The sequence below is a fragment of the Lepidochelys kempii genome, chromosome 13 (assembly GCF_965140265.1).
Source record: "Lepidochelys kempii isolate rLepKem1 chromosome 13, rLepKem1.hap2, whole genome shotgun sequence".
NCBI classification, from domain to species: Eukaryota; Metazoa; Chordata; order Testudines; family Cheloniidae; genus Lepidochelys; species Lepidochelys kempii.
Genome location: NC_133268.1, coordinates 35,678,061 through 35,750,149, shown reverse-complemented (window position 1 = coordinate 35,750,149; position 72,089 = coordinate 35,678,061). Strand labels below are relative to the sequence as shown.

The 72,089-nt window shown below is 42.3% G+C and overlaps 6 pseudogenes; all 6 read left to right on the top strand.

Annotated features, from left to right (window-relative positions):
- Positions 1–2,232, top strand: part of LOC140896730 (olfactory receptor 6C65-like) — an 11,379-nt pseudogene extending 9,147 nt beyond the window's left edge.
- A 12,921-nt stretch (positions 2,233–15,153) lies between these two features.
- On the top strand, positions 15,154–16,568 carry LOC140896729 (olfactory receptor 5V1-like; annotated as a pseudogene).
- An 11,853-nt stretch (positions 16,569–28,421) lies between these two features.
- Positions 28,422–29,836, top strand: LOC140896728 (olfactory receptor 5V1-like; annotated as a pseudogene).
- Positions 29,837–36,259: 6,423 nt separating this feature from the next.
- Positions 36,260–43,122, top strand: LOC140896625 (olfactory receptor 11L1-like; annotated as a pseudogene).
- Positions 43,123–55,012: 11,890 nt separating this feature from the next.
- LOC140897257 (olfactory receptor 5V1-like) lies at positions 55,013–56,427 on the top strand (annotated as a pseudogene).
- Positions 56,428–68,304: 11,877 nt separating this feature from the next.
- LOC140897256 (olfactory receptor 5V1-like) lies at positions 68,305–69,719 on the top strand (annotated as a pseudogene).
- The last annotated feature ends 2,370 nt before the right edge of the window (positions 69,720–72,089 follow it).

Sequence of the window (72,089 nt, the reverse complement as noted above, 5' to 3'; positions counted from 1 at the left end):
GGAAGGAAGCTATTGGACACTAGAGGTTGTACCGAATGGACTCCTCAAAAGTGGGTGTGCCTCACCTTGCCTGTTGCCCCAGAACCTTGTAGTAAAGATACATCACTAGGATCATGTATGTGGCATGAATTGGAATCACAAACTCAAATTGCCTCACAGTACTTTCTCTTTAATAGGCTACATAGAAAGTGACACTGACGATTATAAATCTTAGTGTCAAAAGGGGGATTATGTTGGATCATATTAAAGAAGTTCTGTATTAAAATCACAAATGAGTTTGATTCCCCAGAGTTTAAATTCCAGGGTATTACTAATTAAGAGGTCTCTTGGTTTTTGGTACTGTTTCTCTCCCTCTATGTGTGAAACTTGCAAGCTGCTAACTGTGTTAGTACATTCTAAGACAGAGTCTGTTCTCAAAGCAATTCACAAGAGAGAGAGACTCAAAGCAATACTCTAACAACAGAAACAGCACCCAGAGACTCCCCACCCTTTTGTTGTATTAACAATTGTGATTAAAATAGAGATAGAGGATGTATGTGGATGGATGCTTGGTGTGGATAATAACTGAATGATCAGGGAGGTGCCAGCCTAAGAATCCAGTGTCCATCGGCTGAAGAAGGTGTCAAGTGGAAATAACCAGAGGACCCCACCCGGAGGGCAGACTGGAATCCACCCAACAGCCTCAAGAATGGGAGAACCAAAGAACAAGATAACATCTTGGAGCCGTCAGGAATGTGCTATCTGCTGATTGATTCAGCAACAGCATGATGAAGCAATTCCCATAGACTGGCATAGGAAGAAATTCCTATAAAAATAGACTCTAAAAAGTGAGAACTTTGGGGTCTGATTCTGCAAACCAACTTCCAGGAGCATCAGATGAGCATCTGACAAGGCCCTGCTCCCTCCTCATGTCCAGGCCACCTGGCCAGTGACTTGGCATGAGCAACTCTAAGGCTGGTAACTATGATAACAACCTTGCAGAACCTGTGTGTGTGTGTGTGTGTGTTTGTATGAATGAATGTGAGAATAAATATGAGATTGAATGGAATGTTATAGCTATAACTAACTGCTTACTATGATTCTTCCTGTATTCACAATAAATGTGGTATTTTGCCTTTTTTCCCTTTAATAAGATCCTGCTGGTTTTTATTTTATTGGTACAACACTCCTGGGGAACTTGTCCTGCTTGGAGATCTGCTACACCTCCAGCATCCTGCCCTGGGTGCTGGCCAGTCTCCTCACGGGGGACAGAACCATTTCTGTTAGTGGCTGCATGACACAATTTTATTGTTTTGGTATCCTAGCAGCCACAGAATACTATCTGCTAGCAGTGATGTCTTACGATTGGTATCTAGTGATCTGCAATCCACTCTGTTATGCCACTCTGATGAACGGCAGTGTTTGTTTCCAGCTCGCGGCTTGTTCCTGGACAAGTGGCTTTCTGAGCAGTACCATAGTAATCATTTTAATGACTAAAATAAAGTTTTGTGGCTCCAGTGAAATTGACTATTTCTTTTGTGATTCCTCACCCATCATAAAACTATCCTCTACTGTTCCCCAGTTTCTAGAACTCACCATTTTCATGGTCTCCTGCGTCAGGTGACTAGTCCCATTTCTATTCACATTGGCATCCTACGTTTGCATCATCAACACCATCCTGAGAATTCCTTCCACCACCGGGAGGCAAAAGGCATTTTCTACCTGCTCCTCTCACATTGTCACTGTCACAACATTTTATGGGACTCTGATTATTGGCTGCATGGTTCCAATTGCCCACCATTCAAAGGACTTATACAAGGTATTTTCTGTCTTCTAAACAGTCCTGACCCACATGGTCAACCCCCTCATCTACAGTCTGAGGAACAAAGAGGTCAAAGAGGCCCCGAGAAGGGCTGTCAGTAAGTTTCTGGCTTTTGCAAGACTTCAGACTGTAAAATTAACAGATCTCTATCAGTCACCTACAGCAGGAGATTCTGGAAGACTGGCACCTCTCCCCAATCAGCTAATTTTGATCTTTGCAGTTGTAAAATAAGATTGAGATTTTTAAAAGGGACTTTAGGGGTTAGGAGCACTGTATTCCATGCTTTGATTTTCCAGAAACTTTTGGAGGGTTACTTAGGGTGATATTAGGTGATATTAGGCACTTAGGACGGAAGAACCCAATGCACAGCTACAGACTAGGGACCGAATGGCTAGGCAGCAGTTCTGCGGAAAAGGACCTAGGGGTGACAGTGGACGAGAAGCTGGATATGAGTCAGCAGTGTGCCCTTGTTGCCAAGAAGGCCAATGGCATTTTGGGATGTATAAGTAGGGGCATAGCGAGCAGATCGAGGGACGTGATCGTTCCCCTCTATTCGACATTGGTGAGGCCTCATCTGGAGTACTGTGTCCAGTTTTGGGCCCCACACTTCAAGAAGGATGTGGATAAATTGGAGAGAGTCCAGCGAAGGGCAACAAAAATGATTAGGGGACTGGAACACATGAGTTATGAGGAGAGGCTGAGGGAGCTGGGATTGTTTAGCCTGCAGAAGAGAAGAATGAGGGGGGATTTGATAGCTGCTTTCAACTACCTGAAAGGGGGTTCCAAAGAGGATGGCTCTAGACTGTTCTCAGTGGTAGCAGATGACAGAACGAGGAGTAATGGTCTCAAGTTGCAGTGGGGGAGGTTTAGATTGGATATTAGGAAAAACTTTTTCACTAAGAGGGTGGTGAAACACTGGAATGCGTTACCTAGGGAGGTGGTAGAATCTCCTTCCTTAGAGGTTTTTAAGGTCAGGCTTGACAAAGCCCTGGCTGGGATGATTTAACTGGGAATTGGTCCTGCTTTGAGCAGGGGGTTGGACTAGATGACCTTCTGGGGTCCCTTCCAACCCTGATATTCTATGATTCTATGATTCTATATCTCAAAGGAGTTCAAGGGAGTTAAACACCTACATTGGAGTTAATCACCAAAGGGATTTAATCACCTAAATTGGAAGTTGAGTCACCTAATTCCTTCACATTTCTTTGGAAATCCTGCCCTAAAACTTTGGCAGACATGGATTTCACTGAATTTTAGGACTGATACTTGCTGCTGCTGCCTTTAGGGAGCAGTATTCGTATGGTATGCTTTGGCTGATATTTTTCTTTTCCAGGTGATGGAGGATAATTTGGGGAGAGGGGAGAAGGAAGGGGGAAACAATGATTGCATGAGTGAGAAAAATAAATCTGAATTCAAATGCAATGTTAACTGTTGTAGATGCCTGTGGAATTACATCATGCTTCCCTTTGCAAATCTAATAATAAAACAGGGCAACTGCATAAAAGTTTGGGTCAATATTTTTTTGGTCTTTGAGTCATATTTTAAGGTCAGAAGGGACTCTGATCTAGTCTTCATGACACAGGCCAAAGAACGTGACCAGCCATCTATGTTTCCCACTCCCTCCTATCTGGACTTTTCAGAGTCTCTGATTACCCTAGATTTACTGAGCTGGTCAGTGGAGATGCACTGATTCACAGAAACTCTGGACTCTTTCTTTTAAGGCATATTTCAACATTGTGGGCCTGATTCAACACTGGCTTACTTAGTCTCTATATATGCTACTTTTCATTTGAATCAAAGCCTTCTGGTAGGGGAAATTCTTTCCAGCAGTTTATAGATAGACCCATTGTGACTGAGATTTCCAAAGAAACTAGGAAGACTTTCTAAAGAACCGGTAAATAACAGGCCACTAAATTTCACCCAGTTACCCCTGTGTTGAGGCCAATAACTTACAGATTTATAAATTACCAATTTATAAATTTATAAAAATTTACCGATGAAGTGGGTATTCACCCACGAAAGCTTATGCTCCAATACATCTGTTAGTCTATAAGGTGTCACAGGACTCTTTGCTGCTTTTACAGATCCAGACTAACACAGCCCACCCCTCTGATACTTATAAATGTATAGATTCCGGGGCTAGAAAGGACGGTTGTGATCATCTACTCTGACTTTTTGTCAGTCACTTGCTGGTTTTAACTGGAGTAAATGGTGGATTCTGTGTAACTTGAAATCTTTAAATCATGATTTGAAGACTTTAGTAACTTAGCCAGAGGTTATGGGCCTCTTACAGGAGTGGGCTGCTGAGCTTCTCTGGTCTGTGATGTGCAGGAGGTCAGACTAGATGATCATGATGATCTCTTCTGGCCTTAAAGTCTGTGAGTCTAAGACTCTACTTGGCTCTCTCACACATTCACTGTGTGTCTTGGAGATGCTGTTGAATCTCCCCTTGCCTCAGTTTCCCTTGTGCATAATGATGCACTTGGATGCTGGGAGAATAAATCCATGAATGTGTGTGACACTCCCTGATGCCACATTGATGGGCATATTAGAGCCTAGATAACGAAAAATGTGAAGTCACTAAGATGTGTGTGTGTAGACATTTGTGTCTCCATAGCAGTCTGGGACCTGAGGCTAGGCTTTTCACGAGTGTCTACATGATTTAAGAGCACAGGTCCACTTGAAAGTCAGCGGCATCTCGGAAAATCCCAACCATGAACTGTACACTGAGTACATGAACAGGTGTCACACCCTCCCTTTCTCTGGCCACCCTGAAGACATGGGTGAGGGACTCCACTCTGTTTTTTTAAAGAGTCTCCTAAACAGCGATTGGGTGGGAAAATCTGCAATAGGTTTCTTGTAAGCATCTCTTCTTGGACTGTGGCACCATAATTGGAGGTGACCAGTGACCTCATCACCTGCATGTAGTAAGGAAGGCCATTTCCTTGGAGGATAGAAATTTGCCTCCATTCACTCTGGTGTTTGTACCGTCGACAGTGCTAGCATGTTATTGAGTTTTCCTTCTCATTAATCAATGTAAGCATCAAGGGAGATGTCGCCTTCCCACAGAAAGGATAAAAGCGAAATCTTGAGAGGGTCTCTCTTGTAGGAACTGGGCACAAGGCAAATAGCACCATATAGAACACTCGGAGTAGATCTCTTTCCTGGCACTGTTAAAGAACGTGAAGCAGATGATGGTAGAAGATAAACTGCAGAACCAGTATCCTGGTCTCTGAATCACTGGGAAAAGGGGCAGTATCTGAAAATCCGCCTCACTTAGAACAGATTTAAAGGTAAAACATTTCCACCATTTCTGTTTCAATTAAATCATGGGATTTTGAAGTGGCAAACATGAGCTTCTCTGCACCATACTCCGGCCACCTCACCGGGGTGGTGGGGAAGAATGGTCTTTAACAGGCTAGGAATATTCTATGTGCTGTGTCAAAACTATGTCTTATCATGCTTCTTCTTCTCCGGAATCACTGGGAATGTTGATGAATGTGAATAATTGACTGATCTGAATAATTCCATAGACCAGATTAAAATGAGGAGTAATTCCATTATTATATGAAATAGAATTAAAAGAAGATACACATGTCAAGAAGGTCTGAAAAAACACAGAAGGGTTCAAAGATAGATAGATAGATAGATAGATAGATAGATAGATAGATAGATAGATAGATAGATAGATGTGTATGGGGACAGGTCTTTCTTTCTTTCTTTCTTTCTTTCTTTCTTTCTTTCTTTCTTTCTTTCTTTCTTTCTTTCTTTCTTTCTTTCTTTCTGTGACTCTGCTACATTTTGAGCATTCATCTTTCATACAATTAATGCACATTTCTTTATACAAAACTTGATACTGTAAGAGACATTCTTTTTGAAAAGACAAACGTTTCAGTAGAGCACTCTGCTTCAGTCATCCGTACATGAACACTGGGGCTCAAATTCTGCAAGGAGCTTAATATCTTTTGAGTGCTTCTGGGTCTCTTCCACACACCACTGATGCCAATGACATTAATTCTCCAGTGATTAGGATCATCTCTTGTCAATTATGCCTCTGAAAAGTAGGTAAACAATGTTGCCGCTGCTGTGACTGAAGAGCTTTGATTAGGTAGTATTCTCTGCAGATCTGTAGCTGGGTACACAAAACATGAAAGTCTGTGGAGGGTTGGGAGTCCCAGTGTCCTGCCATGTAAAATGTCCTGCCTATTCATCCATCTTTGCATGGTGAAGGCAACATTAACATATCTATTTCTATATTGATACTGACATCAATATAGACATCGATACATATATATAAAATGCTAACAGAAAATGTCTGGCCAAAATTTTCAAAGCTCATAAGACCTGATTTCCCTCCCCCACCCAAATAAAAAGAAATGAATGAATTAAAACGAACGGGAAATGAGCACCCAAAAGCACTAGGCAACTTTGCCAATCTCAGCCTAAATAGTGTCACATGGGCCTCCCTTGCCACACACGGTAACACCCTATACACATATAAATATTTACCACCAAGGTTTGACCAAAAAACTGAATTAAAGAATAAATTCTCACAGAGTCTTCCTGACTCTTTTTCCTGGTACTTTTTTCATAGTAAGTCTCAGGGCAGATCGGCACGAGGCGGAAAAGCTGATCCAAGCGACGCAATTTGAGTTACATTAGTAGCATAACTCAAGTCAACATAGCTTAGATCTACTTACCACAGGATCCACACTGCCCTGGGTTGATGGGAGAAACTGTCCCATCAACTCCTCTTAGGCTATGTCTACACTACTGCGGTAAGTCGACCTACGCTACGCAACTCCAGCTACTGACTGAAAATCTCCAGTCAACTTACCTTACTCTTCTCATCGGGGGTAGAGTACAGGGATCGACTGGAGAGCAATCTGCACTTGATTTGGCGGGTCTTTACTAGACTCGCTAAATCGACCACCAGTGGATCAGTCTCAGAGCTTCAGTCCCTGACGTAGTGTAGACCTGCCCTTACTCATTCCGGTGGAGTACCGGAGTTGATTTCTGAGCGATCGGCAGTTGATTTAGTGGGTCTTCAGTAGACCCGCTAAATTGACCCCCGGTGAATCGATCGCCACAGCGTCAATCCCGGCTGTAGTGGAGGCCATCATCATCACCACTAGCATCTCTCTTTCTCTTGGAAAAGAGAAAGGTTTTATTGTTTGTTTCCTTCCTTCTTTTGTGGAGAATTTCAGCTGAAAATGTAAAGTTTTCAGCAGTTTTTAGCTAAAAATGTTTGGTTCTTTGTTGCCAAAACCAAAATATATGGGATTTTTTCTGGACTTCTCTGAACAGTCATTTTTTCTGCTAAAAAAAAAACAAAAACCTTCCAGGCTCTAGATGCTGATTGAATAGATAGCAAATGTTGCAATTGTAATTCATAATTATTGTTAGGGGACTTATTCCTTCACTCACTTACTTCTCTGGTCCTTCTCGCATGAACAGAGAGCAACAATACCCAAAGTCCAAAGGTGCAAACAATTCGATGTTTATTGGGGTGAACTTCCAGCAAGCATGAATCCAGTTTCCTTCCTTAGTGTCCCCCTTCCCAACTCTGACACCACAGAGCCTTACACCTGTGTCCCTGTTCCCATTCCTACCCTTAGCCAAACATGATTTCAATTTCCCCACCCCCATTCCCTGTTCCCATTTCCCCCTTTAGCAAAACATGATTCCAACTTCCTTACCCCCATTCCCTGTTCCCATTTCCCCCTTTAGCAAAACATGATTCCAATTTCCTTACCCCCATTCCCTGTTCCCATCTCCCCCACCCACACACCCACCCCCTCACTTCCTGATTGACTGCAGACTATATAGTAAAACTTGAGTTCGGCTTTGCTATACCTTAACCAATCATTTTCCTGAAATTTAACTAACCAATCCTAACATATTGTAACATGATTATGTAACCAATTATATCCCACCACCTTAATTAGTTTACACCCAGCAAAATTAATTATACAGCAGACAGGAACAATCACAGAACCAGACAGAGATTATGCAGGCAAACAATAGCAAAGTGGGAACTATAATGACAAAACAATACAGAAGTGAGGATTTCACATCCCAGCTAGTGAGAAGTGAGTTCTTGCCAGACAGGATGCTATCAAACTAAGTTTCCTTTTACATTTTCTAGGCACTTCCCTTTCTCTGGAGGCGATGGGCACTATTAGGACAGGATTGTATTCCTAACAGCCGAATAGCACCTTCTTTCAGTGTGACTAGTTTGGAATGTGAGGCTGTGACCGTTCGCTTCCCAGCTTACGGCTGCCTCTGCTGCTTAGCCAAAGGCCTTGGCCTAAGAACAGGGCCTCAGACTGTCACAGTAAGAGAAGGACCCTGCACCGGCAGACAGTGATTTTGATTCTTTCTTGTATACCTGTATAACTAGCCAAGTGATAAGAATACACCTAAATTCTTTGAGTACAGGCCTTTACCGACAGGCCTGAATATCTATATCCTAACAATTATATGCTTAAATTTGCTCTCTATATTAATACCCTAACATATTTAATTTAAATAGCAAACTTACTGTTTTGGTCTCTGGAATTTTTCCCAGCTTTTGATGAAATTTGGTCCTCCAGTGCTAGGTATTATTTGTCATTAATCTAATCTAATCTAATCTAATCTAATCTAATCTAATCTAATCTATCTACCACTGTATTACCTTAGATCCTTTACCCTAGACAGCTACACCCTATTGTTTGTGTTGGGTAGAACTGTCTGAGAGGGGCTGGGAAGGGAGATGGGGAGGAGGTACTAGTTACCAGAAAAAGTTACCAGAAGCCTGATGTTCACTAGCATTCAGGCCCACCCATTTGGTGGTCCAGGTAAAGGATGCTCTCTGATCCTCTAAACCTCCAGCCCCCAAGAACACCACAACCCCTAATCGATCCCTCTAAACCCTAACCACAAGGTCACTGCCTCACGCACCCCTGAATCCAGAACCTATGTAATCACATTGATTCAGATATTAATGGAAAATAAAGCAGATTAAAAATTTCCATTTGGAACATTTTTATTACAGAAAATAATGTTGATTGAAATCAGAACTTGCCATGTGTATATGTCAATTTCATTGTATTTTTTAAAAAAAAGTAACCATAGAAGTTTAAAAGTGTAATTTAAAAATAAAAATGGAAACGAAATGTGCTGGTATGAGTCAATGAGACCTGTGCTCCCAGTTACACTTTAGGAGCTTCTGGGCCCCCTCCCCATTCATTTCGCTCTACCCCTCAGGAACGGGGCTAGACAGCAGTCTGACTCCGGCCATGGGGGCCACCCCAGCCCTGGGAGTGAGGGGCGGCGCCGCCCCGGCTTCCGAACCCCACAGGCAAAGCCCGGCGGGAACCTCAGACACTAAAACACCATCATCACACTCGGATGGGTATCGGAGGTTCTCTGATACAGATGCTACATTTCTTTAAAGTACTCATTAAAAATCAACTGTAACACATTACTGTATTTACTTGTAAGTTCTCGGGCAGTTCATAAGAGTCGCAAACAGTAGAGGGACATTGTAATTAACCTAAAACCAAGCACTGCAGACACTGAAAAGCTGAGCTAAGATTACATTGAAAAGAAAGCCACGTTTGTTCCAGTAAGAAATGTCCAGTTAGGCAACCGACCAGCGTTAAATCTAAACGAAACGATCCTTAAATCTAATCAGGATTGACTCAAAACAACAATTACCTATGTTTTCTTACTGAAATGAAAAACAGTTTAATACAATCTGGAAAAAAAGAAATATTTTGGGTGGATTTTTAGCGATTTTGAGTAGGTGCACAGACGATAGTTAAGGTTTATAAATAAGGTTTTTGAAAGGCGTAGTTTTTAAAATGTCGAAATAAAACTTGAAGGGCTCTGTGTAAGCTGGAAGTTTGTCTCTCTCACCAAGGGCAGTGGGACCAGTAACAGATATGCCCGGACCCGCCTTGTCTCTCTGAAACAAACCTGAGGCCGTGTCCGCACTGACGAGTTGACAGCAGCGTAGCGGAGCCCGCCGCTGAGCGGAGCGCTCCCGTAGCCAGGTTTTGCGGACGGAAGTGCGAGCATAGCGTCGGTGTCAGAGGCCCTCCGGTAACCAGCCCCGTGTGGCGATGGTGTTTCAGTCTCTGTGGTCACCAATCAGATGAAACGGAACGTTAAAGGCAGGTGTTTCTGTCCCCTTCCTGCTGCGAGCGCAACGGGGCCCGGCTCTGGAAGTCTCCATGAGCTGCGATCCGCGCGGCGTCCCCGGAGGCAGTTCCAGGAGGGCGGGGCGATTCCCCGCCCAGCCCGGCCAGGGGCCGCGTTGCCCTTTTCACTTGGCTCATTCCGAAGGCTTGGCCCGGAGCCGTGACACAAGGTTGTGTGAGCTGGGTACACGCTGGGAAAAGCCCTGAGTGGGGGGACTCAGGCAGGTGCAGAGAGGGGAGCGGAGCCCGGAGGCCCTCCAGCCTGGCTCGCTCCCTCCCTCCCCTCTCCACCTATTACCTTGTGTACCCCGCTGCGGCTGGGCTGAATCTCGCCCCAGGGGGCCCAGCCGAGGGACACCCCGTCTCTCTCTCGCTCTCCCGGGGGTCTCTCCCGGAGTCAGGGTCACCGTCCACTGACGGAAGAGGTGCCTGGAGGTTGCGGGGAGTCTCGCTTGCTCAAGCGGAGATGACCCCCGTCCAAGGCAGAGTGGCGCCTGCCGACACGCCCCGCTCCGGCGGGGTCTGTACACCAGCTACCTCGTCCCTGGAGCGCAGGGTCTCGCCTCTGCCCACACGGAGGGGAGCCCTCATTGCTCAGTGTATAACAGGGGGGTCGCATATAGCCTCCTGTACAACAAGAGCAAGAGCCTTGTGTCCAGCAAGTATAAATGGGACTGGTTCCCCCCGAGCTTTGTCTGTGGGTCCAGAAGCCACGGGTGGGCGCCGCCCCTCACTCCCAGACTGGGGTGGCCGCATGGCCGGAGTGAGACTGCTGTCCAGCCCCGTCCGCATGGGGCACAGAGAGAGGGGGGTTTGCTGAAGAAGCCCTTGCCCCTGTGATGATTGGGGTTGACCAGATGGCCTGATTTTATAGGGACAGGCCCGATTTTTGTGTCTTTTTCTTATATAGAGGCTCTTATTACCCCCCACCCCTCCCGATTTTTCACACTTGCTATCTGGTCACCCTTATAGCGATCATACATCCCCCATATAGGAGGAGCGAGCAGCTGAGACATGCCCATATGATAACAGCAGGGGGTCCTGAGAAAGTCTGGCCTCTGGAAAATTCCTTCCTGAACCTAAACCTGGTGATCAGTCTCACCCTCAGCAGGTGAACAAGGCCCAGTCAGGCATCTGGAAAGGACTGACTGGGTCTACCCCAACTCGTACCCGATAGGGGTGGGGGGGGGGATTGTTAAAACTGTCCACACACACACAGTGCGGGGGCGGGGGGCAGGGTGGGGACGGACTGCTGAGAAGCTCCTCAGCTGTGATTGGGCGCACGGGTCAGGTCCCATGGTCTCTCACCCACCACATTTCAGTTTCAAAGTTCACATCTTTTTTATTTATTTATTTATTTACCTCTCTTCATTTCTTTTCCTTTGAGATTCAGAATAGGTGTCTAGTTTTCCTCTGAGGGCGACATGTGTTGGCGTTGTCGGTTGCTGCTCCATGGGGGGTGGAACGACCACGGAGGGAAGTAGCAGCAGTTTCGTCACATGGAAGGAACACGGGTGTTTATTCCGTCTGGGATCATAAATGAGCTAGTCCCTTTCCCTTCCCTCTCATCTCAAGTGCCCATCGCGGGCCAATGGTACTTGCTACCCTTCTCGTATGGGGGATGAACAATGCATCCAAAGAGACATTAACATTGTGTGGGAATGGATGCAGGACAAAATGATACAATTAAGGCAGTAAAACCAGGCATTATGGGTAGGGTCTCCTTCCATATATAGATTCTGAGTTAGGTAGGTTAAAGGAATCAGGATAGAAAATAGTCTTGTTGGACCATATCCTGATGCAAGAATCCAGAGTCCAAAGGTTGATGTCTGCAATTCAAGCTGCCCCCTTCATCCCCCGACTGGTGCCTCATCTTAGAGGTGGAAAACTTCCTCTGTCATTTTCTAAAGTTTAATGTCTGTTAATGTCTGTTCATCAGATTTGGAGATGGAAACCGATGTGATTACTTTTGAGGTCATTTTGGGAGTGATTTTAAAAAGGTATCGGGAGCCTAGTTGGATTTTTCAACAGCATTCTCTAGTTTTTCTTTAGTTTTTGGTGCCTTAGGGTGTTTCTGAAAATCCCCCTATGCACGTTAATACCTTTAAAAATGGCTATTTTTTGTTAACTGAAATCAGAACTTTGCTATGTGTGTATATATGTCAGTTTAACTTTTTAAATAAAAATAATTGATATAAAATAAAAATTAATGTATAATAATGTGTATACATAATATGATAAAATAAACCAAAATAAAATATCACCACTTTTACATGGCCTTCACTCAGTGTTTTGAATACATTATATCCTTGCTCAACATTTGTTTCATTTCAAATTACTTTTTTTCAAAAATGAAAATTTCACTAAAATTGTTTTTTTTTTAATTTTTCCCCCAAATTTATTTAACAAAAAGTATTTTTCAGTGTGTTTAAGTTTGGGGTTTTCTTTCATTCTTTCACTGAATACCAAAAAATGAAAACATTTTGGTTATCCAGTTTTCCAAAATTCCATATTTTCATGGACAACTTTGATGTTTCCCTTTCAACATTTTTCATCCAGTGCTTGCTACAGTAAAATGTCTGTCATATATGATTGCTGAGAAAATGAATTAATTGTTGATTTTAATAAATCATTTTGAGGGAAAAGGGAATGTTTTATGGCTCCAACTCAGGATAGACTTTAAGGATGTGCTTAACTTTAAATATGTGCTTTAAGTCCTTTCTAAGCAAATTCAGTGACTATTTAAATCAAGAGGAGTTTTGCTAAGATTTCACCCATTAACTCCAACAGGACTTCAGAACATGATTAAAGTCATTATCCTAACGGGATAATGCTAAAGACACTGAATAGACAATGATAACTTCTCTGAGTAATTTTTAAACCAGCCTAGCAAAGATTTTATATCGTTTAGGTTGGTTTAAAAACTTTAAAGCAATTATTTTTTTCTCTATTGAATTCTATAGGCTTCTAGAGTTTTGTTTTTTAAGAGAAACTTTACTAGTTTTATCTCTAGGCTTTTAGTTTAAATGTTCAGGGGCTTTTTATTTATCTTATTAGTGATTGCTCGTTACGGAATCATTTATAATTATTAAGATGCAGAGGAAATTTCATTATAAGCCGTAACATGGGATTCTCAAATGGGGCCCTAAAGAATTTAGGCTCGCTACTGCTACAGAAATTAAATGGGAATTAGGGGTAAAATTTTCAAAAGCACCCCTAAGCAGCTTAACATTCTAAATCCCATTTTCAAAAGTCACCTAGGCACTCAGACACACATTTTAAGGGTATGTAGGGTGCCTAGTGTGGTTTTCAAAAGCACCTATATCCCTAACATCTATTGATTTAAAATACCTTTATAATACCTCAATACCTTTAAAACTCTGGCCCTTCGCCTAAGTCTTATTGACAGTCAATAGTACTAAGGTTCCTAAGTCCATTGGGCTATTTAAAAATTTGAGTGTAAAGTAGATGCAAAAATATTACCATTGCTGCTGGAGAATAGAAACATCCAGTCTGGAATTTCCCCCCACAACTTTTAAATCCCTTTGCAAAGGAAGGAGAGAGCAAGGCTCATATACCTATATAGAATTCAGTGCTTTCCGTCTGGATGTTTTGACTGGAAGGTCTGTCAAAATATTATTTTAGACTGATACAATTTCAGTCTTGAAAGCAAATTAGATGCCATTGATATTATTTTTACTAATATGCATTTGTGCTGGGCTAATAAAATGTTGTGCATATTGAAACTGAGAGAGAGAGAGAGAGAGAGAGAGAGAGAGAGAGAGAGAGAGAGAGATCAGCTGCTTTAAGAAATTTTTGTAAACACAAGATGATCTGGACAATGAATAAAATAAACAACAATATTTTTCCCACCAGTGCAACCAAACATATCTTTGTGTTTCATGGTGTTCACATCAGGTATCCCCATCAGAGCTAATTCTGTGGCTGAATTTTAGAAAGAACAGAACATTTGTATGATCTGTTATAATATTTTCTGCAATTCCAGCTGTGCCTCTGATAGCGATGTATCCTGTGGAAACCCTGCATTTGAAGAACACTTCCTTGTCAGGTTAAAAAGTGAAACATCAGCGAACCAGATTAGACTGTATTTTATTTTATTTTACTTGGGCTGTGCTGTGATATTAATTCCTGGCATCAGAAGTGTAATCTCATTTTAGCAGCCCCTTTGTTCTCTAATATATCAGGACTCCCATTGGATGGGTTTAATCCTCCATCCCCATGGAAATTTTTTCATTTTTCATTGAAAAAGCCAAAACCTGAAAATTGTTTCTTTGGTGGAGAGTGGATGTTCTGGGATTTTCAGCAACTGAATGCAAACCTATTTGTCAATGTACTAAATATTTTCAGCCAAAGGCTGCTCAAAACTGAAACATGTTCATATTTAAAAAAAAAAAAACGTTTGGGGTTTACAGATTTCAGACGAAATTTGGTGAAAATCATATACTTTCCATGAAGACTTTCAGTTACTCCAAACCCCAGTATTCCATTACAAAATCTTAATCAGTCCTAATCCAAAGGGAAATGAAGCTGTTTTCTGATTTTTTGAAGTGTAGTGGAGTTTCCAGAAACACACAGTTTTTCTTTGCTCTGTTAGTGAAGAAGATAGGTACTCACACCTTAAATAACATATCACAGTAGTCCTGATACCAAGCAACCTGGACACTTTCCTGGAGGCTTGATCAAGTAACAGAAAATTATAGAATTGTAGGGCTGGAAGGGAGCTCAAGAAGTTTTCAAGTCCAGGCCACCTGGAAACCAAGGAAACCTGGACCATCCCTGAGAGCTATTTGTCTAACCTTTTCTTAACCATCTCTAATGATGGGGATTCTATGAAGAGAGGGCATAGATTTTTGAACATTTCTGCAATTAAACTGATGACATTTCAGTTCACTGCGATATTCAACTTATATTGCAGAGTTTGTTAGTTTTCATCTAGTTTGACAATGAATTGACTTAAAAGTTGAGTTTATCTTTAAAATATATTAACAAGTTTGCTTCATTTCCCCTAGATACATCCCAGGGCAAATGCAAACTGTAGAAATCAAACGTCCATTGAGGAATTTGTCCTCCTGGGATTTGGGAATCTCCCGGAACTTCAGATTCTTCTCTGCTTCCTGTTTCTAGTGATCTCCATAGTGACCATGGCTGGAAAATATCCTCATTGTTGTGCTAGATGTGGCTGATCAGCACCTTCACACCCCTATGAACTTCCTCCTGGGGAACTTGTCCTGCTTGGAGATCTGCTACACCTCCAGCATCCTGCCCTGGGTGCTGGCCAGTCTCCTCACGGGGGACAGAACCATTTCTGTTAGTGGCTGCATGACACAATTTTATTGTTTTGGTATCCTAGCAGCCACAGAATACTATCTGCTAGCAGTGATGTCTTACGATTGGTATCTAGTGATCTGCAATCCACTCTGTTATGCCACTCTGATGAACGGCAGTGTTTGTTTCCAGCTCGCGGCTTGTTCCTGGACAAGTGGCTTTCTGAGCAGTACCATAGTAATCATTTTAATGACTAAAATAAAGTTTTGTGGCTCCAATGAAATTGACTATTTCTTTTGTGATTCCTCACCCATCATAAAACTATCCTCTACTGTTACCCAGTTTCTAGAACTCACCATTTTCATGGTCTCCTGCGTCAGGTGACTAGTCCCATTTCTATTCACATTGGCATCCTACGTTTGCATCATCAACACCATCCTGAGAATTCCTTCCACCACCGGGAGGCAAAAGGCATTTTCTACCTGCTCCTCTCACATTGTCACTGTCACAACATTTTATGGGACTCTGATTATTGGCTGCATGGTTCCAATTGCCCACCATTCAAAGGACTTATACAAGGTATTTTCTGTCTTCTAAACAGTCCTGACCCACATGGTCAACCCCCTCATCTACAGTCTGAGGAACAAAGAGGTCAAAGAGGCCCCGAGAAGGGCTGTCAGTAAGTTTCTGGCTTTTGCAAGACTTCAGACTGTAAAATTAACAGATCTCTATCAGTCACCTACAGCAGGAGATTCTGGAAGACTGGCACCTCTCCCCAATCAGCTAATTTTGATCTTTGCAGTTGTAAAATAAGATTGAGATTTTTAAAAGGGACTTTAGGGGTTAGGAGCACTGTATTCCATGCTTTGATTTTCCAGAAACTTTTGGAGGGTTACTTAGGGTGATATCTCAAAGGAGTTGAAGGGAGTTAAACACCTACATTGGAGTTAATCACCAAAGGGATTTAATCACCTAAATTGGAAGTTGAGTCACCTAATTCCTTCACATTTCTTTGGAAATCCTGCCCTAAAACTTTGGCAGACATGGATTTCACTGAATTTTAGGACTGATACTTGCTGCTGCTGCCTTTAGGGAGCAGTATTCGTATGGTATGCTTTGGCTGATATTTTTCTTTTCCAGGTGATGGAGGATAATTTGGGGAGAGGGGAGAAGGAAGGGGGAAACAATGATTGCATGAGTGAGAAAAATAAATCTGAATTCAAATGCAATGTTAACTGTTGTAGATGCCTGTGGAATTACATCATGCTTCCCTTTGCAAATCTAATAATAAAACAGGGCAACTGCATAAAAGTTTGGGTCAATATTTTTTTGGTCTTTGAGTCATATTTTAAGGTCAGAAGGGACTCTGATCTAGTCTTCATGACACAGGCCAAAGAACGTGACCAGCCATCTATGTTTCCCACTCCCTCCTATCTGGACTTTTCAGAGTCTCTGATTACCCTAGATTTACTGAGCTGGTCAGTGGAGATGCACTGATTCACAGAAACTCTGGACTCTTTCTTTTAAGGCATATTTCAACATTGTGGGCCTGATTCAACACTGGCTTACTTAGTCTCTATATATGCTACTTTTCATTTGAATCAAAGCCTTCTGGTAGGGGAAATTCTTTCCAGCAGTTTATAGATAGACCCATTGTGACTGAGATTTCCAAAGAAACTAGGAAGACTTTCTAAAGAACCGGTAAATAACAGGCCACTAAATTTCACCCAGTTACCCCTGTGTTGAGGCCAATAACTTACAGATTTATAAATTACCAATTTATAAATTTATAAAAATTTACCGATGAAGTGGGTATTCACCCACGAAAGCTTATGCTCCAATACATCTGTTAGTCTATAAGGTGTCACAGGACTCTTTGCTGCTTTTACAGATCCAGACTAACACAGCCCACCCCTCTGATACTTATAAATGTATAGATTCCGGGGCTAGAAAGGACGGTTGTGATCATCTACTCTGACTTTTTGTCAGTCACTTGCTGGTTTTAACTGGAGTAAATGGTGGATTCTGTGTAACTTGAAATCTTTAAATCATGATTTGAAGACTTTAGTAACTTAGCCAGAGGTTATGGGCCTCTTACAGGAGTGGGCTGCTGAGCTTCTCTGGTCTGTGATGTGCAGGAGGTCAGACTAGATGATCATGATGATCTCTTCTGGCCTTAAAGTCTGTGAGTCTAAGACTCTACTTGGCTCTCTCACACATTCACTGTGTGTCTTGGAGATGCTGTTGAATCTCCCCTTGCCTCAGTTTCCCTTGTGCATAATGATGCACTTGGATGCTGGGAGAATAAATCCATGAATGTGTGTGACACTCCCTGATGCCACATTGATGGGCATATTAGAGCCTAGATAACGAAAAATGTGAAGTCACTAAGATGTGTGTGTGTAGACATTTGTGTCTCCATAGCAGTCTGGGACCTGAGGCTAGGCTTTTCACGAGTGTCTACATGATTTAAGAGCACAGGTCCACTTGAAAGTCAGCGGCATCTCGGAAAATCCCAACCATGAACTGTACACTGAGTACATGAACAGGTGTCACACCCTCCCTTTCTCTGGCCACCCTGAAGACATGGGTGAGGGACTCCACTCTGTTTTTTTAAAGAGTCTCCTAAACAGCGATTGGGTGGGAAAATCTGCAATAGGTTTCTTGTAAGCATCTCTTCTTGGACTGTGGCACCATAATTGGAGGTGACCAGTGACCTCATCACCTGCATGTAGTAAGGAAGGCCATTTCCTTGGAGGATAGAAATTTGCCTCCATTCACTCTGGTGTTTGTACCGTCGACAGTGCTAGCATGTTATTGAGTTTTCCTTCTCATTAATCAATGTAAGCATCAAGGGAGATGTCGCCTTCCCACAGAAAGGATAAAAGCGAAATCTTGAGAGGGTCTCTCTTGTAGGAACTGGGCACAAGGCAAATAGCACCATATAGAACACTCGGAGTAGATCTCTTTCCTGGCACTGTTAAAGAACGTGAAGCAGATGATGGTAGAAGATAAACTGCAGAACCAGTATCCTGGTCTCTGAATCACTGGGAAAAGGGGCAGTATCTGAAAATCCGCCTCACTTAGAACAGATTTAAAGGTAAAACATTTCCACCATTTCTGTTTCAATTAAATCATGGGATTTTGAAGTGGCAAACATGAGCTTCTCTGCACCATACTCCGGCCACCTCACCGGGGTGGTGGGGAAGAATGGTCTTTAACAGGCTAGGAATATTCTATGTGCTGTGTCAAAACTATGTCTTATCATGCTTCTTCTTCTCCGGAATCACTGGGAATGTTGATGAATGTGAATAATTGACTGATCTGAATAATTCCATAGACCAGATTAAAATGAGGAGTAATTCCATTATTATATGAAATAGAATTAAAAGAAGATACACATGTCAAGAAGGTCTGAAAAAACACAGAAGGGTTCAAAGATAGATAGATAGATAGATAGATAGATAGATAGATAGATAGATAGATAGATAGATAGATAGATAGATAGATAGATAGATGTGTATGGGGACAGGTCTTTCTTTCTTTCTTTCTTTCTTTCTTTCTTTCTTTCTTTCTTTCTTTCTTTCTGTGACTCTGCTACATTTTGAGCATTCATCTTTCATACAATTAATGCACATTTCTTTATACAAAACTTGATACTGTAAGAGACATTCTTTTTGAAAAGACAAACGTTTCAGTAGAGCACTCTGCTTCAGTCATCCGTACATGAACACTGGGGCTCAAATTCTGCAAGGAGCTTAATATCTTTTGAGTGCTTCTGGGTCTCTTCCACACACCACTGATGCCAATGACATTAATTCTCCAGTGATTAGGATCATCTCTTGTCAATTATGCCTCTGAAAAGTAGGTAAACAATGTTGCCGCTGCTGTGACTGAAGAGCTTTGATTAGGTAGTATTCTCTGCAGATCTGTAGCTGGGTACACAAAACATGAAAGTCTGTGGAGGGTTGGGAGTCCCAGTGTCCTGCCATGTAAAATGTCCTGCCTATTCATCCATCTTTGCATGGTGAAGGCAACATTAACATATCTATTTCTATATTGATACTGACATCAATATAGACATCGATACATATATATAAAATGCTAACAGAAAATGTCTGGCCAAAATTTTCAAAGCTCATAAGACCTGATTTCCCTCCCCCACCCAAATAAAAAGAAATGAATGAATTAAAACGAACGGGAAATGAGCACCCAAAAGCACTAGGCAACTTTGCCAATCTCAGCCTAAATAGTGTCACATGGGCCTCCCTTGCCACACACGGTAACACCCTATACACATATAAATATTTACCACCAAGGTTTGACCAAAAAACTGAATTAAAGAATAAATTCTCACAGAGTCTTCCTGACTCTTTTTCCTGGTACTTTTTTCATAGTAAGTCTCAGGGCAGATCGGCACGAGGCGGAAAAGCTGATCCAAGCGACGCAATTTGAGTTACATTAGTAGCATAACTCAAGTCAACATAGCTTAGATCTACTTACCACAGGATCCACACTGCCCTGGGTTGATGGGAGAAACTGTCCCATCAACTCCTCTTAGGCTATGTCTACACTACTGCGGTAAGTCGACCTACGCTACGCAACTCCAGCTACTGACTGAAAATCTCCAGTCAACTTACCTTACTCTTCTCATCGGGGGTAGAGTACAGGGATCGACTGGAGAGCAATCTGCACTTGATTTGGCGGGTCTTTACTAGACTCGCTAAATCGACCACCAGTGGATCAGTCTCAGAGCTTCAGTCCCTGACGTAGTGTAGACCTGCCCTTACTCATTCCGGTGGAGTACCGGAGTTGATTTCTGAGCGATCGGCAGTTGATTTAGTGGGTCTTCAGTAGACCCGCTAAATTGACCCCCGGTGAATCGATCGCCACAGCGTCAATCCCGGCTGTAGTGGAGGCCATCATCATCACCACTAGCATCTCTCTTTCTCTTGGAAAAGAGAAAGGTTTTATTGTTTGTTTCCTTCCTTCTTTTGTGGAGAATTTCAGCTGAAAATGTAAAGTTTTCAGCAGTTTTTAGCTAAAAATGTTTGGTTCTTTGTTGCCAAAACCAAAATATATGGGATTTTTTCTGGACTTCTCTGAACAGTCATTTTTTCTGCTAAAAAAAAAACAAAAACCTTCCAGGCTCTAGATGCTGATTGAATAGATAGCAAATGTTGCAATTGTAATTCATAATTATTGTTAGGGGACTTATTCCTTCACTCACTTACTTCTCTGGTCCTTCTCGCATGAACAGAGAGCAACAATACCCAAAGTCCAAAGGTGCAAACAATTCGATGTTTATTGGGGTGAACTTCCAGCAAGCATGAATCCAGTTTCCTTCCTTAGTGTCCCCCTTCCCAACTCTGACACCACAGAGCCTTACACCTGTGTCCCTGTTCCCATTCCTACCCTTAGCCAAACATGATTTCAATTTCCCCACCCCCATTCCCTGTTCCCATTTCCCCCTTTAGCAAAACATGATTCCAACTTCCTTACCCCCATTCCCTGTTCCCATTTCCCCCTTTAGCAAAACATGATTCCAATTTCCTTACCCCCATTCCCTGTTCCCATCTCCCCCACCCACACACCCACCCCCTCACTTCCTGATTGACTGCAGACTATATAGTAAAACTTGAGTTCGGCTTTGCTATACCTTAACCAATCATTTTCCTGAAATTTAACTAACCAATCCTAACATATTGTAACATGATTATGTAACCAATTATATCCCACCACCTTAATTAGTTTACACCCAGCAAAATTAATTATACAGCAGACAGGAACAATCACAGAACCAGACAGAGATTATGCAGGCAAACAATAGCAAAGTGGGAACTATAATGACAAAACAATACAGAAGTGAGGATTTCACATCCCAGCTAGTGAGAAGTGAGTTCTTGCCAGACAGGATGCTATCAAACTAAGTTTCCTTTTACATTTTCTAGGCACTTCCCTTTCTCTGGAGGCGATGGGCACTATTAGGACAGGATTGTATTCCTAACAGCCGAATAGCACCTTCTTTCAGTGTGACTAGTTTGGAATGTGAGGCTGTGACCGTTCGCTTCCCAGCTTACGGCTGCCTCTGCTGCTTAGCCAAAGGCCTTGGCCTAAGAACAGGGCCTCAGACTGTCACAGTAAGAGAAGGACCCTGCACCGGCAGACAGTGATTTTGATTCTTTCTTGTATACCTGTATAACTAGCCAAGTGATAAGAATACACCTAAATTCTTTGAGTACAGGCCTTTACCGACAGGCCTGAATATCTATATCCTAACAATTATATGCTTAAATTTGCTCTCTATATTAATACCCTAACATATTTAATTTAAATAGCAAACTTACTGTTTTGGTCTCTGGAATTTTTCCCAGCTTTTGATGAAATTTGGTCCTCCAGTGCTAGGTATTATTTGTCATTAATCTAATCTAATCTAATCTAATCTAATCTAATCTAATCTATCTACCACTGTATTACCTTAGATCCTTTACCCTAGACAGCTACACCCTATTGTTTGTGTTGGGTAGAACTGTCTGAGAGGGGCTGGGAAGGGAGATGGGGAGGAGGTACTAGTTACCAGAAAAAGTTACCAGAAGCCTGATGTTCACTAGCATTCAGGCCCACCCATTTGGTGGTCCAGGTAAAGGATGCTCTCTGATCCTCTAAACCTCCAGCCCCCAAGAACACCACAACCCCTAATCGATCCCTCTAAACCCTAACCACAAGGTCACTGCCTCACGCACCCCTGAATCCAGAACCTATGTAATCACATTGATTCAGATATTAATGGAAATTAAAGCAGATTAAAAATTTCCATTTGGAACATTTTTATTACAGAAAATAATGTTGATTGAAATCAGAACTTGCCATGTGTATATGTCAATTTCATTGTATTTTTTAAAAAAAAGTAACCATAGAAGTTTAAAAGTGTAATTTAAAAATAAAAATGGAAACGAAATGTGCTGGTATGAGTCAATGAGACCTGTGCTCCCAGTTACACTTTAGGAGCTTCTGGGCCCCCTCCCCATTCATTTCGCTCTACCCCTCAGGAACGGGGCTAGACAGCAGTCTGACTCCGGCCATGGGGGCCACCCCAGCCCTGGGAGTGAGGGGCGGCGCCGCCCCGGCTTCCGAACCCCACAGGCAAAGCCCGGCGGGAACCTCAGACACTAAAACACCATCATCACACTCGGATGGGTATCGGAGGTTCTCTGATACAGATGCTACATTTCTTTAAAGTACTCATTAAAAATCAACTGTAACACATTACTGTATTTACTTGTAAGTTCTCGGGCAGTTCATAAGAGTCGCAAACAGTAGAGGGACATTGTAATTAACCTAAAACCAAGCACTGCAGACACTGAAAAGCTGAGCTAAGATTACATTGAAAAGAAAGCCACGTTTGTTCCAGTAAGAAATGTCCAGTTAGGCAACCGACCAGCGTTAAATCTAAACGAAACGATCCTTAAATCTAATCAGGATTGACTCAAAACAACAATTACCTATGTTTTCTTACTGAAATGAAAAACAGTTTAATACAATCTGGAAAAAAAGAAATATTTTGGGTGGATTTTTAGCGATTTTGAGTAGGTGCACAGACGATAGTTAAGGTTTATAAATAAGGTTTTTGAAAGGCGTAGTTTTTAAAATGTCGAAATAAAACTTGAAGGGCTCTGTGTAAGCTGGAAGTTTGTCTCTCTCACCAAGGGCAGTGGGACCAGTAACAGATATGCCCGGACCCGCCTTGTCTCTCTGAAACAAACCTGAGGCCGTGTCCGCACTGACGAGTTGACAGCAGCGTAGCGGAGCCCGCCGCTGAGCGGAGCGCTCCCGTAGCCAGGTTTTGCGGACGGAAGTGCGAGCATAGCGTCGGTGTCAGAGGCCCTCCGGTAACCAGCCCCGTGTGGCGATGGTGTTTCAGTCTCTGTGGTCACCAATCAGATGAAACGGAACGTTAAAGGCAGGTGTTTCTGTCCCCTTCCTGCTGCGAGCGCAACGGGGCCCGGCTCTGGAAGTCTCCATGAGCTGCGATCCGCGCGGCGTCCCCGGAGGCAGTTCCAGGAGGGCGGGGCGATTCCCCGCCCAGCCCGGCCAGGGGCCGCGTTGCCCTTTTCACTTGGCTCATTCCGAAGGCTTGGCCCGGAGCCGTGACACAAGGTTGTGTGAGCTGGGTACACGCTGGGAAAAGCCCTGAGTGGGGGGACTCAGGCAGGTGCAGAGAGGGGAGCGGAGCCCGGAGGCCCTCCAGCCTGGCTCGCTCCCTCCCTCCCCTCTCCACCTATTACCTTGTGTACCCCGCTGCGGCTGGGCTGAATCTCGCCCCAGGGGGCCCAGCCGAGGGACACCCCGTCTCTCTCTCGCTCTCCCGGGGGTCTCTCCCGGAGTCAGGGTCACCGTCCACTGACGGAAGAGGTGCCTGGAGGTTGCGGGGAGTCTCGCTTGCTCAAGCGGAGATGACCCCCGTCCAAGGCAGAGTGGCGCCTGCCGACACGCCCCGCTCCGGCGGGGTCTGTACACCAGCTACCTCGTCCCTGGAGCGCAGGGTCTCGCCTCTGCCCACACGGAGGGGAGCCCTCATTGCTCAGTGTATAACAGGGGGGTCGCATATAGCCTCCTGTACAACAAGAGCAAGAGCCTTGTGTCCAGCAAGTATAAATGGGACTGGTTCCCCCCGAGCTTTGTCTGTGGGTCCAGAAGCCACGGGTGGGCGCCGCCCCTCACTCCCAGACTGGGGTGGCCGCATGGCCGGAGTGAGACTGCTGTCCAGCCCCGTCCGCATGGGGCACAGAGAGAGGGGGGTTTGCTGAAGAAGCCCTTGCCCCTGTGATGATTGGGGTTGACCAGATGGCCTGATTTTATAGGGACAGGCCCGATTTTTGTGTCTTTTTCTTATATAGAGGCTCTTATTACCCCCCACCCCTCCCGATTTTTCACACTTGCTATCTGGTCACCCTTATAGCGATCATACATCCCCCATATAGGAGGAGCGAGCAGCTGAGACATGCCCATATGATAACAGCAGGGGGTCCTGAGAAAGTCTGGCCTCTGGAAAATTCCTTCCTGAACCTAAACCTGGTGATCAGTCTCACCCTCAGCAGGTGAACAAGGCCCAGTCAGGCATCTGGAAAGGACTGACTGGGTCTACCCCAACTCGTACCCGATAGGGGTGGGGGGGGGGGATTGTTAAAACTGTCCACACACACACAGTGCGGGGGCGGGGGGCAGGGTGGGGACGGACTGCTGAGAAGCTCCTCAGCTGTGATTGGGCGCACGGGTCAGGTCCCATGGTCTCTCACCCACCACATTTCAGTTTCAAAGTTCACATCTTTTTTATTTATTTATTTATTTACCTCTCTTCATTTCTTTTCCTTTGAGATTCAGAATAGGTGTCTAGTTTTCCTCTGAGGGCGACATGTGTTGGCGTTGTCGGTTGCTGCTCCATGGGGGGTGGAACGACCACGGAGGGAAGTAGCAGCAGTTTCGTCACATGGAAGGAACACGGGTGTTTATTCCGTCTGGGATCATAAATGAGCTAGTCCCTTTCCCTTCCCTCTCATCTCAAGTGCCCATCGCGGGCCAATGGTACTTGCTACCCTTCTCGTATGGGGGATGAACAATGCATCCAAAGAGACATTAACATTGTGTGGGAATGGATGCAGGACAAAATGATACAATTAAGGCAGTAAAACCAGGCATTATGGGTAGGGTCTCCTTCCATATATAGATTCTGAGTTAGGTAGGTTAAAGGAATCAGGATAGAAAATAGTCTTGTTGGACCATATCCTGATGCAAGAATCCAGAGTCCAAAGGTTGATGTCTGCAATTCAAGCTGCCCCCTTCATCCCCCGACTGGTGCCTCATCTTAGAGGTGGAAAACTTCCTCTGTCATTTTCTAAAGTTTAATGTCTGTTAATGTCTGTTCATCAGATTTGGAGATGGAAACCGATGTGATTACTTTTGAGGTCATTTTGGGAGTGATTTTAAAAAGGTATCGGGAGCCTAGTTGGATTTTTCAACAGCATTCTCTAGTTTTTCTTTAGTTTTTGGTGCCTTAGGGTGTTTCTGAAAATCCCCCTATGCACGTTAATACCTTTAAAAATGGCTATTTTTTGTTAACTGAAATCAGAACTTTGCTATGTGTGTATATATGTCAGTTTAACTTTTTAAATAAAAATAATTGATATAAAATAAAAATTAATGTATAATAATGTGTATACATAATATGATAAAATAAACCAAAATAAAATATCACCACTTTTACATGGCCTTCACTCAGTGTTTTGAATACATTATATCCTTGCTCAACATTTGTTTCATTTCAAATTACTTTTTTTCAAAAATGAAAATTTCACTAAAATTGTTTTTTTTAAAATTTTTCCCCCAAATTTATTTAACAAAAAGTATTTTTCAGTGTGTTTAAGTTTGGGGTTTTCTTTCATTCTTTCACTGAATACCAAAAAATGAAAACATTTTGGTTATCCAGTTTTCCAAAATTCCATATTTTCATGGACAACTTTGATGTTTCCCTTTCAACATTTTTCATCCAGTGCTTGCTACAGTAAAATGTCTGTCATATATGATTGCTGAGAAAATGAATTAATTGTTGATTTTAATAAATCATTTTGAGGGAAAAGGGAATGTTTTATGGCTCCAACTCAGGATAGACTTTAAGGATGTGCTTAACTTTAAATATGTGCTTTAAGTCCTTTCTAAGCAAATTCAGTGACTATTTAAATCAAGAGGAGTTTTGCTAAGATTTCACCCATTAACTCCAACAGGACTTCAGAACATGATTAAAGTCATTATCCTAACGGGATAATGCTAAAGACACTGAATAGACAATGATAACTTCTCTGAGTAATTTTTAAACCAGCCTAGCAAAGATTTTATATCGTTTAGGTTGGTTTAAAAACTTTAAAGCAATTATTTTTTTCTCTATTGAATTCTATAGGCTTCTAGAGTTTTGTTTTTTAAGAGAAACTTTACTAGTTTTATCTCTAGGCTTTTAGTTTAAATGTTCAGGGGCTTTTTATTTATCTTATTAGTGATTGCTCGTTACGGAATCATTTATAATTATTAAGATGCAGAGGAAATTTCATTATAAGCCGTAACATGGGATTCTCAAATGGGGCCCTAAAGAATTTAGGCTCGCTACTGCTACAGAAATTAAATGGGAATTAGGGGTAAAATTTTCAAAAGCACCCCTAAGCAGCTTAACATTCTAAATCCCATTTTCAAAAGTCACCTAGGCACTCAGACACACATTTTAAGGGTATGTAGGGTGCCTAGTGTGGTTTTCAAAAGCACCTATATCCCTAACATCTATTGATTTAAAATACCTTTATAATACCTCAATACCTTTAAAACTCTGGCCCTTCGCCTAAGTCTTATTGACAGTCAATAGTACTAAGGTTCCTAAGTCCATTGGGCTATTTAAAAATTTGAGTGTAAAGTAGATGCAAAAATATTACCATTGCTGCTGGAGAATAGAAACATCCAGTCTGGAATTTCCCCCCACAACTTTTAAATCCCTTTGCAAAGGAAGGAGAGAGCAAGGCTCATATACCTATATAGAATTCAGTGCTTTCCGTCTGGATGTTTTGACTGGAAGGTCTGTCAAAATATTATTTTAGACTGATACAATTTCAGTCTTGAAAGCAAATTAGATGCCATTGATATTATTTTTACTAATATGCATTTGTGCTGGGCTAATAAAATGTTGTGCATATTGAAACTGAGAGAGAGAGAGAGAGAGAGAGAGAGAGAGAGAGATCAGCTGCTTTAAGAAATTTTTGTAAACACAAGATGATCTGGACAATGAATAAAATAAACAACAATATTTTTCCCACCAGTGCAACCAAACATATCTTTGTGTTTCATGGTGTTCACATCAGGTATCCCCATCAGAGCTAATTCTGTGGCTGAATTTTAGAAAGAACAGAACATTTGTATGATCTGTTATAATATTTTCTGCAATTCCAGCTGTCCCTCTGATAGCGATGTATCCTGTGGAAACCCTGCATTTGAAGAACACTTCCTTGTCAGGTTAAAAAGTGAAACATCAGCGAACCAGATTAGACTGTATTTTATTTTATTTTACTTGGGCTGTGCTGTGATATTAATTCCTGGCATCAGAAGTGTAATCTCATTTTAGCAGCCCCTTTGTTCTCTAATATATCAGGACTCCCATTGGATGGGTTTAATCCTCCATCCCCATGGAAATTTTTTCATTTTTCATTGAAAAAGCCAAAACCTGAAAATTGTTTCTTTGGTGGAGAGTGGATGTTCTGGGATTTTCAGCAACTGAATGCAAACCTATTTGTCAATGTACTAAATATTTTCAGCCAAAGGCTGCTCAAAACTGAAACATGTTCATATTTAAAAAAAAAAAAAAAAAAACGTTTGGGGTTTACAGATTTCAGACGAAATTTGGTGAAAATCATATACTTTCCATGAAGACTTTCAGTTACTCCAAACCCCAGTATTCCATTACAAAATCTTAATCAGTCCTAATCCAAAGGGAAATGAAGCTGTTTTCTGATTTTTTGAAGTGTAGTGGAGTTTCCAGAAACACACAGTTTTTCTTTGCTCTGTTAGTGAAGAAGATAGGTACTCACACCTTAAATAACATATCACAGTAGTCCTGATACCAAGCAACCTGGACACTTTCCTGGAGGCTTGATCAAGTAACAGAAAATTATAGAATTGTAGGGCTGGAAGGGAGCTCAAGAAGTTTTCAAGTCCAGGCCACCTGGAAACCAAGGAAACCTGGACCATCCCTGAGAGCTATTTGTCTAACCTTTTCTTAACCATCTCTAATGATGGGGATTCTATGAAGAGAGGGCATAGATTTTTGAACATTTCTGCAATTAAACTGATGACATTTCAGTTCACTGCGATATTCAACTTATATTGCAGAGTTTGTTAGTTTTCATCTAGTTTGACAATGAATTGACTTAAAAGTTGAGTTTATCTTTAAAATATATTAACAAGTTTGCTTCATTTCCCCTAGATACATCCCAGGGCAAATGCAAACTGTAGAAATCAAACGTCCATTGAGGAATTTGTCCTCCTGGGATTTGGGAATCTCCCGGAACTTCAGATTCTTCTCTGCTTCCTGTTTCTAGTGATCTCCATAGTGACCATGGCTGGAAAATATCCTCATTGTTGTGCTAGATGTGGCTGATCAGCACCTTCACACCCCTATGAACTTCCTCCTGGGGAACTTGTCCTGCTTGGAGATCTGCTACACCTCCAGCATCCTGCCCTGGGTGCTGGCCAGTCTCCTCACGGGGGACAGAACCATTTCTGTTAGTGGCTGCATGACACAATTTTATTGTTTTGGTATCCTAGCAGCCACAGAATACTATCTGCTAGCAGTGATGTCTTACGATTGGTATCTAGTGATCTGCAATCCACTCTGTTATGCCACTCTGATGAACGGCAGTGTTTGTTTCCAGCTCGCGGCTTGTTCCTGGACAAGTGGCTTTCTGAGCAGTACCATAGTAATCATTTTAATGACTAAAATAAAGTTTTGTGGCTCCAATGAAATTGACTATTTCTTTTGTGATTCCTCACCCATCATAAAACTATCCTCTACTGTTACCCAGTTTCTAGAACTCACCATTTTCATGGTCTCCTGCGTCAGGTGACTAGTCCCATTTCTATTCACATTGGCATCCTACGTTTGCATCATCAACACCATCCTGAGAATTCCTTCCACCACCGGGAGGCAAAAGGCATTTTCTACCTGCTCCTCTCACATTGTCACTGTCACAACATTTTATGGGACTCTGATTATTGGCTGCATGGTTCCAATTGCCCACCATTCAAAGGACTTATACAAGGTATTTTCTGTCTTCTAAACAGTCCTGACCCACATGGTCAACCCCCTCATCTACAGTCTGAGGAACAAAGAGGTCAAAGAGGCCCCGAGAAGGGCTGTCAGTAAGTTTCTGGCTTTTGCAAGACTTCAGACTGTAAAATTAACAGATCTCTATCAGTCACCTACAGCAGGAGATTCTGGAAGACTGGCACCTCTCCCCAATCAGCTAATTTTGATCTTTGCAGTTGTAAAATAAGATTGAGATTTTTAAAAGGGACTTTAGGGGTTAGGAGCACTGTATTCCATGCTTTGATTTTCCAGAAACTTTTGGAGGGTTACTTAGGGTGATATCTCAAAGGAGTTGAAGGGAGTTAAACACCTACATTGGAGTTAATCACCAAAGGGATTTAATCACCTAAATTGGAAGTTGAGTCACCTAATTCCTTCACATTTCTTTGGAAATCCTGCCCTAAAACTTTGGCAGACATGGATTTCACTGAATTTTAGGACTGATACTTGCTGCTGCTGCCTTTAGGGAGCAGTATTCGTATGGTATGCTTTGGCTGATATTTTTCTTTTCCAGGTGATGGAGGATAATTTGGGGAGAGGGGAGAAGGAAGGGGGAAACAATGATTGCATGAGTGAGAAAAATAAATCTGAATTCAAATGCAATGTTAACTGTTGTAGATGCCTGTGGAATTACATCATGCTTCCCTTTGCAAATCTAATAATAAAACAGGGCAACTGCATAAAAGTTTGGGTCAATATTTTTTTGGTCTTTGAGTCATATTTTAAGGTCAGAAGGGACTCTGATCTAGTCTTCATGACACAGGCCAAAGAACGTGACCAGCCATCTATGTTTCCCACTCCCTCCTATCTGGACTTTTCAGAGTCTCTGATTACCCTAGATTTACTGAGCTGGTCAGTGGAGATGCACTGATTCACAGAAACTCTGGACTCTTTCTTTTAAGGCATATTTCAACATTGTGGGCCTGATTCAACACTGGCTTACTTAGTCTCTATATATGCTACTTTTCATTTGAATCAAAGCCTTCTGGTAGGGGAAATTCTTTCCAGCAGTTTATAGATAGACCCATTGTGACTGAGATTTCCAAAGAAACTAGGAAGACTTTCTAAAGAACCGGTAAATAACAGGCCACTAAATTTCACCCAGTTACCCCTGTGTTGAGGCCAATAACTTACAGATTTATAAATTACCAATTTATAAATTTATAAAAATTTACCGATGAAGTGGGTATTCACCCACGAAAGCTTATGCTCCAATACATCTGTTAGTCTATAAGGTGTCACAGGACTCTTTGCTGCTTTTACAGATCCAGACTAACACAGCCCACCCCTCTGATACTTATAAATGTATAGATTCCGGGGCTAGAAAGGACGGTTGTGATCATCTACTCTGACTTTTTGTCAGTCACTTGCTGGTTTTAACTGGAGTAAATGGTGGATTCTGTGTAACTTGAAATCTTTAAATCATGATTTGAAGACTTTAGTAACTTAGCCAGAGGTTATGGGCCTCTTACAGGAGTGGGCTGCTGAGCTTCTCTGGTCTGTGATGTGCAGGAGGTCAGACTAGATGATCATGATGATCTCTTCTGGCCTTAAAGTCTGTGAGTCTAAGACTCTACTTGGCTCTCTCACACATTCACTGTGTGTCTTGGAGATGCTGTTGAATCTCCCCTTGCCTCAGTTTCCCTTGTGCATAATGATGCACTTGGATGCTGGGAGAATAAATCCATGAATGTGTGTGACACTCCCTGATGCCACATTGATGGGCATATTAGAGCCTAGATAACGAAAAATGTGAAGTCACTAAGATGTGTGTGTGTAGACATTTGTGTCTCCATAGCAGTCTGGGACCTGAGGCTAGGCTTTTCACGAGTGTCTACATGATTTAAGAGCACAGGTCCACTTGAAAGTCAGCGGCATCTCGGAAAATCCCAACCATGAACTGTACACTGAGTACATGAACAGGTGTCACACCCTCCCTTTCTCTGGCCACCCTGAAGACATGGGTGAGGGACTCCACTCTGTTTTTTTAAAGAGTCTCCTAAACAGCGATTGGGTGGGAAAATCTGCAATAGGTTTCTTGTAAGCATCTCTTCTTGGACTGTGGCACCATAATTGGAGGTGACCAGTGACCTCATCACCTGCATGTAGTAAGGAAGGCCATTTCCTTGGAGGATAGAAATTTGCCTCCATTCACTCTGGTGTTTGTACCGTCGACAGTGCTAGCATGTTATTGAGTTTTCCTTCTCATTAATCAATGTAAGCATCAAGGGAGATGTCGCCTTCCCACAGAAAGGATAAAAGCGAAATCTTGAGAGGGTCTCTCTTGTAGGAACTGGGCACAAGGCAAATAGCACCATATAGAACACTCGGAGTAGATCTCTTTCCTGGCACTGTTAAAGAACGTGAAGCAGATGATGGTAGAAGATAAACTGCAGAACCAGTATCCTGGTCTCTGAATCACTGGGAAAAGGGGCAGTATCTGAAAATCCGCCTCACTTAGAACAGATTTAAAGGTAAAACATTTCCACCATTTCTGTTTCAATTAAATCATGGGATTTTGAAGTGGCAAACATGAGCTTCTCTGCACCATACTCCGGCCACCTCACCGGGGTGGTGGGGAAGAATGGTCTTTAACAGGCTAGGAATATTCTATGTGCTGTGTCAAAACTATGTCTTATCATGCTTCTTCTTCTCCGGAATCACTGGGAATGTTGATGAATGTGAATAATTGACTGATCTGAATAATTCCATAGACCAGATTAAAATGAGGAGTAATTCCATTATTATATGAAATAGAATTAAAAGAAGATACACATGTCAAGAAGGTCTGAAAAAACACAGAAGGGTTCAAAGATAGATAGATAGATAGATAGATAGATAGATAGATAGATAGATAGATAGATAGATAGATAGATAGATAGATAGATAGATGTGTATGGGGACAGGTCTTTCTTTCTTTCTTTCTTTCTTTCTTTCTTTCTTTCTTTCTTTCTTTCTGTGACTCTGCTACATTTTGAGCATTCATCTTTCATACAATTAATGCACATTTCTTTATACAAAACTTGATACTGTAAGAGACATTCTTTTTGAAAAGACAAACGTTTCAGTAGAGCACTCTGCTTCAGTCATCCGTACATGAACACTGGGGCTCAAATTCTGCAAGGAGCTTAATATCTTTTGAGTGCTTCTGGGTCTCTTCCACACACCACTGATGCCAATGACATTAATTCTCCAGTGATTAGGATCATCTCTTGTCAATTATGCCTCTGAAAAGTAGGTAAACAATGTTGCCGCTGCTGTGACTGAAGAGCTTTGATTAGGTAGTATTCTCTGCAGATCTGTAGCTGGGTACACAAAACATGAAAGTCTGTGGAGGGTTGGGAGTCCCAGTGTCCTGCCATGTAAAATGTCCTGCCTATTCATCCATCTTTGCATGGTGAAGGCAACATTAACATATCTATTTCTATATTGATACTGACATCAATATAGACATCGATACATATATATAAAATGCTAACAGAAAATGTCTGGCCAAAATTTTCAAAGCTCATAAGACCTGATTTCCCTCCCCCACCCAAATAAAAAGAAATGAATGAATTAAAACGAACGGGAAATGAGCACCCAAAAGCACTAGGCAACTTTGCCAATCTCAGCCTAAATAGTGTCACATGGGCCTCCCTTGCCACACACGGTAACACCCTATACACATATAAATATTTACCACCAAGGTTTGACCAAAAAACTGAATTAAAGAATAAATTCTCACAGAGTCTTCCTGACTCTTTTTCCTGGTACTTTTTTCATAGTAAGTCTCAGGGCAGATCGGCACGAGGCGGAAAAGCTGATCCAAGCGACGCAATTTGAGTTACATTAGTAGCATAACTCAAGTCAACATAGCTTAGATCTACTTACCACAGGATCCACACTGCCCTGGGTTGATGGGAGAAACTGTCCCATCAACTCCTCTTAGGCTATGTCTACACTACTGCGGTAAGTCGACCTACGCTACGCAACTCCAGCTACTGACTGAAAATCTCCAGTCAACTTACCTTACTCTTCTCATCGGGGGTAGAGTACAGGGATCGACTGGAGAGCAATCTGCACTTGATTTGGCGGGTCTTTACTAGACTCGCTAAATCGACCACCAGTGGATCAGTCTCAGAGCTTCAGTCCCTGACGTAGTGTAGACCTGCCCTTACTCATTCCGGTGGAGTACCGGAGTTGATTTCTGAGCGATCGGCAGTTGATTTAGTGGGTCTTCAGTAGACCCGCTAAATTGACCCCTGGTGAATCGATCGCCACAGCGTCAATCCCGGCTGTAGTGGAGGCCATCATCATCACCACTAGCATCTCTCTTTCTCTTGGAAAAGAGAAAGGTTTTATTGTTTGTTTCCTTCCTTCTTTTGTGGAGAATTTCAGCTGAAAATGTAAAGTTTTCAGCAGTTTTTAGCTAAAAATGTTTGGTTCTTTGTTGCCAAAACCAAAATATATGGGATTTTTTCTGGACTTCTCTGAACAGTCATTTTTTCTGCTAAAAAAAAAACAAAAACCTTCCAGGCTCTAGATGCTGATTGAATAGATAGCAAATGTTGCAATTGTAATTCATAATTATTGTTAGGGGACTTATTCCTTCACTCACTTACTTCTCTGGTCCTTCTCGCATGAACAGAGAGCAACAATACCCAAAGTCCAAAGGTGCAAACAATTCGATGTTTATTGGGGTGAACTTCCAGCAAGCATGAATCCAGTTTCCTTCCTTAGTGTCCCCCTTCCCAACTCTGACACCACAGAGCCTTACACCTGTGTCCCTGTTCCCATTCCTACCCTTAGCCAAACATGATTTCAATTTCCCCACCCCCATTCCCTGTTCCCATTTCCCCCTTTAGCAAAACATGATTCCAACTTCCTTACCCCCATTCCCTGTTCCCATTTCCCCCTTTAGCAAAACATGATTCCAATTTCCTTACCCCCATTCCCTGTTCCCATCTCCCCCACCCACACACCCACCCCCTCACTTCCTGATTGACTGCAGACTATATAGTAAAACTTGAGTTCGGCTTTGCTATACCTTAACCAATCATTTTCCTGAAATTTAACTAACCAATCCTAACATATTGTAACATGATTATGTAACCAATTATATCCCACCACCTTAATTAGTTTACACCCAGCAAAATTAATTATACAGCAGACAGGAACAATCACAGAACCAGACAGAGATTATGCAGGCAAACAATAGCAAAGTGGGAACTATAATGACAAAACAATACAGAAGTGAGGATTTCACATCCCAGCTAGTGAGAAGTGAGTTCTTGCCAGACAGGATGCTATCAAACTAAGTTTCCTTTTACATTTTCTAGGCACTTCCCTTTCTCTGGAGGCGATGGGCACTATTAGGACAGGATTGTATTCCTAACAGCCGAATAGCACCTTCTTTCAGTGTGACTAGTTTGGAATGTGAGGCTGTGACCGTTCGCTTCCCAGCTTACGGCTGCCTCTGCTGCTTAGCCAAAGGCCTTGGCCTAAGAACAGGGCCTCAGACTGTCACAGTAAGAGAAGGACCCTGCACCGGCAGACAGTGATTTTGATTCTTTCTTGTATACCTGTATAACTAGCCAAGTGATAAGAATACACCTAAATTCTTTGAGTACAGGCCTTTACCGACAGGCCTGAATATCTATATCCTAACAATTATATGCTTAAATTTGCTCTCTATATTAATACCCTAACATATTTAATTTAAATAGCAAACTTACTGTTTTGGTCTCTGGAATTTTTCCCAGCTTTTGATGAAATTTGGTCCTCCAGTGCTAGGTATTATTTGTCATTAATCTAATCTAATCTAATCTAATCTAATCTAATCTAATCTAATCTATCTACCACTGTATTACCTTAGATCCTTTACCCTAGACAGCTACACCCTATTGTTTGTGTTGGGTAGAACTGTCTGAGAGGGGCTGGGAAGGGAGATGGGGAGGAGGTACTAGTTACCAGAAAAAGTTACCAGAAGCCTGATGTTCACTAGCATTCAGGCCCACCCATTTGGTGGTCCAGGTAAAGGATGCTCTCTGATCCTCTAAACCTCCAGCCCCCAAGAACACCACAACCCCTAATCGATCCCTCTAAACCCTAACCACAAGGTCACTGCCTCACGCACCCCTGAATCCAGAACCTATGTAATCACATTGATTCAGATATTAATGGAAATTAAAGCAGATTAAAAATTTCCATTTGGAACATTTTTATTACAGAAAATAATGTTGATTGAAATCAGAACTTGCCATGTGTATATGTCAATTTCATTGTATTTTTTAAAAAAAAGTAACCATAGAAGTTTAAAAGTGTAATTTAAAAATAAAAATGGAAACGAAATGTGCTGGTATGAGTCAATGAGACCTGTGCTCCCAGTTACACTTTAGGAGCTTCTGGGCCCCCTCCCCATTCATTTCGCTCTACCCCTCAGGAACGGGGCTAGACAGCAGTCTGACTCCGGCCATGGGGGCCACCCCAGCCCTGGGAGTGAGGGGCGGCGCCGCCCCGGCTTCCGAACCCCACAGGCAAAGCCCGGCGGGAACCTCAGACACTAAAACACCATCATCACACTCGGATGGGTATCGGAGGTTCTCTGATACAGATGCTACATTTCTTTAAAGTACTCATTAAAAATCAACTGTAACACATTACTGTATTTACTTGTAAGTTCTCGGGCAGTTCATAAGAGTCGCAAACAGTAGAGGGACATTGTAATTAACCTAAAACCAAGCACTGCAGACACTGAAAAGCTGAGCTAAGATTACATTGAAAAGAAAGCCACGTTTGTTCCAGTAAGAAATGTCCAGTTAGGCAACCGACCAGCGTTAAATCTAAACGAAACGATCCTTAAATCTAATCAGGATTGACTCAAAACAACAATTACCTATGTTTTCTTACTGAAATGAAAAACAGTTTAATACAATCTGGAAAAAAAGAAATATTTTGGGTGGATTTTTAGCGATTTTGAGTAGGTGCACAGACGATAGTTAAGGTTTATAAATAAGGTTTTTGAAAGGCGTAGTTTTTAAAATGTCGAAATAAAACTTGAAGGGCTCTGTGTAAGCTGGAAGTTTGTCTCTCTCACCAAGGGCAGTGGGACCAGTAACAGATATGCCCGGACCCGCCTTGTCTCTCTGAAACAAACCTGAGGCCGTGTCCGCACTGACGAGTTGACAGCAGCGTAGCGGAGCCCGCCGCTGAGCGGAGCGCTCCCGTAGCCAGGTTTTGCGGACGGAAGTGCGAGCATAGCGTCGGTGTCAGAGGCCCTCCGGTAACCAGCCCCGTGTGGCGATGGTGTTTCAGTCTCTGTGGTCACCAATCAGATGAAACGGAACGTTAAAGGCAGGTGTTTCTGTCCCCTTCCTGCTGCGAGCGCAACGGGGCCCGGCTCTGGAAGTCTCCATGAGCTGCGATCCGCGCGGCGTCCCCGGAGGCAGTTCCAGGAGGGCGGGGCGATTCCCCGCCCAGCCCGGCCAGGGGCCGCGTTGCCCTTTTCACTTGGCTCATTCCGAAGGCTTGGCCCGGAGCCGTGACACAAGGTTGTGTGAGCTGGGTACACGCTGGGAAAAGCCCTGAGTGGGGGGACTCAGGCAGGTGCAGAGAGGGGAGCGGAGCCCGGAGGCCCTCCAGCCTGGCTCGCTCCCTCCCTCCCCTCTCCACCTATTACCTTGTGTACCCCGCTGCGGCTGGGCTGAATCTCGCCCCAGGGGGCCCAGCCGAGGGACACCCCGTCTCTCTCTCGCTCTCCCGGGGGTCTCTCCCGGAGTCAGGGTCACCGTCCACTGACGGAAGAGGTGCCTGGAGGTTGCGGGGAGTCTCGCTTGCTCAAGCGGAGATGACCCCCGTCCAAGGCAGAGTGGCGCCTGCCGACACGCCCCGCTCCGGCGGGGTCTGTACACCAGCTACCTCGTCCCTGGAGCGCAGGGTCTCGCCTCTGCCCACACGGAGGGGAGCCCTCATTGCTCAGTGTATAACAGGGGGGTCGCATATAGCCTCCTGTACAACAAGAGCAAGAGCCTTGTGTCCAGCAAGTATAAATGGGACTGGTTCCCCCCGAGCTTTGTCTGTGGGTCCAGAAGCCACGGGTGGGCGCCGCCCCTCACTCCCAGACTGGGGTGGCCGCATGGCCGGAGTGAGACTGCTGTCCAGCCCCGTCCGCATGGGGCACAGAGAGAGGGGGGTTTGCTGAAGAAGCCCTTGCCCCTGTGATGATTGGGGTTGACCAGATGGCCTGATTTTATAGGGACAGGCCCGATTTTTGTGTCTTTTTCTTATATAGAGGCTCTTATTACCCCCCACCCCTCCCGATTTTTCACACTTGCTATCTGGTCACCCTTATAGCGATCATACATCCCCCATATAGGAGGAGCGAGCAGCTGAGACATGCCCATATGATAACAGCAGGGGGTCCTGAGAAAGTCTGGCCTCTGGAAAATTCCTTCCTGAACCTAAACCTGGTGATCAGTCTCACCCTCAGCAGGTGAACAAGGCCCAGTCAGGCATCTGGAAAGGACTGACTGGGTCTACCCCAACTCGTACCCGATAGGGGTGGGGGGGGGGATTGTTAAAACTGTCCACACACACACAGTGCGGGGGCGGGGGGCAGGGTGGGGACGGACTGCTGAGAAGCTCCTCAGCTGTGATTGGGCGCACGGGTCAGGTCCCATGGTCTCTCACCCACCACATTTCAGTTTCAAAGTTCACATCTTTTTTATTTATTTATTTATTTACCTCTCTTCATTTCTTTTCCTTTGAGATTCAGAATAGGTGTCTAGTTTTCCTCTGAGGGCGACATGTGTTGGCGTTGTCGGTTGCTGCTCCATGGGGGGTGGAACGACCACGGAGGGAAGTAGCAGCAGTTTCGTCACATGGAAGGAACACGGGTGTTTATTCCGTCTGGGATCATAAATGAGCTAGTCCCTTTCCCTTCCCTCTCATCTCAAGTGCCCATCGCGGGCCAATGGTACTTGCTACCCTTCTCGTATGGGGGATGAACAATGCATCCAAAGAGACATTAACATTGTGTGGGAATGGATGCAGGACAAAATGATACAATTAAGGCAGTAAAACCAGGCATTATGGGTAGGGTCTCCTTCCATATATAGATTCTGAGTTAGGTAGGTTAAAGGAATCAGGATAGAAAATAGTCTTGTTGGACCATATCCTGATGCAAGAATCCAGAGTCCAAAGGTTGATGTCTGCAATTCAAGCTGCCCCCTTCATCCCCCGACTGGTGCCTCATCTTAGAGGTGGAAAACTTCCTCTGTCATTTTCTAAAGTTTAATGTCTGTTAATGTCTGTTCATCAGATTTGGAGATGGAAACCGATGTGATTACTTTTGAGGTCATTTTGGGAGTGATTTTAAAAAGGTATCGGGAGCCTAGTTGGATTTTTCAACAGCATTCTCTAGTTTTTCTTTAGTTTTTGGTGCCTTAGGGTGTTTCTGAAAATCCCCCTATGCACGTTAATACCTTTAAAAATGGCTATTTTTTGTTAACTGAAATCAGAACTTTGCTATGTGTGTATATATGTCAGTTTAACTTTTTAAATAAAAATAATTGATATAAAATAAAAATTAATGTATAATAATGTGTATACATAATATGATAAAATAAACCAAAATAAAATATCACCACTTTTACATGGCCTTCACTCAGTGTTTTGAATACATTATATCCTTGCTCAACATTTGTTTCATTTCAAATTACTTTTTTTCAAAAATGAAAATTTCACTAAAATTGTTTTTTTTAAAATTTTTCCCCCAAATTTATTTAACAAAAAGTATTTTTCAGTGTGTTTAAGTTTGGGGTTTTCTTTCATTCTTTCACTGAATACCAAAAAATGAAAACATTTTGGTTATCCAGTTTTCCAAAATTCCATATTTTCATGGACAACTTTGATGTTTCCCTTTCAACATTTTTCATCCAGTGCTTGCTACAGTAAAATGTCTGTCATATATGATTGCTGAGAAAATGAATTAATTGTTGATTTTAATAAATCATTTTGAGGGAAAAGGGAATGTTTTATGGCTCCAACTCAGGATAGACTTTAAGGATGTGCTTAACTTTAAATATGTGCTTTAAGTCCTTTCTAAGCAAATTCAGTGACTATTTAAATCAAGAGGAGTTTTGCTAAGATTTCACCCATTAACTCCAACAGGACTTCAGAACATGATTAAAGTCATTATCCTAACGGGATAATGCTAAAGACACTGAATAGACAATGATAACTTCTCTGAGTAATTTTTAAACCAGCCTAGCAAAGATTTTATATCGTTTAGGTTGGTTTAAAAACTTTAAAGCAATTATTTTTTTCTCTATTGAATTCTATAGGCTTCTAGAGTTTTGTTTTTTAAGAGAAACTTTACTAGTTTTATCTCTAGGCTTTTAGTTTAAATGTTCAGGGGCTTTTTATTTATCTTATTAGTGATTGCTCGTTACGGAATCATTTATAATTATTAAGATGCAGAGGAAATTTCATTATAAGCCGTAACATGGGATTCTCAAATGGGGCCCTAAAGAATTTAGGCTCGCTACTGCTACAGAAATTAAATGGGAATTAGGGGTAAAATTTTCAAAAGCACCCCTAAGCAGCTTAACATTCTAAATCCCATTTTCAAAAGTCACCTAGGCACTCAGACACACATTTTAAGGGTATGTAGGGTGCCTAGTGTGGTTTTCAAAAGCACCTATATCCCTAACATCTATTGATTTAAAATACCTTTATAATACCTCAATACCTTTAAAACTCTGGCCCTTCGCCTAAGTCTTATTGACAGTCAATAGTACTAAGGTTCCTAAGTCCATTGGGCTATTTAAAAATTTGAGTGTAAAGTAGATGCAAAAATATTACCATTGCTGCTGGAGAATAGAAACATCCAGTCTGGAATTTCCCCCCACAACTTTTAAATCCCTTTGCAAAGGAAGGAGAGAGCAAGGCTCATATACCTATATAGAATTCAGTGCTTTCCGTCTGGATGTTTTGACTGGAAGGTCTGTCAAAATATTATTTTAGACTGATACAATTTCAGTCTTGAAAGCAAATTAGATGCCATTGATATTATTTTTACTAATATGCATTTGTGCTGGGCTAATAAAATGTTGTGCATATTGAAACTGAGAGAGAGAGAGAGAGAGAGAGAGAGAGAGAGAGAGAGAGAGAGAGATCAGCTGCTTTAAGAAATTTTTGTAAACACAAGATGATCTGGACAATGAATAAAATAAACAACAATATTTTTCCCACCAGTGCAACCAAACATATCTTTGTGTTTCATGGTGTTCACATCAGGTATCCCCATCAGAGCTAATTCTGTGGCTGAATTTTAGAAAGAACAGAACATTTGTATGATCTGTTATAATATTTTCTGCAATTCCAGCTGTCCCTCTGATAGCGATGTATCCTGTGGAAACCCTGCATTTGAAGAACACTTCCTTGTCAGGTTAAAAAGTGAAACATCAGCGAACCAGATTAGACTGTATTTTATTTTATTTTACTTGGGCTGTGCTGTGATATTAATTCCTGGCATCAGAAGTGTAATCTCATTTTAGCAGCCCCTTTGTTCTCTAATATATCAGGACTCCCATTGGATGGGTTTAATCCTCCATCCCCATGGAAATTTTTTCATTTTTCATTGAAAAAGCCAAAACCTGAAAATTGTTTCTTTGGTGGAGAGTGGATGTTCTGGGATTTTCAGCAACTGAATGCAAACCTATTTGTCAATGTACTAAATATTTTCAGCCAAAGGCTGCTCAAAACTGAAACATGTTCATATTTAAAAAAAAAAAAAAAAAAAAAAAAACGTTTGGGGTTTACAGATTTCAGACGAAATTTGGTGAAAATCATATACTTTCCATGAAGACTTTCAGTTACTCCAAACCCCAGTATTCCATTACAAAATCTTAATCAGTCCTAATCCAAAGGGAAATGAAGCTGTTTTCTGATTTTTTGAAGTGTAGTGGAGTTTCCAGAAACACACAGTTTTTCTTTGCTCTGTTAGTGAAGAAGATAGGTACTCACACCTTAAATAACATATCACAGTAGTCCTGATACCAAGCAACCTGGACACTTTCCTGGAGGCTTGATCAAGTAACAGAAAATTATAGAATTGTAGGGCTGGAAGGGAGCTCAAGAAGTTTTCAAGTCCAGGCCACCTGGAAACCAAGGAAACCTGGACCATCCCTGAGAGCTATTTGTCTAACCTTTTCTTAACCATCTCTAATGATGGGGATTCTATGAAGAGAGGGCATAGATTTTTGAACATTTCTGCAATTAAACTGATGACATTTCAGTTCACTGCGATATTCAACTTATATTGCAGAGTTTGTTAGTTTTCATCTAGTTTGACAATGAATTGACTTAAAAGTTGAGTTTATCTTTAAAATATATTAACAAGTTTGCTTCATTTCCCCTAGATACATCCCAGGGCAAATGCAAACTGTAGAAATCAAACGTCCATTGAGGAATTTGTCCTCCTGGGATTTGGGAATCTCCCGGAACTTCAGATTCTTCTCTGCTTCCTGTTTCTAGTGATCTCCATAGTGACCATGGCTGGAAAATATCCTCATTGTTGTGCTAGATGTGGCTGATCAGCACCTTCACACCCCTATGAACTTCCTCCTGGGGAACTTGTCCTGCTTGGAGATCTGCTACACCTCCAGCATCCTGCCCTGGGTGCTGGCCAGTCTCCTCACGGGGGACAGAACCATTTCTGTTAGTGGCTGCATGACACAATTTTATTGTTTTGGTATCCTAGCAGCCACAGAATACTATCTGCTAGCAGTGATGTCTTACGATTGGTATCTAGTGATCTGCAATCCACTCTGTTATGCCACTCTGATGAACGGCAGTGTTTGTTTCCAGCTCGCGGCTTGTTCCTGGACAAGTGGCTTTCTGAGCAGTACCATAGTAATCATTTTAATGACTAAAATAAAGTTTTGTGGCTCCAATGAAATTGACTATTTCTTTTGTGATTCCTCACCCATCATAAAACTATCCTCTACTGTTACCCAGTTTCTAGAACTCACCATTTTCATGGTCTCCTGCGTCAGGTGACTAGTCCCATTTCTATTCACATTGGCATCCTACGTTTGCATCATCAACACCATCCTGAGAATTCCTTCCACCACCGGGAGGCAAAAGGCATTTTCTACCTGCTCCTCTCACATTGTCACTGTCACAACATTTTATGGGACTCTGATTATTGGCTGCATGGTTCCAATTGCCCACCATTCAAAGGACTTATACAAGGTATTTTCTATCTTCTAAACAGTCCTGACCCACATGGTCAACCCCCTCATCTACAGTCTGAGGAACAAAGAGGTCAAAGAGGCCCCGAGAAGGGCTGTCAGTAAGTTTCTGGCTTTTGCAAGACTTCAGACTGTAAAATTAACAGATCTCTATCAGTCACCTACAGCAGGAGATTCTGGAAGACTGGCACCTCTCCCCAATCAGCTAATTTTGATCTTTGCAGTTGTAAAATAAGATTGAGATTTTTAAAAGGGACTTTAGGGGTTAGGAGCACTGTATTCCATGCTTTGATTTTCCAGAAACTTTTGGAGGGTTACTTAGGGTGATATCTCAAAGGAGTTGAAGGGAGTTAAACACCTACATTGGAGTTAATCACCAAAGGGATTTAATCACCTAAATTGGAAGTTGAGTCACCTAATTCCTTCACATTTCTTTGGAAATCCTGCCCTAAAACTTTGGCAGACATGGATTTCACTGAATTTTAGGACTGATACTTGCTGCTGCTGCCTTTAGGGAGCAGTATTCGTATGGTATGCTTTGGCTGATATTTTTCTTTTCCAGGTGATGGAGGATAATTTGGGGAGAGGGGAGAAGGAAGGGGGAAACAATGATTGCATGAGTGAGAAAAATAAATCTGAATTCAAATGCAATGTTAACTGTTGTAGATGCCTGTGGAATTACATCATGCTTCCCTTTGCAAATCTAATAATAAAACAGGGCAACTGCATAAAAGTTTGGGTCAATATTTTTTTGGTCTTTGAGTCATATTTTAAGGTCAGAAGGGACTCTGATCTAGTCTTCATGACACAGGCCAAAGAACGTGACCAGCCATCTATGTTTCCCACTCCCTCCTATCTGGACTTTTCAGAGTCTCTGATTACCCTAGATTTACTGAGCTGGTCAGTGGAGATGCACTGATTCACAGAAACTCTGGACTCTTTCTTTTAAGGCATATTTCAACATTGTGGGCCTGATTCAACACTGGCTTACTTAGTCTCTATATATGCTACTTTTCATTTGAATCAAAGCCTTCTGGTAGGGGAAATTCTTTCCAGCAGTTTATAGATAGACCCATTGTGACTGAGATTTCCAAAGAAACTAGGAAGACTTTCTAAAGAACCGGTAAATAACAGGCCACTAAATTTCACCCAGTTACCCCTGTGTTGAGGCCAATAACTTACAGATTTATAAATTACCAATTTATAAATTTATAAAAATTTACCGATGAAGTGGGTATTCACCCACGAAAGCTTATGCTCCAATACATCTGTTAGTCTATAAGGTGTCACAGGACTCTTTGCTGCTTTTACAGATCCAGACTAACACAGCCCACCCCTCTGATACTTATAAATGTATAGATTCCGGGGCTAGAAAGGACGGTTGTGATCATCTACTCTGACTTTTTGTCAGTCACTTGCTGGTTTTAACTGGAGTAAATGGTGGATTCTGTGTAACTTGAAATCTTTAAATCATGATTTGAAGACTTTAGTAACTTAGCCAGAGGTTATGGGCCTCTTACAGGAGTGGGCTGCTGAGCTTCTCTGGTCTGTGATGTGCAGGAGGTCAGACTAGATGATCATGATGATCTCTTCTGGCCTTAAAGTCTGTGAGTCTAAGACTCTACTTGGCTCTCTCACACATTCACTGTGTGTCTTGGAGATGCTGTTGAATCTCCCCTTGCCTCAGTTTCCCTTGTGCATAATGATGCACTTGGATGCTGGGAGAATAAATCCATGAATGTGTGTGACACTCCCTGATGCCACATTGATGGGCATATTAGAGCCTAGATAACGAAAAATGTGAAGTCACTAAGATGTGTGTGTGTAGACATTTGTGTCTCCATAGCAGTCTGGGACCTGAGGCTAGGCTTTTCACGAGTGTCTACATGATTTAAGAGCACAGGTCCACTTGAAAGTCAGCGGCATCTCGGAAAATCCCAACCATGAACTGTACACTGAGTACATGAACAGGTGTCACACCCTCCCTTTCTCTGGCCACCCTGAAGACATGGGTGAGGGACTCCACTCTGTTTTTTTAAAGAGTCTCCTAAACAGCGATTGGGTGGGAAAATCTGCAATAGGTTTCTTGTAAGCATCTCTTCTTGGACTGTGGCACCATAATTGGAGGTGACCAGTGACCTCATCACCTGCATGTAGTAAGGAAGGCCATTTCCTTGGAGGATAGAAATTTGCCTCCATTCACTCTGGTGTTTGTACCGTCGACAGTGCTAGCATGTTATTGAGTTTTCCTTCTCATTAATCAATGTAAGCATCAAGGGAGATGTCGCCTTCCCACAGAAAGGATAAAAGCGAAATCTTGAGAGGGTCTCTCTTGTAGGAACTGGGCACAAGGCAAATAGCACCATATAGAACACTCGGAGTAGATCTCTTTCCTGGCACTGTTAAAGAACGTGAAGCAGATGATGGTAGAAGATAAACTGCAGAACCAGTATCCTGGTCTCTGAATCACTGGGAAAAGGGGCAGTATCTGAAAATCCGCCTCACTTAGAACAGATTTAAAGGTAAAACATTTCCACCATTTCTGTTTCAATTAAATCATGGGATTTTGAAGTGGCAAACATGAGCTTCTCTGCACCATACTCCGGCCACCTCACCGGGGTGGTGGGGAAGAATGGTCTTTAACAGGCTAGGAATATTCTATGTGCTGTGTCAAAACTATGTCTTATCATGCTTCTTCTTCTCCGGAATCACTGGGAATGTTGATGAATGTGAATAATTGACTGATCTGAATAATTCCATAGACCAGATTAAAATGAGGAGTAATTCCATTATTATATGAAATAGAATTAAAAGAAGATACACATGTCAAGAAGGTCTGAAAAAACACAGAAGGGTTCAAAGATAGATAGATAGATAGATAGATAGATAGATAGATAGATAGATAGATAGATAGATAGATAGATGTGTATGGGGACAGGTCTTTCTTTCTTTCTTTCTTTCTTTCTTTCTTTCTTTCTTTCTTTCTTTCTTTCTTTCTTTCTTTCTTTCTTTCTTTCTGTGACTCTGCTACATTTTGAGCATTCATCTTTCATACAATTAATGCACATTTCTTTATACAAAACTTGATACTGTAAGAGACATTCTTTTTGAAAAGACAAACGTTTCAGTAGAGCACTCTGCTTCAGTCATCCGTACATGAACACTGGGGCTCAAATTCTGCAAGGAGCTTAATATCTTTTGAGTGCTTCTGGGTCTCTTCCACACACCACTGATGCCAATGACATTAATTCTCCAGTGATTAGGATCATCTCTTGTCAATTATGCCTCTGAAAAGTAGGTAAACAATGTTGCCGCTGCTGTGACTGAAGAGCTTTGATTAGGTAGTATTCTCTGCAGATCTGTAGCTGGGTACACAAAACATGAAAGTCTGTGGAGGGTTGGGAGTCCCAGTGTCCTGCCATGTAAAATGTCCTGCCTATTCATCCATCTTTGCATGGTGAAGGCAACATTAACATATCTATTTCTATATTGATACTGACATCAATATAGACATCGATACATATATATAAAATGCTAACAGAAAATGTCTGGCCAAAATTTTCAAAGCTCATAAGACCTGATTTCCCTCCCCCACCCAAATAAAAAGAAATGAATGAATTAAAACGAACGGGAAATGAGCACCCAAAAGCACTAGGCAACTTTGCCAATCTCAGCCTAAATAGTGTCACATGGGCCTCCCTTGCCACACACGGTAACACCCTATACACATATAAATATTTACCACCAAGGTTTGACCAAAAAACTGAATTAAAGAATAAATTCTCACAGAGTCTTCCTGACTCTTTTTCCTGGTACTTTTTTCATAGTAAGTCTCAGGGCAGATCGGCACGAGGCGGAAAAGCTGATCCAAGCGACGCAATTTGAGTTACATTAGTAGCATAACTCAAGTCAACATAGCTTAGATCTACTTACCACAGGATCCACACTGCCCTGGGTTGATGGGAGAAACTGTCCCATCAACTCCTCTTAGGCTATGTCTACACTACTGCGGTAAGTCGACCTACGCTACGCAACTCCAGCTACTGACTGAAAATCTCCAGTCAACTTACCTTACTCTTCTCATCGGGGGTAGAGTACAGGGATCAACTGGAGAGCAATCTGCACTTGATTTGGCGGGTCTTTACTAGACTCGCTAAATCGACCACCAGTGGATCAGTCTCAGAGCTTCAGTCCCTGACGTAGTGTAGACCTGCCCTTACTCATTCCGGTGGAGTACCGGAGTTGATTTCTGAGCGATCGGCAGTTGATTTAGTGGGTCTTCAGTAGACCCGCTAAATTGACCCCCGGTGAATCGATCGCCACAGCGTCAATCCCGGCTGTAGTGGAGGCCATCATCATCACCACTAGCATCTCTCTTTCTCTTGGAAAAGAGAAAGGTTTTATTGTTTGTTTCCTTCCTTCTTTTGTGGAGAATTTCAGCTGAAAATGTAAAGTTTTCAGCAGTTTTTAGCTAAAAATGTTTGGTTCTTTGTTGCCAAAACCAAAATATATGGGATTTTTTCTGGACTTCTCTGAACAGTCATTTTTTCTGCTAAAAAAAAAACAAAAACCTTCCAGGCTCTAGATGCTGATTGAATAGATAGCAAATGTTGCAATTGTAATTCATAATTATTGTTAGGGGACTTATTCCTTCACTCACTTACTTCTCTGGTCCTTCTCGCATGAACAGAGAGCAACAATACCCAAAGTCCAAAGGTGCAAACAATTCGATGTTTATTGGGGTGAACTTCCAGCAAGCATGAATCCAGTTTCCTTCCTTAGTGTCCCCCTTCCCAACTCTGACACCACAGAGCCTTACACCTGTGTCCCTGTTCCCATTCCTACCCTTAGCCAAACATGATTTCAATTTCCCCACCCCCATTCCCTGTTCCCATTTCCCCCTTTAGCAAAACATGATTCCAACTTCCTTACCCCCATTCCCTGTTCCCATTTCCCCCTTTAGCAAAACATGATTCCAATTTCCTTACCCCCATTCCCTGTTCCCATCTCCCCCACCCACACACCCACCCCCTCACTTCCTGATTGACTGCAGACTATATAGTAAAACTTGAGTTCGGCTTTGCTATACCTTAACCAATCATTTTCCTGAAATTTAACTAACCAATCCTAACATATTGTAACATGATTATGTAACCAATTATATCCCACCACCTTAATTAGTTTACACCCAGCAAAATTAATTATACAGCAGACAGGAACAATCACAGAACCAGACAGAGATTATGCAGGCAAACAATAGCAAAGTGGGAACTATAATGACAAAACAATACAGAAGTGAGGATTTCACATCCCAGCTAGTGAGAAGTGAGTTCTTGCCAGACAGGATGCTATCAAACTAAGTTTCCTTTTACATTTTCTAGGCACTTCCCTTTCTCTGGAGGCGATGGGCACTATTAGGACAGGATTGTATTCCTAACAGCCGAATAGCACCTTCTTTCAGTGTGACTAGTTTGGAATGTGAGGCTGTGACCGTTCGCTTCCCAGCTTACGGCTGCCTCTGCTGCTTAGCCAAAGGCCTTGGCCTAAGAACAGGGCCTCAGACTGTCACAGTAAGAGAAGGACCCTGCACCGGCAGACAGTGATTTTGATTCTTTCTTGTATACCTGTATAACTAGCCAAGTGATAAGAATACACCTAAATTCTTTGAGTACAGGCCTTTACCGACAGGCCTGAATATCTATATCCTAACAATTATATGCTTAAATTTGCTCTCTATATTAATACCCTAACATATTTAATTTAAATAGCAAACTTACTGTTTTGGTCTCTGGAATTTTTCCCAGCTTTTGATGAAATTTGGTCCTCCAGTGCTAGGTATTATTTGTCATTAATCTAATCTAATCTAATCTAATCTATCTACCACTGTATTACCTTAGATCCTTTACCCTAGACAGCTACACCCTATTGTTTGTGTTGGGTAGAACTGTCTGAGAGGGGCTGGGAAGGGAGATGGGGAGGAGGTACTAGTTACCAGAAAAAGTTACCAGAAGCCTGATGTTCACTAGCATTCAGGCCCACCCATTTGGTGGTCCAGGTAAAGGATGCTCTCTGATCCTCTAAACCTCCAGCCCCCAAGAACACCACAACCCCTAATCGATCCCTCTAAACCCTAACCACAAGGTCACTGCCTCACGCACCCCTGAATCCAGAACCTATGTAATCACATTGATTCAGATATTAATGGAAATTAAAGCAGATTAAAAATTTCCATTTGGAACATTTTTATTACAGAAAATAATGTTGATTGAAATCAGAACTTGCCATGTGTATATGTCAATTTCATTGTATTTTTAAAAAAAAAGTAACCATAGAAGTTTAAAAGTGTAATTTAAAAATAAAAATGGAAACGAAATGTGCTGGTATGAGTCAATGAGACCTGTGCTCCCAGTTACACTTTAGGAGCTTCTGGGCCCCCTCCCCATTCATTTCGCTCTACCCCTCAGGAACGGGGCTAGACAGCAGTCTGACTCCGGCCATGGGGGCCACCCCAGCCCTGGGAGTGAGGGGCGGCGCCGCCCCGGCTTCCGAACCCCACAGGCAAAGCCCGGCGGGAACCTCAGACACTAAAACACCATCATCACACTCGGATGGGTATCGGAGGTTCTCTGATACAGATGCTACATTTCTTTAAAGTACTCATTAAAAATCAACTGTAACACATTACTGTATTTACTTGTAAGTTCTCGGGCAGTTCATAAGAGTCGCAAACAGTAGAGGGACATTGTAATTAACCTAAAACCAAGCACTGCAGACACTGAAAAGCTGAGCTAAGATTACATTGAAAAGAAAGCCACGTTTGTTCCAGTAAGAAATGTCCAGTTAGGCAACCGACCAGCGTTAAATCTAAACGAAACGATCCTTAAATCTAATCAGGATTGACTCAAAACAACAATTACCTATGTTTTCTTACAGAAATGAAAAACAGTTTAATACAATCTGGAAAAAAAGAAATATTTTGGGTGGATTTTTAGCGATTTTGAGTAGGTGCACAGACGATAGTTAAGGTTTATAAATAAGGTTTTTGAAAGGCGTAGTTTTTAAAATGTCGAAATAAAACTTGAAGGGCTCTGTGTAAGCTGGAAGTTTGTCTCTCTCACCAAGGGCAGTGGGACCAGTAACAGATATGCCCGGACCCGCCTTGTCTCTCTGAAACAAACCTGAGGCCGTGTCCGCACTGACGAGTTGACAGCAGCGTAGCGGAGCCCGCCGCTGAGCGGAGCGCTCCCGTAGCCAGGTTTTGCGGACGGAAGTGCGAGCATAGCGTCGGTGTCAGAGGCCCTCCGGTAACCAGCCCCGTGTGGCGATGGTGTTTCAGTCTCTGTGGTCACCAATCAGATGAAACGGAACGTTAAAGGCAGGTGTTTCTGTCCCCTTCCTGCTGCGAGCGCAACGGGGCCCGGCTCTGGAAGTCTCCATGAGCTGCGATCCGCGCGGCGTCCCCGGAGGCAGTTCCAGGAGGGCGGGGCGATTCCCCGCCCAGCCCGGCCAGGGGCCGCGTTGCCCTTTTCACTTGGCTCATTCCGAAGGCTTGGCCCGGAGCCGTGACACAAGGTTGTGTGAGCTGGGTACACGCTGGGAAAAGCCCTGAGTGGGGGGACTCAGGCAGGTGCAGAGAGGGGAGCGGAGCCCGGAGGCCCTCCAGCCTGGCTCGCTCCCTCCCTCCCCTCTCCACCTATTACCTTGTGTACCCCGCTGCGGCTGGGCTGAATCTCGCCCCAGGGGGCCCAGCCGAGGGACACCCCGTCTCTCTCTCGCTCTCCCGGGGGTCTCTCCCGGAGTCAGGGTCACCGTCCACTGACGGAAGAGGTGCCTGGAGGTTGCGGGGAGTCTCGCTTGCTCAAGCGGAGATGACCCCCGTCCAAGGCAGAGTGGCGCCTGCCGACACGCCCCGCTCCGGCGGGGTCTGTACACCAGCTACCTCGTCCCTGGAGCGCAGGGTCTCGCCTCTGCCCACACGGAGGGGAGCCCTCATTGCTCAGTGTATAACAGGGGGGTCGCATATAGCCTCCTGTACAACAAGAGCAAGAGCCTTGTGTCCAGCAAGTATAAATGGGACTGGTTCCCCCCGAGCTTTGTCTGTGGGTCCAGAAGCCACGGGTGGGCGCCGCCCCTCACTCCCAGACTGGGGTGGCCGCATGGCCGGAGTGAGACTGCTGTCCAGCCCCGTCCGCATGGGGCACAGAGAGAGGGGGGTTTGCTGAAGAAGCCCTTGCCCCTGTGATGATTGGGGTTGACCAGATGGCCTGATTTTATAGGGACAGGCCCGATTTTTGTGTCTTTTTCTTATATAGAGGCTCTTATTACCCCCCACCCCTCCCGATTTTTCACACTTGCTATCTGGTCACCCTTATAGCGATCATACATCCCCCATATAGGAGGAGCGAGCAGCTGAGACATGCCCATATGATAACAGCAGGGGGTCCTGAGAAAGTCTGGCCTCTGGAAAATTCCTTCCTGAACCTAAACCTGGTGATCAGTCTCACCCTCAGCAGGTGAACAAGGCCCAGTCAGGCATCTGGAAAGGACTGACTGGGTCTACCCCAACTCGTACCCGATAGGGGTGGGGGGGGGATTGTTAAAACTGTCCACACACACACAGTGCGGGGGCGGGGGGCAGGGTGGGGACGGACTGCTGAGAAGCTCCTCAGCTGTGATTGGGCGCACGGGTCAGGTCCCATGGTCTCTCACCCACCACATTTCAGTTTCAAAGTTCACATCTTTTTTATTTATTTATTTATTTACCTCTCTTCATTTCTTTTCCTTTGAGATTCAGAATAGGTGTCTAGTTTTCCTCTGAGGGCGACATGTGTTGGCGTTGTCGGTTGCTGCTCCATGGGGGGTGGAACGACCACGGAGGGAAGTAGCAGCAGTTTCGTCACATGGAAGGAACACGGGTGTTTATTCCGTCTGGGATCATAAATGAGCTAGTCCCTTTCCCTTCCCTCTCATCTCAAGTGCCCATCGCGGGCCAATGGTACTTGCTACCCTTCTCGTATGGGGGATGAACAATGCATCCAAAGAGACATTAACATTGTGTGGGAATGGATGCAGGACAAAATGATACAATTAAGGCAGTAAAACCAGGCATTATGGGTAGGGTCTCCTTCCATATATAGATTCTGAGTTAGGTAGGTTAAAGGAATCAGGATAGAAAATAGTCTTGTTGGACCATATCCTGATGCAAGAATCCAGAGTCCAAAGGTTGATGTCTGCAATTCAAGCTGCCCCCTTCATCCCCCGACTGGTGCCTCATCTTAGAGGTGGAAAACTTCCTCTGTCATTTTCTAAAGTTTAATGTCTGTTAATGTCTGTTCATCAGATTTGGAGATGGAAACCGATGTGATTACTTTTGAGGTCATTTTGGGAGTGATTTTAAAAAGGTATCGGGAGCCTAGTTGGATTTTTCAACAGCATTCTCTAGTTTTTCTTTAGTTTTTGGTGCCTTAGGGTGTTTCTGAAAATCCCCCTATGCACGTTAATACCTTTAAAAATGGCTATTTTTTGTTAACTGAAATCAGAACTTTGCTATGTGTGTATATATGTCAGTTTAACTTTTTAAATAAAAATAATTGATATAAAATAAAAATTAATGTATAATAATGTGTATACATAATATGATAAAATAAACCAAAATAAAATATCACCACTTTTACATGGCCTTCACTCAGTGTTTTGAATACATTATATCCTTGCTCAACATTTGTTTCATTTCAAATTACTTTTTTTCAAAAATGAAAATTTCACTAAAATTGTTTTTTTTTTAATTTTTCCCCCAAATTTATTTAACAAAAAGTATTTTTCAGTGTGTTTAAGTTTGGGGTTTTCTTTCATTCTTTCACTGAATACCAAAAAATGAAAACATTTTGGTTATCCAGTTTTCCAAAATTCCATATTTTCATGGACAACTTTGATGTTTCCCTTTCAACATTTTTCATCCAGTGCTTGCTACAGTAAAATGTCTGTCATATATGATTGCTGAGAAAATGAATTAATTGTTGATTTTAATAAATCATTTTGAGGGAAAAGGGAATGTTTTATGGCTCCAACTCAGGATAGACTTTAAGGATGTGCTTAACTTTAAATATGTGCTTTAAGTCCTTTCTAAGCAAATTCAGTGACTATTTAAATCAAGAGGAGTTTTGCTAAGATTTCACCCATTAACTCCAACAGGACTTCAGAACATGATTAAAGTCATTATCCTAACGGGATAATGCTAAAGACACTGAATAGACAATGATAACTTCTCTGAGTAATTTTTAAACCAGCCTAGCAAAGATTTTATATCGTTTAGGTTGGTTTAAAAACTTTAAAGCAATTATTTTTTTCTCTATTGAATTCTATAGGCTTCTAGAGTTTTGTTTTTTAAAAGAAACTTTACTAGTTTTATCTCTAGGCTTTTAGTTTAAATGTTCAGGGGCTTTTTATTTATCTTATTAGTGATTGCTCGTTACGGAATCATTTATAATTATTAAGATGCAGAGGAAATTTCATTATAAGCCGTAACATGGGATTCTCAAATGGGGCCCTAAAGAATTTAGGCTCGCTACTGCTACAGAAATTAAATGGGAATTAGGGGTAAAATTTTCAAAAGCACCCCTAAGCAGCTTAACATTCTAAATCCCATTTTCAAAAGTCACCTAGGCACTCAGACACACATTTTAAGGGTATGTAGGGTGCCTAGTGTGGTTTTCAAAAGCACCTATATCCCTAACATCTATTGATTTAAAATACCTTTATAATACCTCAATACCTTTAAAACTCTGGCCCTTCGCCTAAGTCTTATTGACAGTCAATAGTACTAAGGTTCCTAAGTCCATTGGGCTATTTAAAAATTTGAGTGTAAAGTAGATGCAAAAATATTACCATTGCTGCTGGAGAATAGAAACATCCAGTCTGGAATTTCCCCCCACAGCTTTTAAATCCCTTTGCAAAGGAAGGAGAGAGCAAGGCTCATATACCTATATAGAATTCAGTGCTTTCCGTCTGGATGTTTTGACTGGAAGGTCTGTCAAAATATTATTTTAGACTGATACAATTTCAGTCTTGAAAGCAAATTAGACGCCATTGATATTATTTTTACTAATATGCATTTGTGCTGGGCTAATAAAATGTTGTGCATATTGAAACTGAGAGAGAGAGAGAGAGAGAGAGAGAGAGAGAGAGAGAGAGAGAGAGAGAGAGAGAGAGAGAGAGAGAGAGAGAGATCAGCTGCTTTAAGAAATTTTTGTAAACACAAGATGATCTGGACAATGAATAAAATAAACAACAATATTTTTCCCACCAGTGCAACCAAACATATCTTTGTGTTTCATGGTGTTCACATCAGGTATCCCCATCAGAGCTAATTCTGTGGCTGAATTTTAGAAAGAACAGAACATTTGTATGATCTGTTATAATATTTTCTGCAATTCCAGCTGTCCCTCTGATAGCGATGTATCCTGTGGAAACCCTGCATTTGAAGAACACTTCCTTGTCAGGTTAAAAAGTGAAACATCAGCGAACCAGATTAGACTGTATTTTATTTTATTTTACTTGGGCTGTGCTGTGATATTAATTCCTGGCATCAGAAGTGTAATCTCATTTTAGCAGCCCCTTTGTTCTCTAATATATCAGGACTCCCATTGGATGGGTTTAATCCTCCATCCCCATGGAAATTTTTTCATTTTTCATTGAAAAAGACAAAACCTGAAAATTGTTTCTTTGGTGGAGAGTGGATGTTCTGGGATTTTCAGCAACTGAATGCAAACCTATTTGTCAATGTACTAAATATTTTCAGCCAAAGGCTGCTCAAAACTGAAACATGTTCATATTTAAAAAAAAAAAAAAAAAAAAAAAAACGTTTGGGGTTTACAGATTTCAGACGAAATTTGGTGAAAATCATATACTTTCCATGAAGACTTTCAGTTACTCCAAACCCCAGTATTCCATTACAAAATCTTAATCAGTCCTAATCCAAAGGGAAATGAAGCTGTTTTCTGATTTTTTGAAGTGTAGTGGAGTTTCCAGAAACACACAGTTTTTCTTTGCTCTGTTAGTGAAGAAGATAGGTACTCACACCTTAAATAACATATCACAGTAGTCCTGATACCAAGCAACCTGGACACTTTCCTGGAGGCTTGATCAAGTAACAGAAAATTATAGAATTGTAGGGCTGGAAGGGAGCTCAAGAAGTTTTCAAGTCCAGGCCACCTGGAAACCAAGGAAACCTGGACCATCCCTGAGAGCTATTTGTCTAACCTTTTCTTAACCATCTCTAATGATGGGGATTCTATGAAGAGAGGGCATAGATTTTTGAACATTTCTGCAATTAAACTGATGACATTTCAGTTCACTGCGATATTCAACTTATATTGCAGAGTTTGTTAGTTTTCATCTAGTTTGACAATGAATTGACTTAAAAGTTGAGTTTATCTTTAAAATATATTAACAAGTTTGCTTCATTTCCCCTAGATACATCCCAGGGCAAATGCAAACTGTAGAAATCAAACGTCCATTGAGGAATTTGTCCTCCTGGGATTTGGGAATCTCCCGGAACTTCAGATTCTTCTCTGCTTCCTGTTTCTAGTGATCTCCATAGTGACCATGGCTGGAAAATATCCTCATTGTTGTGCTAGATGTGGCTGATCAGCACCTTCACACCCCTATGAACTTCCTCCTGGGGAACTTGTCCTGCTTGGAGATCTGCTACACCTCCAGCATCCTGCCCTGGGTGCTGGCCAGTCTCCTCACGGGGGACAGAACCATTTCTGTTAGTGGCTGCATGACACAATTTTATTGTTTTGGTATCCTAGCAGCCACAGAATACTATCTGCTAGCAGTGATGTCTTACGATTGGTATCTAGTGATCTGCAATCCACTCTGTTATGCCACTCTGATGAACGGCAGTGTTTGTTTCCAGCTCGCGGCTTGTTCCTGGACAAGTGGCTTTCTGAGCAGTACCATAGTAATCATTTTAATGACTAAAATAAAGTTTTGTGGCTCCAATGAAATTGACTATTTCTTTTGTGATTCCTCACCCATCATAAAACTATCCTCTACTGTTACCCAGTTTCTAGAACTCACCATTTTCATGGTCTCCTGCGTCAGGTGACTAGTCCCATTTCTATTCACATTGGCATCCTACGTTTGCATCATCAACACCATCCTGAGAATTCCTTCCACCACCGGGAGGCAAAAGGCATTTTCTACCTGCTCCTCTCACATTGTCACTGTCACAACATTTTATGGGACTCTGATTATTGGCTGCATGGTTCCAATTGCCCACCATTCAAAGGACTTATACAAGGTATTTTCTGTCTTCTAAACAGTCCTGACCCACATGGTCAACCCCCTCATCTACAGTCTGAGGAACAAAGAGGTCAAAGAGGCCCCGAGAAGGGCTGTCAGTAAGTTTCTGGCTTTTGCAAGACTTCAGACTGTAAAATTAACAGATCTCTATCAGTCACCTACAGCAGGAGATTCTGGAAGACTGGCACCTCTCCCCAATCAGCTAATTTTGATCTTTGCAGTTGTAAAATAAGATTGAGATTTTTAAAAGGGACTTTAGGGGTTAGGAGCACTGTATTCCATGCTTTGATTTTCCAGAAACTTTTGGAGGGTTACTTAGGGTGATATCTCAAAGGAGTTGAAGGGAGTTAAACACCTACATTGGAGTTAATCACCAAAGGGATTTAATCACCTAAATTGGAAGTTGAGTCACCTAATTCCTTCACATTTCTTTGGAAATCCTGCCCTAAAACTTTGGCAGACATGGATTTCACTGAATTTTAGGACTGATACTTGCTGCTGCTGCCTTTAGGGAGCAGTATTCGTATGGTATGCTTTGGCTGATATTTTTCTTTTCCAGGTGATGGAGGATAATTTGGGGAGAGGGGAGAAGGAAGGGGGAAACAATGATTGCATGAGTGAGAAAAATAAATCTGAATTCAAATGCAATGTTAACTGTTGTAGATGCCTGTGGAATTACATCATGCTTCCCTTTGCAAATCTAATAATAAAACAGGGCAACTGCATAAAAGTTTGGGTCAATATTTTTTTGGTCTTTGAGTCATATTTTAAGGTCAGAAGGGACTCTGATCTAGTCTTCATGACACAGGCCAAAGAACGTGACCAGCCATCTATGTTTCCCACTCCCTCCTATCTGGACTTTTCAGAGTCTCTGATTACCCTAGATTTACTGAGCTGGTCAGTGGAGATGCACTGATTCACAGAAACTCTGGACTCTTTCTTTTAAGGCATATTTCAACATTGTGGGCCTGATTCAACACTGGCTTACTTAGTCTCTATATATGCTACTTTTCATTTGAATCAAAGCCTTCTGGTAGGGGAAATTCTTTCCAGCAGTTTATAGATAGACCCATTGTGACTGAGATTTCCAAAGAAACTAGGAAGACTTTCTAAAGAACCGGTAAATAACAGGCCACTAAATTTCACCCAGTTACCCCTGTGTTGAGGCCAATAACTTACAGATTTATAAATTACCAATTTATAAATTTATAAAAATTTACCGATGAAGTGGGTATTCACCCACGAAAGCTTATGCTCCAATACATCTGTTAGTCTATAAGGTGTCACAGGACTCTTTGCTGCTTTTACAGATCCAGACTAACACAGCCCACCCCTCTGATACTTATAAATGTATAGATTCCGGGGCTAGAAAGGACGGTTGTGATCATCTACTCTGACTTTTTGTCAGTCACTTGCTGGTTTTAACTGGAGTAAATGGTGGATTCTGTGTAACTTGAAATCTTTAAATCATGATTTGAAGACTTTAGTAACTTAGCCAGAGGTTATGGGCCTCTTACAGGAGTGGGCTGCTGAGCTTCTCTGGTCTGTGATGTGCAGGAGGTCAGACTAGATGATCATGATGATCTCTTCTGGCCTTAAAGTCTGTGAGTCTAAGACTCTACTTGGCTCTCTCACACATTCACTGTGTGTCTTGGAGATGCTGTTGAATCTCCCCTTGCCTCAGTTTCCCTTGTGCATAATGATGCACTTGGATGCTGGGAGAATAAATCCATGAATGTGTGTGACACTCCCTGATGCCACATTGATGGGCATATTAGAGCCTAGATAACGAAAAATGTGAAGTCACTAAGATGTGTGTGTGTAGACATTTGTGTCTCCATAGCAGTCTGGGACCTGAGGCTAGGCTTTTCACGAGTGTCTACATGATTTAAGAGCACAGGTCCACTTGAAAGTCAGCGGCATCTCGGAAAATCCCAACCATGAACTGTACACTGAGTACATGAACAGGTGTCACACCCTCCCTTTCTCTGGCCACCCTGAAGACATGGGTGAGGGACTCCACTCTGTTTTTTTAAAGAGTCTCCTAAACAGCGATTGGGTGGGAAAATCTGCAATAGGTTTCTTGTAAGCATCTCTTCTTGGACTGTGGCACCATAATTGGAGGTGACCAGTGACCTCATCACCTGCATGTAGTAAGGAAGGCCATTTCCTTGGAGGATAGAAATTTGCCTCCATTCACTCTGGTGTTTGTACCGTCGACAGTGCTAGCATGTTATTGAGTTTTCCTTCTCATTAATCAATGTAAGCATCAAGGGAGATGTCGCCTTCCCACAGAAAGGATAAAAGCGAAATCTTGAGAGGGTCTCTCTTGTAGGAACTGGGCACAAGGCAAATAGCACCATATAGAACACTCGGAGTAGATCTCTTTCCTGGCACTGTTAAAGAACGTGAAGCAGATGATGGTAGAAGATAAACTGCAGAACCAGTATCCTGGTCTCTGAATCACTGGGAAAAGGGGCAGTATCTGAAAATCCGCCTCACTTAGAACAGATTTAAAGGTAAAACATTTCCACCATTTCTGTTTCAATTAAATCATGGGATTTTGAAGTGGCAAACATGAGCTTCTCTGCACCATACTCCGGCCACCTCACCGGGGTGGTGGGGAAGAATGGTCTTTAACAGGCTAGGAATATTCTATGTGCTGTGTCAAAACTATGTCTTATCATGCTTCTTCTTCTCCGGAATCACTGGGAATGTTGATGAATGTGAATAATTGACTGATCTGAATAATTCCATAGACCAGATTAAAATGAGGAGTAATTCCATTATTATATGAAATAGAATTAAAAGAAGATACACATGTCAAGAAGGTCTGAAAAAACACAGAAGGGTTCAAAGATAGATAGATAGATAGATAGATAGATAGATAGATAGATAGATAGATAGATAGATAGATAGATAGATAGTGTGATGGGGACAGGTCTTTCTTTCTTTCTTTCTTTCTTTCTTTCTTTCTTTCTTTCTTTCTTTCTTTCTTTCTTTCTTTCTTTCTTTCTTTCTGTGACTCTGCTACATTTTGAGCATTCATCTTTCATACAATTAATGCACATTTCTTTATACAAAACTTGATACTGTAAGAGACATTCTTTTTGAAAAGACAAACGTTTCAGTAGAGCACTCTGCTTCAGTCATCCGTACATGAACACTGGGGCTCAAATTCTGCAAGGAGCTTAATATCTTTTGAGTGCTTCTGGGTCTCTTCCACACACCACTGATGCCAATGACATTAATTCTCCAGTGATTAGGATCATCTCTTGTCAATTATGCCTCTGAAAAGTAGGTAAACAATGTTGCCGCTGCTGTGACTGAAGAGCTTTGATTAGGTAGTATTCTCTGCAGATCTGTAGCTGGGTACACAAAACATGAAAGTCTGTGGAGGGTTGGGAGTCCCAGTGTCCTGCCATGTAAAATGTCCTGCCTATTCATCCATCTTTGCATGGTGAAGGCAACATTAACATATCTATTTCTATATTGATACTGACATCAATATAGACATCGATACATATATATAAAATGCTAACAGAAAATGTCTGGCCAAAATTTTCAAAGCTCATAAGACCTGATTTCCCTCCCCCACCCAAATAAAAAGAAATGAATGAATTAAAACGAACGGGAAATGAGCACCCAAAAGCACTAGGCAACTTTGCCAATCTCAGCCTAAATAGTGTCACATGGGCCTCCCTTGCCACACACGGTAACACCCTATACACATATAAATATTTACCACCAAGGTTTGACCAAAAAAATGAATTAAAGAATAAATTCTCACAGAGTCTTCCTGACTCTTTTTCCTGGTACTTTTTTCATAGTAAGTCTCAGGGCAGATCGGCACGAGGCGGAAAAGCTGATCCAAGCGACGCAATTTGAGTTACATTAGTAGCATAACTCAAGTCAACATAGCTTAGATCTACTTACCACAGGATCCACACTGCCCTGGGTTGATGGGAGAAACTGTCCCATCAACTCCTCTTAGGCTATGTCTACACTACTGCGGTAAGTCGACCTACGCTACGCAACTCCAGCTACTGACTGAAAATCTCCAGTCAACTTACCTTACTCTTCTCATCGGGGGTAGAGTACAGGGATCGACTGGAGAGCAATCTGCACTTGATTTGGCGGGTCTTTACTAGACTCGCTAAATCGACCACCAGTGGATCAGTCTCAGAGCTTCAGTCCCTGACGTAGTGTAGACCTGCCCTTACTCATTCCGGTGGAGTACCGGAGTTGATTTCTGAGCGATCGGCAGTTGATTTAGTGGGTCTTCAGTAGACCCGCTAAATTGACCCCCGGTGAATCGATCGCCACAGCGTCAATCCCGGCTGTAGTGGAGGCCATCATCATCACCACTAGCATCTCTCTTTCTCTTGGAAAAGAGAAAGGTTTTATTGTTTGTTTCCTTCCTTCTTTTGTGGAGAATTTCAGCTGAAAATGTAAAGTTTTCAGCAGTTTTTAGCTAAAAATGTTTGGTTCTTTGTTGCCAAAACCAAAATATATGGGATTTTTTCTGGACTTCTCTGAACAGTCATTTTTTCTGCTAAAAAAAAAACAAAAACCTTCCAGGCTCTAGATGCTGATTGAATAGATAGCAAATGTTGCAATTGTAATTCATAATTATTGTTAGGGGACTTATTCCTTCACTCACTTACTTCTCTGGTCCTTCTCGCATGAACAGAGAGCAACAATACCCAAAGTCCAAAGGTGCAAACAATTCGATGTTTATTGGGGTGAACTTCCAGCAAGCATGAATCCAGTTTCCTTCCTTAGTGTCCCCCTTCCCAACTCTGACACCACAGAGCCTTACACCTGTGTCCCTGTTCCCATTCCTACCCTTAGCCAAACATGATTTCAATTTCCCCACCCCCATTCCCTGTTCCCATTTCCCCCTTTAGCAAAACATGATTCCAACTTCCTTACCCCCATTCCCTGTTCCCATTTCCCCCTTTAGCAAAACATGATTCCAATTTCCTTACCCCCATTCCCTGTTCCCATCTCCCCCACCCACACACCCACCCCCTCACTTCCTGATTGACTGCAGACTATATAGTAAAACTTGAGTTCGGCTTTGCTATACCTTAACCAATCATTTTCCTGAAATTTAACTAACCAATCCTAACATATTGTAACATGATTATGTAACCAATTATATCCCACCACCTTAATTAGTTTACACCCAGCAAAATTAATTATACAGCAGACAGGAACAATCACAGAACCAGACAGAGATTATGCAGGCAAACAATAGCAAAGTGGGAACTATAATGACAAAACAATACAGAAGTGAGGATTTCACATCCCAGCTAGTGAGAAGTGAGTTCTTGCCAGACAGGATGCTATCAAACTAAGTTTCCTTTTACATTTTCTAGGCACTTCCCTTTCTCTGGAGGCGATGGGCACTATTAGGACAGGATTGTATTCCTAACAGCCGAATAGCACCTTCTTTCAGTGTGACTAGTTTGGAATGTGAGGCTGTGACCGTTCGCTTCCCAGCTTACGGCTGCCTCTGCTGCTTAGCCAAAGGCCTTGGCCTAAGAACAGGGCCTCAGACTGTCACAGTAAGAGAAGGACCCTGCACCGGCAGACAGTGATTTTGATTCTTTCTTGTATACCTGTATAACTAGCCAAGTGATAAGAATACACCTAAATTCTTTGAGTACAGGCCTTTACCGACAGGCCTGAATATCTATATCCTAACAATTATATGCTTAAATTTGCTCTCTATATTAATACCCTAACATATTTAATTTAAATAGCAAACTTACTGTTTTGGTCTCTGGAATTTTTCCCAGCTTTTGATGAAATTTGGTCCTCCAGTGCTAGGTATTATTTGTCATTAATCTAATCTAATCTAATCTAATCTAATCTATCTACCACTGTATTACCTTAGATCCTTTACCCTAGACAGCTACACCCTATTGTTTGTGTTGGGTAGAACTGTCTGAGAGGGGCTGGGAAGGGAGATGGGGAGGAGGTACTAGTTACCAGAAAAAGTTACCAGAAGCCTGATGTTCACTAGCATTCAGGCCCACCCATTTGGTGGTCCAGGTAAAGGATGCTCTCTGATCCTCTAAACCTCCAGCCCCCAAGAACACCACAACCCCTAATCGATCCCTCTAAACCCTAACCACAAGGTCACTGCCTCACGCACCCCTGAATCCAGAACCTATGTAATCACATTGATTCAGATATTAATGGAAATTAAAGCAGATTAAAAATTTCCATTTGGAACATTTTTATTACAGAAAATAATGTTGATTGAAATCAGAACTTGCCATGTGTATATGTCAATTTCATTGTATTTTTTAAAAAAAAGTAACCATAGAAGTTTAAAAGTGTAATTTAAAAATAAAAATGGAAACGAAATGTGCTGGTATGAGTCAATGAGACCTGTGCTCCCAGTTACACTTTAGGAGCTTCTGGGCCCCCTCCCCATTCATTTCGCTCTACCCCTCAGGAACGGGGCTAGACAGCAGTCTGACTCCGGCCATGGGGGCCACCCCAGCCCTGGGAGTGAGGGGCGGCGCCGCCCCGGCTTCCGAACCCCACAGGCAAAGCCCGGCGGGAACCTCAGACACTAAAACACCATCATCACACTCGGATGGGTATCGGAGGTTCTCTGATACAGATGCTACATTTCTTTAAAGTACTCATTAAAAATCAACTGTAACACATTACTGTATTTACTTGTAAGTTCTCGGGCAGTTCATAAGAGTCGCAAACAGTAGAGGGACATTGTAATTAACCTAAAACCAAGCACTGCAGACACTGAAAAGCTGAGCTAAGATTACATTGAAAAGAAAGCCACGTTTGTTCCAGTAAGAAATGTCCAGTTAGGCAACCGACCAGCGTTAAATCTAAACGAAACGATCCTTAAATCTAATCAGGATTGACTCAAAACAACAATTACCTATGTTTTCTTACAGAAATGAAAAACAGTTTAATACAATCTGGAAAAAAAGAAATATTTTGGGTGGATTTTTAGCGATTTTGAGTAGGTGCACAGACGATAGTTAAGGTTTATAAATAAGGTTTTTGAAAGGCGTAGTTTTTAAAATGTCGAAATAAAACTTGAAGGGCTCTGTGTAAGCTGGAAGTTTGTCTCTCTCACCAAGGGCAGTGGGACCAGTAACAGATATGCCCGGACCCGCCTTGTCTCTCTGAAACAAACCTGAGGCCGTGTCCGCACTGACGAGTTGACAGCAGCGTAGCGGAGCCCGCCGCTGAGCGGAGCGCTCCCGTAGCCAGGTTTTGCGGACGGAAGTGCGAGCATAGCGTCGGTGTCAGAGGCCCTCCGGTAACCAGCCCCGTGTGGCGATGGTGTTTCAGTCTCTGTGGTCACCAATCAGATGAAACGGAACGTTAAAGGCAGGTGTTTCTGTCCCCTTCCTGCTGCGAGCGCAACGGGGCCCGGCTCTGGAAGTCTCCATGAGCTGCGATCCGCGCGGCGTCCCCGGAGGCAGTTCCAGGAGGGCGGGGCGATTCCCCGCCCAGCCCGGCCAGGGGCCGCGTTGCCCTTTTCACTTGGCTCATTCCGAAGGCTTGGCCCGGAGCCGTGACACAAGGTTGTGTGAGCTGGGTACACGCTGGGAAAAGCCCTGAGTGGGGGGACTCAGGCAGGTGCAGAGAGGGGAGCGGAGCCCGGAGGCCCTCCAGCCTGGCTCGCTCCCTCCCTCCCCTCTCCACCTATTACCTTGTGTACCCCGCTGCGGCTGGGCTGAATCTCGCCCCAGGGGGCCCAGCCGAGGGACACCCCGTCTCTCTCTCGCTCTCCCGGGGGTCTCTCCCGGAGTCAGGGTCACCGTCCACTGACGGAAGAGGTGCCTGGAGGTTGCGGGGAGTCTCGCTTGCTCAAGCGGAGATGACCCCCGTCCAAGGCAGAGTGGCGCCTGCCGACACGCCCCGCTCCGGCGGGGTCTGTACACCAGCTACCTCGTCCCTGGAGCGCAGGGTCTCGCCTCTGCCCACACGGAGGGGAGCCCTCATTGCTCAGTGTATAACAGGGGGGTCGCATATAGCCTCCTGTACAACAAGAGCAAGAGCCTTGTGTCCAGCAAGTATAAATGGGACTGGTTCCCCCCGAGCTTTGTCTGTGGGTCCAGAAGCCACGGGTGGGCGCCGCCCCTCACTCCCAGACTGGGGTGGCCGCATGGCCGGAGTGAGACTGCTGTCCAGCCCCGTCCGCATGGGGCACAGAGAGAGGGGGGTTTGCTGAAGAAGCCCTTGCCCCTGTGATGATTGGGGTTGACCAGATGGCCTGATTTTATAGGGACAGGCCCGATTTTTGTGTCTTTTTCTTATATAGAGGCTCTTATTACCCCCCACCCCTCCCGATTTTTCACACTTGCTATCTGGTCACCCTTATAGCGATCATACATCCCCCATATAGGAGGAGCGAGCAGCTGAGACATGCCCATATGATAACAGCAGGGGGTCCTGAGAAAGTCTGGCCTCTGGAAAATTCCTTCCTGAACCTAAACCTGGTGATCAGTCTCACCCTCAGCAGGTGAACAAGGCCCAGTCAGGCATCTGGAAAGGACTGACTGGGTCTACCCCAACTCGTACCCGATAGGGGTGGGGGGGGGGATTGTTAAAACTGTCCACACACACACAGTGCGGGGGCGGGGGGCAGGGTGGGGACGGACTGCTGAGAAGCTCCTCAGCTGTGATTGGGCGCACGGGTCAGGTCCCATGGTCTCTCACCCACCACATTTCAGTTTCAAAGTTCACATCTTTTTTATTTATTTATTTATTTACCTCTCTTCATTTCTTTTCCTTTGAGATTCAGAATAGGTGTCTAGTTTTCCTCTGAGGGCGACATGTGTTGGCGTTGTCGGTTGCTGCTCCATGGGGGGTGGAACGACCACGGAGGGAAGTAGCAGCAGTTTCGTCACATGGAAGGAACACGGGTGTTTATTCCGTCTGGGATCATAAATGAGCTAGTCCCTTTCCCTTCCCTCTCATCTCAAGTGCCCATCGCGGGCCAATGGTACTTGCTACCCTTCTCGTATGGGGGATGAACAATGCATCCAAAGAGACATTAACATTGTGTGGGAATGGATGCAGGACAAAATGATACAATTAAGGCAGTAAAACCAGGCATTATGGGTAGGGTCTCCTTCCATATATAGATTCTGAGTTAGGTAGGTTAAAGGAATCAGGATAGAAAATAGTCTTGTTGGACCATATCCTGATGCAAGAATCCAGAGTCCAAAGGTTGATGTCTGCAATTCAAGCTGCCCCCTTCATCCCCCGACTGGTGCCTCATCTTAGAGGTGGAAAACTTCCTCTGTCATTTTCTAAAGTTTAATGTCTGTTAATGTCTGTTCATCAGATTTGGAGATGGAAACCGATGTGATTACTTTTGAGGTCATTTTGGGAGTGATTTTAAAAAGGTATCGGGAGCCTAGTTGGATTTTTCAACAGCATTCTCTAGTTTTTCTTTAGTTTTTGGTGCCTTAGGGTGTTTCTGAAAATCCCCCTATGCACGTTAATACCTTTAAAAATGGCTATTTTTTGTTAACTGAAATCAGAACTTTGCTATGTGTGTATATATGTCAGTTTAACTTTTTAAATAAAAATAATTGATATAAAATAAAAATTAATGTATAATAATGTGTATACATAATATGATAAAATAAACCAAAATAAAATATCACCACTTTTACATGGCCTTCACTCAGTGTTTTGAATACATTATATCCTTGCTCAACATTTGTTTCATTTCAAATTACTTTTTTTCAAAAATGAAAATTTCACTAAAATTGTTTTTTTTTTAATTTTTCCCCCAAATTTATTTAACAAAAAGTATTTTTCAGTGTGTTTAAGTTTGGGGTTTTCTTTCATTCTTTCACTGAATACCAAAAAATGAAAACATTTTGGTTATCCAGTTTTCCAAAATTCCATATTTTCATGGACAACTTTGATGTTTCCCTTTCAACATTTTTCATCCAGTGCTTGCTACAGTAAAATGTCTGTCATATATGATTGCTGAGAAAATGAATTAATTGTTGATTTTAATAAATCATTTTGAGGGAAAAGGGAATGTTTTATGGCTCCAACTCAGGATAGACTTTAAGGATGTGCTTAACTTTAAATATGTGCTTTAAGTCCTTTCTAAGCAAATTCAGTGACTATTTAAATCAAGAGGAGTTTTGCTAAGATTTCACCCATTAACTCCAACAGGACTTCAGAACATGATTAAAGTCATTATCCTAACGGGATAATGCTAAAGACACTGAATAGACAATGATAACTTCTCTGAGTAATTTTTAAACCAGCCTAGCAAAGATTTTATATCGTTTAGGTTGGTTTAAAAACTTTAAAGCAATTATTTTTTTCTCTATTGAATTCTATAGGCTTCTAGAGTTTTGTTTTTTAAAAGAAACTTTACTAGTTTTATCTCTAGGCTTTTAGTTTAAATGTTCAGGGGCTTTTTATTTATCTTATTAGTGATTGCTCGTTACGGAATCATTTATAATTATTAAGATGCAGAGGAAATTTCATTATAAGCCGTAACATGGGATTCTCAAATGGGGCCCTAAAGAATTTAGGCTCGCTACTGCTACAGAAATTAAATGGGAATTAGGGGTAAAATTTTCAAAAGCACCCCTAAGCAGCTTAACATTCTAAATCCCATTTTCAAAAGTCACCTAGGCACTCAGACACACATTTTAAGGGTATGTAGGGTGCCTAGTGTGGTTTTCAAAAGCACCTATATCCCTAACATCTATTGATTTAAAATACCTTTATAATACCTCAATACCTTTAAAACTCTGGCCCTTCGCCTAAGTCTTATTGACAGTCAATAGTACTAAGGTTCCTAAGTCCATTGGGCTATTTAAAAATTTGAGTGTAAAGTAGATGCAAAAATATTACCATTGCTGCTGGAGAATAGAAACATCCAGTCTGGAATTTCCCCCCACAGCTTTTAAATCCCTTTGCAAAGGAAGGAGAGAGCAAGGCTCATATACCTATATAGAATTCAGTGCTTTCCGTCTGGATGTTTTGACTGGAAGGTCTGTCAAAATATTATTTTAGACTGATACAATTTCAGTCTTGAAAGCAAATTAGACGCCATTGATATTATTTTTACTAATATGCATTTGTGCTGGGCTAATAAAATGTTGTGCATATTGAAACTGAGAGAGAGAGAGAGAGAGAGAGAGAGAGAGAGAGAGAGAGAGAGAGAGAGATCAGCTGCTTTAAGAAATTTTTGTAAACACAAGATGATCTGGACAATGAATAAAATAAACAACAATATTTTTCCCACCAGTGCAACCAAACATATCTTTGTGTTTCATGGTGTTCACATCAGGTATCCCCATCAGAGCTAATTCTGTGGCTGAATTTTAGAAAGAACAGAACATTTGTATGATCTGTTATAATATTTTCTGCAATTCCAGCTGTCCCTCTGATAGCGATGTATCCTGTGGAAACCCTGCATTTGAAGAACACTTCCTTGTCAGGTTAAAAAGTGAAACATCAGCGAACCAGATTAGACTGTATTTTATTTTATTTTACTTGGGCTGTGCTGTGATATTAATTCCTGGCATCAGAAGTGTAATCTCATTTTAGCAGCCCCTTTGTTCTCTAATATATCAGGACTCCCATTGGATGGGTTTAATCCTCCATCCCCATGGAAATTTTTTCATTTTTCATTGAAAAAGACAAAACCTGAAAATTGTTTCTTTGGTGGAGAGTGGATGTTCTGGGATTTTCAGCAACTGAATGCAAACCTATTTGTCAATGTACTAAATATTTTCAGCCAAAGGCTGCTCAAAACTGAAACATGTTCATATTTAAAAAAAAAAAAAAAAAAAAAAAACGTTTGGGGTTTACAGATTTCAGACGAAATTTGGTGAAAATCATATACTTTCCATGAAGACTTTCAGTTACTCCAAACCCCAGTATTCCATTACAAAATCTTAATCAGTCCTAATCCAAAGGGAAATGAAGCTGTTTTCTGATTTTTTGAAGTGTAGTGGAGTTTCCAGAAACACACAGTTTTTCTTTGCTCTGTTAGTGAAGAAGATAGGTACTCACACCTTAAATAACATATCACAGTAGTCCTGATACCAAGCAACCTGGACACTTTCCTGGAGGCTTGATCAAGTAACAGAAAATTATAGAATTGTAGGGCTGGAAGGGAGCTCAAGAAGTTTTCAAGTCCAGGCCACCTGGAAACCAAGGAAACCTGGACCATCCCTGAGAGCTATTTGTCTAACCTTTTCTTAACCATCTCTAATGATGGGGATTCTATGAAGAGAGGGCATAGATTTTTGAACATTTCTGCAATTAAACTGATGACATTTCAGTTCACTGCGATATTCAACTTATATTGCAGAGTTTGTTAGTTTTCATCTAGTTTGACAATGAATTGACTTAAAAGTTGAGTTTATCTTTAAAATATATTAACAAGTTTGCTTCATTTCCCCTAGATACATCCCAGGGCAAATGCAAACTGTAGAAATCAAACGTCCATTGAGGAATTTGTCCTCCTGGGATTTGGGAATCTCCCGGAACTTCAGATTCTTCTCTGCTTCCTGTTTCTAGTGATCTCCATAGTGACCATGGCTGGAAAATATCCTCATTGTTGTGCTAGATGTGGCTGATCAGCACCTTCACACCCCTATGAACTTCCTCCTGGGGAACTTGTCCTGCTTGGAGATCTGCTACACCTCCAGCATCCTGCCCTGGGTGCTGGCCAGTCTCCTCACGGGGGACAGAACCATTTCTGTTAGTGGCTGCATGACACAATTTTATTGTTTTGGTATCCTAGCAGCCACAGAATACTATCTGCTAGCAGTGATGTCTTACGATTGGTATCTAGTGATCTGCAATCCACTCTGTTATGCCACTCTGATGAACGGCAGTGTTTGTTTCCAGCTCGCGGCTTGTTCCTGGACAAGTGGCTTTCTGAGCAGTACCATAGTAATCATTTTAATGACTAAAATAAAGTTTTGTGGCTCCAATGAAATTGACTATTTCTTTTGTGATTCCTCACCCATCATAAAACTATCCTCTACTGTTACCCAGTTTCTAGAACTCACCATTTTCATGGTCTCCTGCGTCAGGTGACTAGTCCCATTTCTATTCACATTGGCATCCTACGTTTGCATCATCAACACCATCCTGAGAATTCCTTCCACCACCGGGAGGCAAAAGGCATTTTCTACCTGCTCCTCTCACATTGTCACTGTCACAACATTTTATGGGACTCTGATTATTGGCTGCATGGTTCCAATTGCCCACCATTCAAAGGACTTATACAAGGTATTTTCTGTCTTCTAAACAGTCCTGACCCACATGGTCAACCCCCTCATCTACAGTCTGAGGAACAAAGAGGTCAAAGAGGCCCCGAGAAGGGCTGTCAGTAAGTTTCTGGCTTTTGCAAGACTTCAGACTGTAAAATTAACAGATCTCTATCAGTCACCTACAGCAGGAGATTCTGGAAGACTGGCACCTCTCCCCAATCAGCTAATTTTGATCTTTGCAGTTGTAAAATAAGATTGAGATTTTTAAAAGGGACTTTAGGGGTTAGGAGCACTGTATTCCATGCTTTGATTTTCCAGAAACTTTTGGAGGGTTACTTAGGGTGATATCTCAAAGGAGTTGAAGGGAGTTAAACACCTACATTGGAGTTAATCACCAAAGGGATTTAATCACCTAAATTGGAAGTTGAGTCACCTAATTCCTTCACATTTCTTTGGAAATCCTGCCCTAAAACTTTGGCAGACATGGATTTCACTGAATTTTAGGACTGATACTTGCTGCTGCTGCCTTTAGGGAGCAGTATTCGTATGGTATGCTTTGGCTGATATTTTTCTTTTCCAGGTGATGGAGGATAATTTGGGGAGAGGGGAGAAGGAAGGGGGAAACAATGATTGCATGAGTGAGAAAAATAAATCTGAATTCAAATGCAATGTTAACTGTTGTAGATGCCTGTGGAATTACATCATGCTTCCCTTTGCAAATCTAATAATAAAACAGGGCAACTGCATAAAAGTTTGGGTCAATATTTTTTTGGTCTTTGAGTCATATTTTAAGGTCAGAAGGGACTCTGATCTAGTCTTCATGACACAGGCCAAAGAACGTGACCAGCCATCTATGTTTCCCACTCCCTCCTATCTGGACTTTTCAGAGTCTCTGATTACCCTAGATTTACTGAGCTGGTCAGTGGAGATGCACTGATTCACAGAAACTCTGGACTCTTTCTTTTAAGGCATATTTCAACATTGTGGGCCTGATTCAACACTGGCTTACTTAGTCTCTATATATGCTACTTTTCATTTGAATCAAAGCCTTCTGGTAGGGGAAATTCTTTCCAGCAGTTTATAGATAGACCCATTGTGACTGAGATTTCCAAAGAAACTAGGAAGACTTTCTAAAGAACCGGTAAATAACAGGCCACTAAATTTCACCCAGTTACCCCTGTGTTGAGGCCAATAACTTACAGATTTATAAATTACCAATTTATAAATTTATAAAAATTTACCGATGAAGTGGGTATTCACCCACGAAAGCTTATGCTCCAATACATCTGTTAGTCTATAAGGTGTCACAGGACTCTTTGCTGCTTTTACAGATCCAGACTAACACAGCCCACCCCTCTGATACTTATAAATGTATAGATTCCGGGGCTAGAAAGGACGGTTGTGATCATCTACTCTGACTTTTTGTCAGTCACTTGCTGGTTTTAACTGGAGTAAATGGTGGATTCTGTGTAACTTGAAATCTTTAAATCATGATTTGAAGACTTTAGTAACTTAGCCAGAGGTTATGGGCCTCTTACAGGAGTGGGCTGCTGAGCTTCTCTGGTCTGTGATGTGCAGGAGGTCAGACTAGATGATCATGATGATCTCTTCTGGCCTTAAAGTCTGTGAGTCTAAGACTCTACTTGGCTCTCTCACACATTCACTGTGTGTCTTGGAGATGCTGTTGAATCTCCCCTTGCCTCAGTTTCCCTTGTGCATAATGATGCACTTGGATGCTGGGAGAATAAATCCATGAATGTGTGTGACACTCCCTGATGCCACATTGATGGGCATATTAGAGCCTAGATAACGAAAAATGTGAAGTCACTAAGATGTGTGTGTGTAGACATTTGTGTCTCCATAGCAGTCTGGGACCTGAGGCTAGGCTTTTCACGAGTGTCTACATGATTTAAGAGCACAGGTCCACTTGAAAGTCAGCGGCATCTCGGAAAATCCCAACCATGAACTGTACACTGAGTACATGAACAGGTGTCACACCCTCCCTTTCTCTGGCCACCCTGAAGACATGGGTGAGGGACTCCACTCTGTTTTTTTAAAGAGTCTCCTAAACAGCGATTGGGTGGGAAAATCTGCAATAGGTTTCTTGTAAGCATCTCTTCTTGGACTGTGGCACCATAATTGGAGGTGACCAGTGACCTCATCACCTGCATGTAGTAAGGAAGGCCATTTCCTTGGAGGATAGAAATTTGCCTCCATTCACTCTGGTGTTTGTACCGTCGACAGTGCTAGCATGTTATTGAGTTTTCCTTCTCATTAATCAATGTAAGCATCAAGGGAGATGTCGCCTTCCCACAGAAAGGATAAAAGCGAAATCTTGAGAGGGTCTCTCTTGTAGGAACTGGGCACAAGGCAAATAGCACCATATAGAACACTCGGAGTAGATCTCTTTCCTGGCACTGTTAAAGAACGTGAAGCAGATGATGGTAGAAGATAAACTGCAGAACCAGTATCCTGGTCTCTGAATCACTGGGAAAAGGGGCAGTATCTGAAAATCCGCCTCACTTAGAACAGATTTAAAGGTAAAACATTTCCACCATTTCTGTTTCAATTAAATCATGGGATTTTGAAGTGGCAAACATGAGCTTCTCTGCACCATACTCCGGCCACCTCACCGGGGTGGTGGGGAAGAATGGTCTTTAACAGGCTAGGAATATTCTATGTGCTGTGTCAAAACTATGTCTTATCATGCTTCTTCTTCTCCGGAATCACTGGGAATGTTGATGAATGTGAATAATTGACTGATCTGAATAATTCCATAGACCAGATTAAAATGAGGAGTAATTCCATTATTATATGAAATAGAATTAAAAGAAGATACACATGTCAAGAAGGTCTGAAAAAACACAGAAGGGTTCAAAGATAGATAGATAGATAGATAGATAGATAGATAGATAGATAGATAGATAGATGTGTATGGGGACAGGTCTTTCTTTCTTTCTTTCTTTCTTTCTTTCTTTCTTTCTTTCTTTCTTTCTTTCTTTCTTTCTTTCTTTCTTTCTGTGACTCTGCTACATTTTGAGCATTCATCTTTCATACAATTAATGCACATTTCTTTATACAAAACTTGATACTGTAAGAGAC